The sequence below is a fragment of the Mirounga leonina genome, unplaced genomic scaffold, assembly GCF_011800145.1.
Source record: "Mirounga leonina isolate KUSES-001 unplaced genomic scaffold, KU_Mleo_1.0 Mir_127, whole genome shotgun sequence".
Lineage (NCBI taxonomy): Eukaryota > Metazoa > Chordata > Mammalia > Carnivora > Phocidae > Mirounga > Mirounga leonina.
In genome coordinates, this window is record NW_023270316.1 from 4,023,835 (window position 1) to 4,095,923 (window position 72,089).

Below are 72,089 nucleotides of genomic sequence, written 5' to 3' on the forward strand. Positions count from 1 at the left end.
GAGACAGCGAGAGAGGGAACACAAGCAGGGGGACTGGAAGAGGGAGAAGTAGGCTTCCCGCTGAGCAGGGAGCCCGATGAGGGCTCCATCCCAGGACCCTGAGATCGTGACCTGAGCCGAAGGCAGACGCTTAATGACTGAGCCACCCAGGCGCCCCTGCTTTAAATTTCTTAATCATCAAAATCACTCACTTGTAGAAGGTAATGTTAAGTAAAAAAAATGGAAAAAACTGAGTTCCGATCTTAGATATCATATTTTCTACTTAGGACCTGGGGTGAAATATTCAACACTTTTAAGATTTTTGAAATATATAAAAAGGAGGCAATATTTCAAATTTGCTGGGATATTTAAAAAATAGGAGATAGTTTGTAAAACATGTCTGACACAATGTAAGTACTCAATGAATGGAAATTATTTTTATTAGGAATATATTATGAGGATCTGTGTGTCCCAACTATTGTATAGATGGGATATGTTAAGAGAACCAAAGAGAAGGGAATGTGTCATAGGGGGGGCTCTCTCTCCCTTTTATGTTCTTTCTGGTTCTACCATGCACCATGAATGCTCGAGGCACCAGGTCTTTGCACCTGCTGTTCCCAGTGCCTGGAACACTCATCCCTCAGATGGTGGGAGACCATATGGTTAGCATCCTCCTTTCCTCCACATCTTCTCTCAAAATCTCCTTCTTCATGAGACTTTCATGGGCCCCTTTATCTCTATTTGCAAATGTTTCCTGACAATACTTCCAATTCCTATTTCTTGCTTTATTTTTCCCCTTAGTATTTATCACCCTGAATTATGTTTCTACAATATCAATCATTATACTTAGAATGTATATTATACTCATGCTAATGCTGTTTACAAAAATACTTACACCATATATTTTCTTATTTATCTATAAGCCCCCCAAAAGCAAGAACTTGGATTATTTTATCCACTGCTTATTCTCAGCATCTGGAATAGTAGATATTAAATATTTTTGTTGTTGTTAGTGAAACTGTTTAATTAAATTGCTGGCAGAGATACCGTATGTATTACTAAAACTTGACCCAGCCCTCAACATACAGTAGGTAACAGATGTTTATTACTTCTGCTCTTACAGAAATGCACAATAGCACCATACTTCTCACCTAATTGCTCTTCCTCACAAAATTATCTGGACTGACACAGTATAGCCAAGTTTATGATAGTATTGGATTTCTTGATCTACCATATTACTCCTTTTATTTGGGGGGGGGCGGTGGGCTATATATAGGGCTATGCTGCAATTCTAGATAAAAATTTAGAGACATTTACCATAGCCAGAAATCCTTGCTCAGCAAACATGCATCTCTATATAACAAAATTTGAGAGCCAGCAAATAAAATACATCAAGGAAAAAACAAAGATCTACATTCAGAAATAATTACAGAACATCCAGTTAAAAAATTAGGAGCTCCATGCTTTGGTCCTGGAGGGCCCTACACACTGTGCCATGATCTCAGGATGTCACGTTGTAGCAAACCAGAAACATAAAGAATAAAAATAAAATTAAGGAAAAGAGAACTAGGAAAATGAACTCCTGAAATTATTCTGCTGTACAACTACCAGAAATACCTTCATCTCAATAAGAACCAAAACCTTCATGGGGTCCATGGTGCCCTCATTGTGGGAGGTTTTTGCACCTCTTTCCATGACTGGTAGATCAAAGAGGGAATAAAAAATGATAAAAGCACAGATAATTTGATCTCAAGGACATTTACAGACACTTGCACCCAATTTTCAGGGGAACAGACATTCATGGATGATTTATGAAGTTGACTATGTCTTAGGCCACAAAGCAAAGCAAATTTCAAAAAATGCTAAAGAACTGAAATTATAGAAGCGGTTTCTTAGCACACTTGAGGACGGGACATCACCTCTAGAGGTGAAGCCACACCTCCCAACATGCTCAGAAACTCACAACGCTGAGCCTAAATAAAGCAGATCTAAGGAAGAAAACTAAGGGAAATCATACTTTTCCAGCGCCAACCACTGAGGAAAGTCTACATCAAAATTTCACGGATGAAACCATAACAGTGCACAGAAATAAATCTACAGCTTTAAATGTACCTGTTAGAAAAGAATCTCGTCCTAGAATTGGTGACCACAGCATCTTCATAGGAAAGAACAAAAAAGGAAAGTTCAAAAAAGAAAGAAGAAAATAATAAAATGAGGGTCTGAATGGATAGAAAGGAAATAAAGGATGAGCAAAGTGGAAGAAAGACATGGGAAATGGACAATATCCAGAAAAAATATATCTTACCAAAAAATGACTCAAGACGAAAGAGAAAACTTGAATAGATTCACAGTCACTACATTAATGAAATTAACTGTTAAAAATCTAATTACAAAAAAATGAAACAAACATACAAAAGCATGGCCCAAATGATTTCGCAGGCCTTTAACGAATGGATAACCTGTGTTTTCCCCCAATTTTTCTACAGACTAGAAAAAAATGGAAATGGCCTCAACTCATTTTCTGAGGCTAGCATAAGCTACCAAAACCAAATGAGAACATCATAAAAAAAGGAGTTACAGATCAGTAGTATGTGCACATACACATGTAAATAGCCTATGGACATATGTGTGTCAGTGTGCATAAAAAATGGCTAATTTTAGAACATCTATGAATGTATGTCACTACTTTCGATTGTTTCAAATTTAGAAAAGGAAGGCCCTCTATCATTGCTTTTATTAAATGAAGGTTTAAAATGAAGGTTTCCATTAGCATAGAAAACAAAAGGAAAAGAAATAAGGACCCTAACATGAGTAAAAGAAGGGAAAACCAGTTATCATTGTAAACACTGTTATTCTCATAAGAAGTCAAACACATTCTATGACTCGGCCATTAGCACTGATAGGCCAGAATTTTGCTCAACACAAGTTAATATACACACACACGAAGAAAGTTACATTTTCAAACCTAATAATAGATGTTCAGCCTTACTAATGTCTAGAAAAATTTTAAAACATATCATTTCACACTCATGTGACTGACAACGTTGTCCCGTTGCTATTAAAGAGAAATTGGAACTACTTCACTAAACTGAAGATGGATCTCTCCCACAACCAAGATAAGTACTCTAGAAACCCTCTGAAATACGTTGCAGGTAAAAATAAACAAATACGAAATAATCTAGCATGCAGTGAAAAGGATTAGGAGTAACAAAAGTCAACTTTGTAAGCAATTCCTTCTCTGAGTTTTAGAGGAAAAAAGTCTATTTTGCCACCTGTGCCCTTGAATATTTTCTGTTATTGGTACCAGCGGAAGAGACACCTAGATCAACAGAACCTGAAAAAGAGAACCTGGAAAGACTTCTGCACACAGGCGGCTCACTGTTTGTGACAAAGTGCAGTAAGTCAGTGAGGAGAGTCTTCCCAACAAACGAGGGCGGGGCCCCTGGACAGCCATAGTGAATAAACGGGCCTCCACCCAAACCTCACACCATATAGGAAAACGAATCCAAAAGGAGGAGATTATGCTAAGTGAAAGAAGTCAAGCAGAGAAAGTCAATTATCATATGGTTTCACTTATTTGTGGAACATAAGGAATAGCATGGAGGACATTAGGAGAAGGAAGGGAAAAATGAACGTGGGGAATCGGAGGGGGAGAAGAACCATGAGAGACGATGGACTCTGAGAAACAAACTGAGGGTTCTAGAGGGGAGGGGGATGGGGGGATGGGTTAGCATGGTGATGGGTATTAAGGAGGGCACGTATTGCATGGAGCACTGGGTGTTATACGAAACAATGAATCATGGAACACTACATCAAAAACTAAGGATGTATTGTATGGTGACTAACATAACATAATGAAATAAAATTTAATTAAATTAAATTAAAAAACAAACAAACAAAAAAACCAAAAGGAATCCTAGATCTGAATGTAAAGCTATAATACGTTTGGAAGACCGTAGGAGGAAACCGCTGAGACCTGGCTTTCGTAGACCTGACACCAAAACACATTCCATAAATGAAAAACAAACTGATGAACTGGATTTCATCGAAACTGAAAACACTAGTGTGTCAAAGCCATGTTGAGAGCAAAAAGAGGCAAGCTAGAGAACGGGAGAAAGTACTTGTAACCACCTGTCTGACAAAGACTCACATCGAGAACATGTAAAAACCTTCACATCCAACAGCAAACAGGCAGATGATCCAACTGGAAAATGGGAGAAGGCATGACAGACATTTTTCACGGACACAGATGGACGGCGAGGAACAGGCACACGAGGAGACGTCTGATAGCTCCTGCCATTAGGGAAATGTTCATTAGAAGCACTATGACTTATCACTACACACCCATCAGAAGAGCTAAAGCCAAAATAAAATTAGTGGGGTGTGTGTGGTGCAGTCGGTTAAGCCTCAGACTCTTGGTTTCGGCTCAGGTCATGATCTCAGGGTCCTGAGATCGAGCCCCACGTCGGGCTCCGTGCTCGTGGGGAGGCTGCTTGAGACTCTCTCTCCCTCTCCCTCTGCTCTTCCCCACCCCTGCTCACGCTCTCTCTCTCTCTCTCAAATAAATAAATAAATCTTTAAAAAAAATGAAATAAAATTAGTGACAATACCAAATACTGGTGAGGATGTGGAGAAACAGGATCTCTCAACATTGCTGTTGCGAATGTAAAATAGGACAGCCACACAAGAAAATAGTCTGGCGTTTTCTTTAAATAATGACATTCTGTATCGACCGCGCTAGGTGAGATTATGCGGCTCATCAAGCCCATTCAGGATGGTTTCCACCATGCCGAGGCCAAGGCAAGTTACAAACTTCAGAAGCAAGCAGGACAACAGCTCCTTCCGACATGGATGGAGCTGGAGGGTATTATGCTAAGTGAAATAAGTCCGTCAGAGAAAGACAAGTAGCATGAGTCCACTGATACATGGAATTTAAGAAACAAAACAGAAGAACATCGGAGAAGGGAAAGAAAGGAAGAGAGAGAGGAGGCAAACCATAAAAGAGACTCTCGAGGACAGAGAACACACTGAGGGTAGATGGAGGGAGGGGGGTAGAGGAGGGGCGGGGTGGGGAAGGGGCGGGGAATGGGGATGAAGGCGGGCACTTGGTGGGACTAGCACTGGGTGTTGTATGTAAGTTATGGACCACTGAATTCTACTCCTGAAACCAAAACTGCACTGTATGAGAACTAACTGGAATCTAAATAAAAACTTGAAACAAACAAACAAAAAGAATGGCTTCCTCTTGTAACGTTGTCCACCTACTGTCTGGTGCTGAGTCAGCTGTCACCACGGGGCACCAGCAAGGGAACAAGGGAAGAAAGTTAGCAAACGGTGCCTTTTTAGCTTGACTGATTTATTATTATTATTATTATTATTATTATTATTATTATTATTATATTATTATTATTATTATACTAGATATTGGTGGATATGTTTTCGTCCCCCAGGAGCCGACCTCAAAAGGCTGAGAATGGAGTGGATTTGGGCATGATTAGAAATAGCTTATTACCCTAGTTGTCCTACAAGAAAATGAATTGTCAGAATGAAATAAAAATAGTGCTATAATTTTCAGGGCGCTTGGGTGGCTCAGTCGGTGAAGCGTCTGCCTTCAGCTCAGGTCATGATCCCAGGATCCTGGGAATTGAGCCCCGCATCGGGATCCATGCTCCATGCTCAGCAAGGAGTCTGCTTCTTCCTCTACCTCTGCCCCTCCCCATCCCTTTGTGTTCTCACTCTCTCTCTCTCTAATAAATAAATAAAATCTCTAAAAAAAATAGTGCTATAATTTTCCCTGTGAAAAGAAAGAAAATACATTTTATCATTTATAAGCTAGAATGTGTATTTATCTGAATTTACGAGTATGAATTATATTTCAATCCCATTAGCTTATATTTGCAATTTTGGGGATGCTTCCTATCAAAGACTTCAAATACTTTTTATATTAGGGTAGGTGATCTTGATGCCCTGCTCAGATCCCCTTTACTGGCTGGTATACCCTCCCCAGGGGCTCTGAGGATTGGCTGGTAAGGATTCAGAGCTGTTCCCTCCTCTGGAGAATTGCCTGCCAGACTCAGTCTCCCAGGGAGTGGAAGACTCTACCCACAGAAGTACAAAGACATGTCCCCTTGACTTAAGAGGAGACGACTCTATGGTGGGATTTACAACCCAGAACCAAGTGAATCGGGAAGAGTTTAGACTTTCCCAAGACTTCCTTGCTTTGCTGCTTCTTTCTGTTCAATGCCTTGCTTCCCTTACTCCCTACAGGATTTCCCTAATGATTATTCTCTCTATATATTGTCATGTGCTCCTGAAGCCCTCTCTCAAGACTCTGCTTCTAGGAAACACGATCTAATACATGTAAGATTATATGTATTTAATTTTCTGTTAATTTTCACGGTTTACACCAAAGGGAAGGATTTTTTTCGTAGGTGCAAAATTTATACAGCTCAAACATACCTGAGACATAGGTTTTCAAAAACTGAAAGTAGTAACAGCACAAGACGTAATAAGGCACACATGTAAAAGAATGAAGTGGGGCCCTATGTTCTACCACAGGCAAAACATTAATGAAAATTTTTTTTTAAATATTTTATTTATTTATTTGACAGAGAGAGACACAGCGCGAGAGGGAACACAAGCAGGGGGAGTGGGAGAGGGAGAAGCAGGCTTCCCGCCGAGCAGGGGGCCCGATGCGGGGCTCGATCCCAGGACCCTGAGATCATGACCTGAGCCGAAGGCAGGCACTTAACGACTGAGCAACCCAGGCGCCCCCATTAATGAAAATTTATTAAAGCCTTAAACATAAGACCTAAAAGTATAAAACTCATCATTGACAAATTGGAACAGCTTACGAACTTTTGCACATCAAAGGACACAGTCAACACGGTAAAAAGGCAACCTAAGGAAGGGTAGGAGATATCTGCAAATTATACATATCTGATAAGGGGTTAATACCCAAAATATAAAAAAAACTCTTACAACTCAACAATGAAAAAAATAAATAACCAAATTTAAAAACTGGCAAAGGACTTAGACATCTCTCCAAATGTGATACACAGATGCCCAACAAGCATATTTTAAGAAGCTGAACATTCTCAGTCCAATGCAAATCAAACCACAATAAGCCATCACCTTACACCCATTAGGGGGTGGCTTTTACCCCCCCAAAACAGAAAATAAGAAGTGTTGGCAATGATGTGGAGAAATTGAAACCCTGGTACACTGTTGGTGGGATTGCAAAATGGTTTCCACTCTGGAAAACAATATGGAGTTTCCACAATAAATCAAAAATAGAACAGCCACAGGATCTAGCAATCCCACTTCTGGGTATAGATCGAAAAGACTGAAAGCAGGATCGCAAAAGGTATTGTTTGCACACCTATGTTCACCGCAGCATCGTTCAGTGGTCAAAATGTGGAGGCAGGGGTCACCGATGGTGAGTGAGTGGATAAACACAATGTGGGCTATCCATACAATGGAATATTACTCAGCCTTAAAAAGGAAGGGAATCCTATCAGATCCTACAAAACAATGAACCTTGAGGACACACTAAATGAAACAAGCCAGTCTCAAAACGACAAATATTGTATGATTCCCTCAACAGAAACAAATTAGAATGGTGGTTATCAGGGACTGGAAAGAGGGAGAAAGTGGGAGTTACTGCTTAATGAGTACAGAGTATCAGATTTTAAAGACGAAAAACTTCTAGAGCGCTCTGTCACAACAACATGAATATGCTTAACTGCTGAACGATACACTTAAAAATGGCTAAGCTAGTAAATGTTATTTTATGTGTTTTACCCCCATAAAAAAAAACAAGTGGGGAATAAAGAGAGTAAGACACAAGGGGCTGTATCACAGGAGTTTTAAAAATATATATACATAGTTTAAATACTTCATGAAAAATGTAGTTGCAAACTTGATTGCTCATCCCACATTATAAAAATGTTTGCTATGAAGTCTGAGAGGCAGAAGGCAGTTGTCGGGGAAGGAAACCAGCGGGCTCACACACATGTGCCAAGCACGCCCATGTGCACACATGTGCACACACACTCCTATCCATGCACCCAACAACTGTCCTAGCAGAAGCTTCATTCTCAGAATCTATTGTTATAACACACTTCCAGAGTTATTTTTACTGCATACACAATGACAATGAAACAAAGGAACAGTGAGGATTTTCAAAGAGAAGAGTATAATCAATTTCAACATACTCCCCCAGAGCCGTAAAAAAAAAAAAACAACAAACAAACAAACTCTTCTGAAGCATGGAAGTCTTTAAAACGTGCTAGATTTTTAACATCTTTGCAATCAAGCTGCAGGTTCATATCCCTCTTTACAGAGCAAAAAACAGTAAAAAGAAATTGCATTTGGGGAAGAAGATATAGATGTGATGCCTTAAAATATCTTAGGATGTAGGTCCACAATGCCTGTTTCCTGAAATCCTGCACTAAGACACTTCTCCGAATGATGGAGGGGTAAACTTAAATAATTTAAACTCTTCTCAAGAAAATCAACAATATTTTTCATCTCATTACTTACTGTCTTTAAATTTTTAAACTTATATGTCAAGTGATCACTTCTTCTGTATCTATCCAGTTACTATGGCATGCTTTTCTAATGAGAGAATGTGAAGAATGTTCTCTCTTTAAGTTAAAATAGAAATAAAGCAAATACACACAACCTAAAAAAAATGAATGCATACTCCAGAGTGTATTTATGTTTTTACACACTGACCTATAGTTTTCTACATTTAAAATTTCCTTAAAAACAAGTGATTTGATTATGATAAATAGCTTTTCAGGAGATACAGATTTACAGTCATAATTCTTTCTGGAATTTGTTTCAGGTAACAATAAAACTGAAGATTGTCACCCTGAGGTAACGGTCCCAGTTCGCTATTCAAGTGGACCCACATGTCTTATCAAATCTATGGCTGATGGAGGGTACCATGTTGTGAATGCTCTGCCCTGGGCCACAGATAGTTCCATAATCATGCCCACATGCTAATGCCCAGCACAAAGATTTACCTTGATACACAGAGAACTGGAAGACCAGGCTCCTTCTCAGAAGACAACCCAGCTACATTCAGGATCCACAGAGTCTGGTAGTCTGGAGCCCCACCTCTAAATACCAACTAGCTATTATCTTATGAGACACACTCAACGAGAGCTTGTCTGGGGAAGTCTAGACCCTTTAAGATCAGAACGGCCTGCTAACGGCCGTTCTCAGACACTTCCTTTGGCATGCCATCTTGCTAAAATCAAATCCGGACTTTTCCTGAATGCCCTGCCTTTCTAAACACCATGGTCCCACTACTGGGTGTCTCCAAGACTGCTGTAAATGCTGTCCAGTCCCTTCCAACAGAGGGCGATGCCCTGGAATTAACAGTCTCAGACAAACTCCAATTCCGGATAGCTCAAAAGAGAAGATCTCTTTTGGTTCATTCAGAAGAAAACAGATTTAGGCCCTCTACCTCAAATACATATGTTTGGGCCCTCACACTTTACGTAATCTTCTGTTCATAATGCACATCTGCACGTTTCACCTTTAGTCGACATCTTTGATTCTGGCTGGGAGAGATTCAGCTCACTCTATTCCTGCCAGACAATGTTTTAAATAGACAAATTCCCTAGTGTTCCAGGCTGTCTCAGAATGGGATACCTGCCAGTTCCAACACATTGGTTCCTCTTTAGGAAACAGAGCCCTGACTAGCCCCATGACCCCACCAGTCAATCACGCAGCTTCCTGGATGCCTTTAGTCTAAGTCCTGAAGCAACATTGTAAAACGAGCATTGCAAATGGCAAATACAAGACCAATGAGCACATGCTGTACACTAACAGCTCGTCTTTAAATTTCTTTTTTCTACTTGAAAGCTTGTATGTGTCGATGCAACTGTAATTTCACATGGCTATAAATAATTTTTTTATTTCATCATTTTCCTAAGTCTTGCAAAGACTTTTTATTTAAAATGGTAATTTGATATAAAATATTTGATATTTGACACTCTTTTGATATAAAATATTTTCAGTCCTGTAATGAGCTGAAACAAAACTGAATTTCACATTTAATATTTAATTTTGGCTTCATAGAGTCTGGTTTTTTCGCCTTTCTTTGAAATAGGAAAAATTTAAGGAAAAATCATATGCTAAAATTTCTATTATCCCTTCTAGGTTAAGATCATTTCTAGGTTATAGTTTGTGTTTTTAAATGATTTCCATTGTTCTTTGCATCAATTTATAAGATACATTTGGATAAAAGAAACTTCTTCAAGGTCAACTAAAAATGCAATATCAAAACAAAGAGTATGATTCACAAATAAACATCCCCATATCCAACATAAGGACACTCCTTGTCTCAAGCTTTTTTTTTTTTTTTTTTCAATAAATTCATTTCGTTTAGGGAAAGAGAGAGCACAAGCAGGAGGGGCAGAGGGACAGGGAGAGAGAATCTCAAGCGGACTCCACGCTCAGCGCAGAGCCTGACTCGGGGCTTGATCTCATGACTCTGAGATCACAACCTGAGCTGAAACCAAGAGTTGGACACCCAACCGACTGTGCCACCCAGGCTCCCCTCAAGTCTTAATTATTGCATTGAACACACTTGCCCTCAGTCTCTTACTACTCTGCTCTGCTGGATACTTTTCAAAAAAAGAGAAAGTTTGCCTTAATACTAACCTAAAGCAATGGTATAAGCCATAAAACTAGTCAAAGTTTTCAAGCCCATCATCCATGGGCTCCACCTTGCCCACTGAAGATTATTACTAATTAGTGTGCCATAGAAACCATCCAACCTTTTACACACCTTCCATCTTCATTCCTGTCTTCCTGCTACTCCATCATATGGAATCTGAATCTATCATTACCCATCTAGTGAGCCCCATTATTTCTTCTAGGAACACCCTCCTTCTGGAAATCACCACTCCTCTCTCCTTCCTGTGGTCCTAGAGGGGTTATTACAAAGTCTTCCCAACTCAACCGTGTGCAGAGCTGGAAACATGACTTAGATGAGCCTATCACAATGGCCCATGCATTGAAGATGGATGACTGGTCCTTGTGTAGGGATATGATCCTAGTGGGGACAATTCAGGACCCTTCCATGAGATTTGATAGGTGGACTTGAGGAACAACAACTACAACAAAAAAAGACCCTGTCTTATTTTTTATTATCAATCCACCAGGATGTAGGTAGGAGCTATCAAGACTTATATCTTCTGACTCAGAGAAAGAGAGAAATAGAGGTACAGAGAGAGAGGAAAAAGAGAGAAACAGACAGAGAAAATAATATCAGTTAAATCCCCAGATCCCAGATTCAGCAGTATCTGAAGCCAACTGAATTGGGCTTCCCAGGTATAAGGGCCATTTTTCACACATGAAAGCCAATAAATTCCATTCTGTGCTTAAACCCTTATGAGTTGATTTTTTGTCAATGGCAACCAAGTGACTCATATAACATACACGTCTTTCTTCCTGCTAAAAGATACATCGCTATAGAGCACTGATTTGTTTTCTCTTCAGCCATGAATGTGTAGCTTATTTCCACTAGTAGAAGAAAGGTTTAAACTTTTACATCACATTGAATATTTATTATATGTTACTTATTTTAAAATAATACATTTCCGAATTTCAGAAAGCTTCCCACACATGTTCCCCATATGTTGTGCTTAAGATGGAGAGTAAAAATTCCCTCTAGTCAATTCTCAGTAAACAAGATAGTCATTGAATGCCCTCGGTGCACATGGCTATGAACTGAGATGTAAAGAGGTAGAAGTTAAAGTCCCTGGTCACAACTGTATAACCACATCATTGAGAATTCATACATATAAGGAAAAGTTCAGGCACAACAACAGCCAGGCTTCTGTGCTTCTCACAGGGCACATGCCAACATCCCTGACCATCCCCAGAGCGTGCTGACCTGCAGGGCCAGAAAACAGAGTCCTGGAGCACGAAAATTCAGTTTAACCCTCTTCATGTTGTCATAGACCAATGAACCCAATTCTTGCACTTTAAGTTTTCTATCTCCATGTACCTGACACAATGGTGTGAAGCAGTTTTCCTACTGTAAAATTCTATTCTCACAATTCAATGGACACTTTAGTCAATATTCTTTCCTTCTCTTCCCCCCCATAGATCATACACCCCTTTAGGGAAGGAACATCTCTAGTTCTGCTCACAGGTGCATCCACAGAGCATATCAAGGGGGCCTGCCATGTAAAGGACTCAATCTCAATCTCACTCATTTCAAATATACTACTAAGAGCCTGCTGTATGCAAAGTTGAGTATTTACACATTTGATGGTTGGTTACAAGTTTAATCAGTCACTGTGCTGAGCTCATATTGCTTCTTGACTAAGATAAAGAGAACAGCCATCTAAATATATCCAGCTTCAAAGAAGAACAGAAAAAGTGCTAAGTTAACTCAGATACAAGGAGAATTGAGTACTTGGAGGTCAAGTACAATTTCATGATATTTGACCTGAATTTTGGTAACAGGTAAAATTTGGAAATTCAAAGACGAGAAAAAAATTTCTCCATTTCAAATTGGGGGGCAAAAATAGAAGAAAGGCAATAATCAGAGAAAAATGAAAGCATTTGTGCGGTTCAGTTGGACAGATGCAAAGACATATAAAGGTGAAAAGTCGGAAATGAGAGTAAAAGAACTGGAATCAGAACATTTCTGAGGGAGGAAAAAGTCTTACACTTTTAGCTCTGCCACAGGGAGCCACCGAGGACGTGTCAACAGCATTCCAATCACAACAGTGGGATCTGTGGAAAATCAGGAGCAGCTCCAGATTTTCTAGGGAGATGGGGTGGGAAGGCTCCATCAGGACGCTTTCTCAGAGTTGAGGCTTCAGGGCCCCAGCCACACCCGAGCAGGACCATGGACAGCGTGGGAGGTGAGAGCATTGAGAGAAGAAAGAATTTTACAGAGGTGGCAACTGACCCCAGGCAGGTGAGGAAGGAGACAGTGGAGACAGAACGTGGAGTAAGAGCTGCCTCTGAGCTTCCAAACTGCAGGGGCCGGACAGAGGAGATGCCATTGGTGAGAGAGGACATACCACTGACTTTGGAAGAGAGCAAGCAGACGTGTGTGTGTGTAACTACGATTCACGTCTGTCGGCTAGCCCGTCACCATGCAGCAGTCCACATTCAAATGCGACTCCACCCAGATCCTGGACCACCTCACAGATATCAGCTGTATTTAATTTTTTTAAAACCAGATGTAGGTTTGTGCCGATAAGCATCAAGTCGCACTGTGATTAATTACTACATATTTTTAAACTTCATGAAAAATGGGGAAAAACTGTAAGTGATTTTTGAAAGGCATGCATTTGGTTATTTCTAAGTGATATCAAAATTACCAATATTGTCTCTTTTTCACAGATTCTATCAATCTCAGAACAATTTAAAAAGACAATGGCCCATCATATCTTCATGCTAATTTATAAATGCTATAATTAAGGGAAGGAGTAAGGACTTGCCCTAATGTACAGTAGATTTTATTTCCATTACTTTTAATATCATCCTTTAACATAATACTTTCACGGCTGGTTTGGAATCAGAAATGAACAAAAATATCTTCTAAAAATAAAATGGAGTTATATGACTTGTCTGTGTGCCTCTGAAATCTTTGGACACGTGTACAAAATTAACTGAATAACACAGAAAGAGTACAAAACGCTATGGTAAGCACAGATGATAAAACACAGATACATTAAAGAATCATGTGCTACCCAAACCAAACAGAAAAAGTCCCTATTCTTTCTGACTTTGTTCTTTCCTTTCACAGAACCACCACCGTCTCCTCATGCAGACTTGGGATCACAAACGGGATTCGGGGAAGATATGGGGCCCTGGTAGACCTGTCCATACAGTCGGCTGGAGTCTCTGGCAGGTCTGCGGCGTGGCTGGGAGTAAGCGCTTGACCTTGAGAACGCCGGGGAGAAGGGCTTCCTGCCCCACTCTTGAATCCTCACCTGCCTGCCCTGTCAAGGGCTTCTCGTTCAGTCTCAGCAATGCGACCTGGAGTCACTAGTTCTACTCTCCCCAAGCATCTTGGCATAGAGCCCTGTGGACGCACGCAAGGGAGCTCAGAGAATAAAGGGAGAGACAGGGGTGTCGGCCTCCACAGCCCTTTTGGCCCCAGCCTCCCGATCTACTCCTCCGTGTGGCCCATCCATGCAGGTCTATCTTGTCTTTTTGTAGCTCGGCGCATGTGCCGTAGTCACTGCTGGTGGGAACTGCTGTGGGGGCCTCTCCCCCAGAATCCGTGCCGGCAAGTGACACGGTGCTGCCCACTCTGTGGGAGGTCTCATGGGGACTGAGGGGCAAGGAGGGGTGGGTGACAGCGATGTCTCTGGATGTCGAGAAATACACTAGGGCCTTAAAAAGGTACAAAGAAAAACTGTACGTACTAAACCTTACAAGGTTTAGAGGTCCTTTTCAACCCCGAAAACTGAGACAAGTGTCTTCCTCTTTTTCTGCTAAAAGCCTGAATGAAAAAGAATGGCCAATTGATTTCCACAAAACCATTCATTCATTTATGTCTGTCTATGTCTGTCTCTGCCATCACTCCTCCTCTCCAGATAATAAATAATTCAAGCCTCTTTTATCTTTCCTTACTCAAAAGACCCTGAAGTTTTCTGCCTTTTTGTTACTCCTCCCTTGACAGCTTCCTATGAGCCAAAGACCTTTTTATGCGGAACGAAACAAAATGGGAGAAGTATTTAGAACACGCCACTGACCCATGCAATGTCATAGTCTTCATTCTGCATTGTATCATCCTGTCTTTAAGTGGAGAACAGCTCCCAATCAGCTTTTTTAGCGACTTACCATCTGCGGAGATGACGTGTTTACTGAACTGTCCACAATGACCTCTACATAGTTTTGTGAAGCTGTGTCCTAATTTAAAACCAAACAGTTTAAGAATTATTCAAGTAGACTCTGCACATGTAGGATACTTTCTCCTTAGAAAGGAAAAGATAATTCTGCTGTGGGTTGGAATAGAAGTTTTCAAAGCATGGCACAAGAGAGTCATGCCCATGTAATGAGATCGCTCTTAAAGCATGACACTAGTGTGAATTTATTTGTGACAACTGGTGAAAAACAAAGTTGCCTTTATGTCAAGGCTCTTCTGAATCTTCAGTGGCATCACCATTATTGTCCTTGTTTTATCATTATTTTAATTTCTCAAGTGATTGGGCGATGCTCAAAGATTTTTTTTTTTTTTAAAGTTCCAACACGTAGCCTTTAATGACAGCAAGCATGGGCTTGAGGTTCCAAAGACAAGGAAGTAGACACAATGAATTAAAAACTCAAGTATTTCCTATCTTAAACACAGAAAAATGGTGTTGAGAACCACATCTCTGCCCACCAACTGACCCTTCTCTTCTCTTCCTTTTAGAAACAGAAGCACATAGCGCTCTTCAACTCCTCTCCAATGACAGCTCAAGACACCGCAGTTTGAACTCCACTCCCTCTTCTCTACTGACCCTGCTCCCCGTCTGTTGTCCCAGCAGATCCTCCTCAAACATGTACCCTAATCTCATCGCATAGTGCCAGGCTGTTCACAGACCCTGCCTCCTGGCACCATGATGCTCATGTTCTTGACTGAAGACCTCTTCCTTTCTTTCTGAACATCTTTTCCTTCCTTTGCAAAGTGTCCAACTTGAGCAATCTATTTCCCCATTGGCTCCTTCCTCCTGTACCAGGGCTTAAAGGAAACCAGTATGGTAATGACCCCATGTCTCTAAACAGATATCTCTTGCCTGATACCAGACTTGTATATACAACTGCAGACCGGGCAGCTCTCCTCGGACATCACAGGACCCAACGTGGTCTGGCCTGTCTTTCTTTCTCTGGTGCACATCTGAAGCTTAACAGAAACGCCATACACACAGTCATTCAAGCAAATACGTAAGTGCCAGTCTTGAATCTTCCCTTTCTTTCATTCTCTGCAACTCCTAAATCGGTCCTATAGCCTAAGATTCCTTAGTACTCAAGTGTCGTTCAATTTCATCCACACTTTCCATTCTCATGTCACTCACCAAGACAGCCTTCTCTCCACCTGGGTGCAGATTGCCACGAGAACCTCTCCACCAGCCTCCCCCACTCCATTGCTGCTCCCCTCCACACCTTCTCCATACTTGACCCCACTAACACAAATCTTTGCTCTTCACTCTAATGGGTAAAAGATCTTAATAGATTCTGATTACTCTTAGGAAAAGTCTAAACATGCTTACACAGTGTACAGGGCCTTTGCCATCTCGACGTTCACATTTAGGAAGGAAGAGCATGGACTGAATTTGGATGTTGTGAGTTTGAAGAGCTGATAAGACAGAGAGGTCTGCTTGGGTTCTGACCACATGTGCCGAGAGAGCCTGACGAAAGCACAGCCAGGGAGATTTTCCTGGAATCTATCCACGAAAATGCTGGAGATGAAATAACCCTAACAGGACATGTATAAAGAAAAAGAGGGCAAAGCATGGACATTTTTGCTAATCAGACGGTAAGTTCTGTTAATTCTTTCTTATGAATACTGCTCAAATCAGACCATGCCTCATCAGCTCTGTTGCCCCCACTCTGATTGAAGCTTTCATCTGGCCTATTTTCTTACCTGTTTCCCTTTTCAATCTCTCTTTTAATCCATCCACTATATTGAGACCAGAATGGCAGTTCTAAATGCAAATCCTATCACATCCTGTACTCTTCAAAACCACTCCATGAACTCTCTCCTATGATGAATACCATAAAAATGCATAAAAATGCATCATCCTTGTCCAAACATTGCACATTTCTCCTCCCTCCACCATGTGGAACTCCTTTGATTGGTTCTTTGAATGTACCATGCGCTCACAACGTTGGGTTTCAGGCAGGCCTTCCCCCTCTGCCCAGGTCCCTGACCCATCCATCATCAGTAAATGCCTCCTCATCCTTCGACACCTGCTTGCTCACTTTGAGGAGACTGGCCTACTCCTCGCACACCTTCCCCAGAGCAGAACCCAGGTGCCCTGAGCTGCCTTCTCCCCGCCAACACCCACTTACAGAAATGTGCTGATAATGTTTGTTCACTGTTCCCAGGCTCCTCTCTAGACGGTGAATTTCTTGCAGAAAAGAACCCTGTCTACACATAGAAGCTGAGTGCACTGCATCACGTCAAGCATGAGTGACTGATGGACACATCTGAAATCACTGGGTGTGAGTGGAGAGATCAAGGGAGGAACCCGGAAGAGCAGAAAAAGTCAACGAGTTACACAAACACTTTTCCAGGAAAGCAGAAGGTTAAGAAATTAGAGATGATCACTGAGTCGAAGTAGGCAAATATTTTAAAGTAAATGAGGAACAAAAAAGAGAGTTTGAGGTTTCAATGCAATAATGAAGTGGGAGCTAACATGCAGTCCCTGGGTAGCAAGGTATTTGAGGGCCATCTATAAATAACTCTTTAAAGAAGTTTGGAAGTAAAGGTAAGTGAGCTACAGGCTATTAGCCTGAAGAGCTAAGAGCATTGAAATAAAGTTATGAGTTTGGGAAGTAGTAATGAAGTGTTAAGAAAAAGTTAACTTCTGGGAGCCTAGATTCTCCACATCAGTAAAGTGAAACATGCCCATCCCTGCCTCAGGGCCTTTGCACTTGCTCTCCACGCTGCCTGGCACACCCTTCCCACAGATATTCACATCCTGGTTCTCTCACTGCATTCAATCACTTAGAAGTCAACCCTTCACAGCCTATTCAGAATTGACCCTCACTGCATTCTGCTGCCAGGTCACTTACTAAATCTTTAGACGTCTTTATTTTCTTCACATCAGTTGCTGCCACCAAAAACTCTTATCTACATCTGTGTGTTCACTAGTTTACTTCGTCTCACCACGGTCATCAGGATTTCAAGATGAGAGTGATGTTAACTCCCTGGGTTATCCTTGAATTCTTAGCCCTTAGACCAGTACTTGGAAAAGAACAGGAACACAATTACATTTACTGAATTAATTGAAAAATACATGAATGAATAAATGAACGAATGGGATTCAAGAAAATGTGATCGACTTAATCTATTCAACTCAGTTAAGTTACCATGGCCTAAAGTGACACTAAGTATGAGCCAACCACAGGAAGCATAAAGAGCCCCCTTTCATTCACCAAGCAACATACAGAAAGACAGGGTATCACATTAGAATAACAGAGGTCCAGTGAGGCCATGAATGTGGAATCCTCCATTTATAATGACAAGCCTTTAATAATGAACGACAAAACTGCATCAATACACAAAAATACTATCACTGGATGGACCATTGGGACATAAGGAACCATGACATTCCTAAGAGTCTGTATAAACATGAGATGTATGAACAATGCAGTCAGATGTTGAATAACAGACATATACTGTAATAATTCTATCATTTTATACATTTTCTTCAATTGTTTCTTCACAACTGTACCACAGGAAAACCGATATAGGTATAAAAGATACATATATAAATATACACAAAAGATATATATATATTTTTTAAGATTTTTTATTATTTATTTGTGAGAGAGAGAATGAGAGACAGAGAGCATGAGAGGGAGGAGGGTCAGATGGAGAAGCAGACTCCCCGCTGAGCAAGGAGCCTGATGCAGGACTCTATCCCAGGACCCCGGGATCATGACCTGAGCCGAAGGCAGTCACTTAACCAACTGAGCCGCTCAGGCGCCCCATCATTTATTTAAAAAAAAATTTTTTTTTAAGATTTTATTTATTTATTTATTTGAGAGAGAGAGAGAGAGAAACAGCATGAGAGGGGTGAGGGTCAGAGGGAGAAGCAGACTCCCTGCTGAACAGGGAGCCGGATGCAGGACTCGATCCTGGGACTCCAGGATCATGACCTGAGCCGAAGGCAGTCGCTTAACCAACTGAGCCACCCAGGTGCCCAAAAGATATATTTCTATAGAGAAAGATATAGGTTAGATTTGGAGTTGTGCATAGAAATAAATGTCCAACATTAAAGATTTGTTTATCTTTAGCGGCACATTTAATGATTTCTATCTTTTTCTTAATTGTGTTAGATTGATGAGTCCTAGATTTATCCCTGGTATGAACGTTTTATTTTTTCTTTTATTTTAATAATACTCAATAAAACTCTTCATAAGATATTAAATTATTCTTACAATTCTCATAAACATAAAATATTCCTATAATTTCAATGTACTGTTTTAAGGTAACTATCAAATTGGAACAGTGTGCAATTTAGTAGAAATACATGTACTATCGAGCTACATATCTTATTCCAATATTATTAAATTTAAATTGCAAGGTGAATTTATTTTAAACCCAGTTGAGAATTTTTTTCCTTTAAGACTAGTTGAACAATTTAGTATTGAATGAAAACATAAATATTTGAGAATAATAAAAATATTTTAAAAATCAGAAGGGACTTGCCTTGTCATTTATTAAAGTTACTATAAAGCCACAGTAACTAAAACAGTATGGCTGTGAGCAAGGCAAATAAATTGGTGTAGCTGAACAGAAACTAGAAATAGATGCAAGTACATTTTGGAATTAAAACGTGACAAATATGAAATTATAACTCAGTGGTCATGGTGCATGTGGAAAAAGAAGGCAGGGTGGAAGGAAAGAAGTGGTCTTCAGTCAAGAACACAAGCATCATACACCTAATTTTACAAGGACTAGAAATTTAAAATATAAAAATAAAAGCTTAAATAAAACGAAGACTAACCATTTAGTTTGGAAATAGACAACCCAAAGCAATAATAAATAAATAAATAAATAAATAAATAAAACCAAAATCCATGAAACCTTGTTTCCATAAATCATTTAGAAACTTAGATGCCAACAAATGCCCAAAACAAAAAGAGAAAAAATAGGAGAGCTATCTTCAACACATATTCAGGGAAATATTGATATTTCTTAATATAAAAGATTACATAAAATTGTTAAGAAAAAGAAGAAACAGTCCAAAATAAAAATGAGAATAGGTATGAAGAGATGGGGCCCACAAGAAATGAGAGAATCTCCTTATTTATTAGTAGAATAAAATTAGACCTTTGTGGGGAAACTGTATTTCAGCCAAGGCACTGACAACATCAGGAGAAGGACAGCACCCAAGGCTGATGAAGACGCAGGGATGGGCATTCTTGGCCAATGGTGGGAACCTGAAGCGCTACGGCCTAGCAGAAAAAAATCTGGCATTTTCTACCACACTTAAAATTACACATGCCATTTGATTCAACAACACTTCCTTTGTGAGTCAATACTTTAGTAATAGAAGCCAAAATGCTAAAATATAATGTTTTAATGCCTATCAAAAAGGGAAGTTTATTGATGAATAAATGGTCTAATAAACGCTATGGGATATTACTTAGCAATCAAAACAAGAATACTTAGAAGACACATGTTTACTGACCAGAAAAGTTGCCCCTAGGAAAAGGAGATGTCAGAGATAAAGGTACAAATCTGGGAGAACACAGGTGAGGGTTAAAGCCCCAGGAATGGATGGGGTCAACCAGGGACTCTGCAAGGTGTCAGGGCCAACCTCTACTGAGGAAAGCCAGCAAGGAGGCAAAGGAAGAGTTGCCAGTGAAATAAGAGAACAATCCCAAGAATCGTAAAAGAAGAGGTAGAAGTCAAGTGACTAATGTCCCCTGGATTTTGCCACATAAAGATGGCTTAACTAAGGTGGATTCTGTGCAGTGGTCAGTGGAATAATTTATAGAGCATGAAGGGGACAAGGGTCAGAGATCATGTGTACAGGCAATTTTTCTAAGAGTGATCATGAAAACACAGAAATAGGATGGTGGCCAGAAAGGAACATAAGGTCAAGGGCAACTGTTTGATTATCTGAAGATGGGCATGTTGGACCAGGTATGAATGCTAGCAGACATGGTTCAGTGGAGAAGAGACTGAGGGTGCCGGAGAGCAGGGGTACCTGAAGGAGGGAGGAGAGAGGGGACAGAGTCCAGAGCACACTGGCTTTGGACACGAGGAGGAACAATCCACCATCACAGAAGAGAGCGGACAAAGAGATATTCACACACCAGCGCCTTTGCAGATTGAATGGTAGGAAGATGTGCTATTTCCATCTGATGGCTTCCATCCTCTCAGGATGGGAAATGTAAGGATTCTCTGGGTGTGAGCAGCCATGCCTCCTGGGGAAATGGCACGAGCGAGGGAGAGTGTTGCTGTCTGAAACTGAAATGAAACGAGTCTGCTTCTGCTCCAGCCTCGCCTTCAGTGATCCTCCAGCTATTCTGGTGTAAGGACAGACAGGATGGACAGTCAGGTTCAAGCTGGCTTCAGCATCTCTCGCTTGAGTGCAAGGCAGAGATCAGGGCGAGGGAGTGGGAGGCTTCAGTGAAGGACCACAGGCCTGACCTGGGCAGAGGGCGGGCCAAGGAGGCGGGGAGGTGATCCTGCGACCATCGGGCTGACATTTCGGCGAGCTCGCAGCATCACGGGGCTCTAACTCGTGAACGGCATGCACAATCAGTGAAAGATCAGGGAAGGCATGTTAGTGGAAGTAGCATTTATGAAAACCCGTGACAAGAGGAAAAATAAGGTGACCTTGGTACCGGGAAATTTTTTAGTATGCAAAATAGCAGCCTTGATGGTATAACTCATCCTTGGTTGCTGTGAATGAACTAACAGGTCTGGAGTCTATTCATTTTAAATAACTTTAACTCACCTCCTCCTGCAAACAGTGCTGTCCGACCCCATATACTTAAAGAAGTAAACTGGGAAAGATAGAGGCCAGGCAGAGGTCTGATTCCTGAGGCACCAAAGAGGATTTAACAGGGCAGACCTCATGCTTCTGCCCATCGTTAGCAGCAAGCCGGAAGTATAGCTCCATGGTTTTACAAGGCCCTAAAACACTGAGCCCATTCCTCCCCCCTTCCTCTTGCACCTCAGCTGAGGCATCCGCCGGCCTCCCTCCCTGCCACCTCACCAGGCGCGACTTGGACAGAATCACACCCGTCCAAAGACACCTCCTGGCCACAGAAATACAGTCCAGGAAACCTCAGCACTTTTTGCTGTGACATCCCTCGGCTTTCCTGCTACATCTTGCTTCCACGAGACATTTTTAGACTCCAGTTTTTTACCTTTTCTATATAAGATATATGGAACAGGCAGAATTAGGCCAGAGCCCGTGGAGTCAGAAAGGAATGTGGGTGGAGATGTGGGTCTCAGCCATTTATTTCTTCCTCTGTATATTCTCTCTTATGTGGTCCTCAAGTTTGTTTTTCTGTCAAAGGAAAACATGCCCACTATGGGCAATTTTGAAAATACAGGCGAGGGGCGCCTGGGTGGCTCAGTCGTTAAGCGTCTGCCTTCGGCTAAGGTCATGATCCCGGGGTCCTGGGATCGAGCTCCGCATTGGGCTCCCTGTTCGGCAGGAAGCCCGCTTCTCCCTCTCCCACTCCCACTGCTTGTGTTCCCTCTCTCGCTGTGTCTCTGTCAAATAAATAAATAAAATCTTAAAAAAAAAAAAAAAAGAAAGAAAATATAGGCGAATTTAGAAAAGTAACAGATAATCCCATAATTATAATTAATTATATAATTATATTCTGAAATCAGTCACAATTAATATATGGACACTTATATTTTATATTTATATATGAATAATTAATTAATTATAATTAATAATATAATTATTTATATTATATTAATTATAAGGATAACAGAGAGGCACCTGGGTGGCTCAGTCATTAAGCGTCTGCCTTCGGCTCAGGTCATGATCCCAGGGTCCTGAGATCGAGCCCCGCATCGGGCTCCCTGCTCTGCAGGAGGCCTGCTTCTCCCTCTCCCACCCCCCCGATTGTGTTCCCTCTCTCACTGTGTCTCTCTCTGTCAAATAAATAAATAAAATCTTAAAAAAAAAAAAAAAAAGGATAACTAACAGAATTCTATATGCTACAGTGATTATTCCATAAGCCAGAGTCAACCACTGCCAGAATCTGAGTTTAGACCTTTCAGTATATACATGCTTTAACATTAAGTAACGAGTATTTCCCTAAGTGATATTGAAAGTTCCTTGTAAGCATTCTTTACCGGTCTCCCCAAATCCAGCCCTCAGGTTCCCCTCCTAGGATGCCATGGGATTCTGCTATTGCCGGTTTTCAGAAGCTCTTGGTCCTGCTCTGGAATTGGAACACTTCCTGCCTTGCTGCCCAGCTGGGAAGTGGACATGGTGTGGGCATGAGTCGGGGCCAGGATGAGAAGACAGGCATGTGGACGCTCAAGCGAGGAAGAAAGAGTGTGAAGAATACGGGCCCATGAACCTTGCCAATAGATTGCCCCAATATGAGGGACAAGAGAACACAATATGGAAACAACTGATGCACTGAGAACAACAATTAAGCTGTGGATTATGATCCTTATCAACAAAGCCTCTGATGCTGGACAGGCCCCACTTTTCCTTCTGGACTCTCTTCGTCCTTCCGGATCCAGCTTGACTATGACATGTCCCTTGACTGGTGGCACACAGTGAGATATAATTTCTGAACTCCTTTATTAGCATGTTGCACCCTTCCACCACGGAAGACAGTTTTTGACATTTCCATGCTTCTTTTCCATTTTATAGACACTACCAAACACCGAGCGTAGAACATAGTCAGATCTTTCATAAGTACTATGTAATTACTTGGATAAATCCATCAGGAACATTTTTTTCCAGGTATTTGAAACATTTCACTATTCACTAATTTTATATTTCATCCAGGCTGCAAGCATTGACTCAAATGCTTCCACTGGACCAGACATCATCACTTCTTTTAATTTCCCAAAATTCTAAAGTCAGATCATTCAGCTGGAACAAAAGGAATATAAGGCAGCAAAGGGAAGCCTCATGCTCTGTTTGGTGACCAACTGCTCCCTGAACCTCCCTGAGTCCTGTCACTCTGTCCTCTGTGATTTTGCCCAGGCTCTGCAGGTGCCTTCCAGCAGGTGTGTTCACTCTGCCTAATAAGCACCCATGTTCCTTACAGAAATGGTGCAGAGGGCTTCCTCTGCAGAGGTACGGGAATGAGAAATAATGACATTCTGCTAGTGCAAACAGGAGAGGCAACACGAAAGCCTGCCAAGAGTGCTCTGCTGCAGACATTTCACCAAGATAATAACCTCAAGATTTCAGGGATTAAAACAAACAAACAAAAAATTCTATTCTCATAATTCCTAAATATGCTGCACACACCCAATTTTTGTTAAAGAGTTAATTTTCCAACTTACAAACTGATCAATGAATTCCTTTTGGAATTAAAATTGTCCAGCAAGCCCAGTGCATGCCTCTTCTGGGTATGGTGAAGAGTAAGTAAGGCATTTTCATTTTCATTCATCATAGATATTTCACTCCTATATACCAACCCCCACAAAAGACAAAAGAAAGGTAAAGATTTTCTCTTTCTCAATTAGCATTATTTTTCACTCTGCTTTAGTGCAAAACTCAAGATGCATTCAAACGTGTTCCCTTCACAATGTTACTTGAAATGGAACATTGTAATGCCCTTGGCCAACAAAACCCTCACCCTAAGGGGAAAGCATTTTCTACTACTGTCATCTGTCACTTTAAGACAATGACATACATGTACAGAAGTTTTCACAAGTGCCACATGTATATCTAGCAAGCCTTTTTTGCTATGAATATGTCTCCTTCTTCATGATTACCATCCGGAGAAGGTTCAGAGGCAGCTTTTATCTAGCTCGGAAAATTGTTAAAAAATCGGGCACTGAAGAAAGCCTTTCTGGACTCATCAGAAAGCCAGTGACAAACTATTTTTCACCATACCAGTATCAGTGTAGAGCATCTGGTACAGATGCCACTCGAGTCCCTGAACACTTCAAGGTGAATGATGCAAGGACAAAAGTTTACAGTCAAGGATAATCGGAAAGATCAAGCTTACAAGTTGAGCACTGGATGCAGGCAGAAGCAGTCAAACTTGAGAGTAGAACAGGAACTAAATGGTCTCAGCCATACATTCATGAGCTAAGTTTTTATGCAAGCACTGTATTAATGTATGCTGATATCCAGAAATATCCTTCTCACATTCCTTTTTACCGATTGCTATTTTTTTAAATTACTGCGTGTATTTTTTTTTCTTACAAAGGTCAACTTTTAAAGATTTCTACACTATCAACATTTGGATCACACTGGAATAATTTCAGCACCTGAAATTAAGAGGAAACACATTTAAGCATGTAAAACATCTTTCAAAGTCACCATCCTCTGTCACTCAGCTGGACGTGGTATACCAGAAGACCCGCCTGAATTTTGGCATCTGCATATCCCATTTCAAGAAGACAACCGTATGAGCAAAATATCCAGCTTACTTACAGCACTTGATAAAATGATAGTGAGACATCTTTCCATCTCAGACAGCAATCCTGCTACAGGTTCCAGCATTCTCTTCTGCTACAACTGCAGTCCCCAGGAAATGCATTATTTAGAGCCCTGACTCAGGTAACAGTTTACCTCAGGATGCATTATTGAACCGAGGCTCTGTTCCATGATCGTGCAAAAAGCTTCAAACTCATTCTCATTCAGCAGCTGGAGTTCAGCTAAGCCTCTCGGTGGAGTCGGAGCGACCGCTGCTGCACGTGCTCTTGTAGGTCGGCTGACTGACAGGGCTCCTGGTGCCACAGTCCCGGGAATAGTCCACTAATTGGTGCTCACATGCAGCCACATTCTGCCCACACAGAGGTATGCCGCACTGCAGCTCTCCCTGTCCTGCCTGTTAATGGCTTTTCAACAGCTTTCAAATGGCAGCAAACTAGCTGATGAGTGGGCTGGAGGGAAGAAACCGAATGAGGGATCCTCGATCTTATTTGTGCACGCTGTCCACAAGCCAAATGTGACCAGATTCTTAGCCGGTGGCAGAGCTGATTATTTTTAGTTGCCACCAGTTGCTGTGTGTGAACAGAAAACGGAGAACAGGACCTCAAAATGCCACCTCTTAGAATGAGAGAGGTCGTTTGATCCGCCTCTAGTAACGAAGAAATTACATTGCATGGCGCAGCCCATTTTTTTTGGTTTTCTCTGCAGAATGTGAAACTTAAATTATCCCCAGAAAGCTTCTGGTTTGCATAGCTTTACAAATTTAGGAGTCTGCTACCTCTGCAGACTGCAATGGATTTCACTGTACAACCGGATGAAATAAGTCTGAGTGAATTGGAATCAGAAAGAAAGAAATCTATGGTCTTCGAGGGTTATTGCAATAAAAACAAATACCATGCCCCTCATGCAATAGCCATGTGAGCCAAAGAAAAAAGGTCATGTTTAAGTCACTTACAAATGCAAATTAATTGTTTTTGCAAACTGATGCTTTTTTATGATGATCTCTGCCAGTGAGTTGACACAGGCTAGAATCTGTGTTTTAGATTTTGGGGCATCAGAAAGACAAATATGAACAATATATTAAACATGTACATCCTTCTGTGGTAGAAGCCTATGTCTGGGATTCCCTTACTGAGCAAAACTTGAAGAGCAGCACCTTTATTAAGCAGAGAGATTATAAAATTCAAACCTATGCAACAAAGGGTCATGACTTAAGTTTTCAATGAGAAATCATTCTAATCATTTTAGTAGTACGACGTAGAAGAACAAGTTCAAGGTTTGGTCAGAATGGCCTGAGTTCAAATCCAGATTCTACCATTTACAAGAGTATCAACTTGAACAAGTCATTTTACCTCCTAGAGCCTCAGTTCCCTCACCTACACATGGGAAGTACAATTCCTAACCCTAACAAGGTCAGGAAAACGCCTATCCAAATTCTAGTTCATGCTCTTGGTCTGCACTGAAAGGCTGTCATCAGTTTAACAAGGAAAAAACAGTTAGCTCTATGCTGAATGACTGCAATGCATATTTTCACTTGTTTTCCCAAGAATCAGAATGAGGAGTTTCAGCTGTTTTCAGTAGTATGTATTCTTCATTAATTCATTCATTCCACAATTAATGGTTGAAAGTCTGCGTTACACAAGTCACCATTTTAAGGGCTTTTCAGAAATAAAAATTGCCTTTATATACAAGGAATATACAGTCGACTATTAAGATTTCCTTATGTGTCAACTGTTTCCTAATAAGACTGGAAGAGACAACTATGTATGTCTGTTATCCAACAGAGAGCAAGGCTCTCTCACCTCATGACAAGTCTTCGTATACACATACAGTAATTATGAGTTTATGTGAATGTTGTCCAGTGTCTCTCTGGGGAAGGTACTATCCATCTAGCTATCCCTATGCCCTCCTCTTTTAACAAAAGGTATGTTGTCTACATACCTTCCTTAAATATTTAAATTTCTTAGTTTTCTGCAAATTGCATGCTTCCCCATAATACTCAACTGAGCTCTATGACACCATTTACCCTTTGAAGGGAAAAAATTAACGTATGCGACTCAGATAAAGCATGGTGTGCCCTTGGCAAAGACAATATGTTATTGATTTGGGCCCCAAACAGTCTGTTATTAACTAACTCACCTCCCCCCAGCCAACTTAAGAACTCTGAACAAAGTCCCTGTGAGCAGTAACACCTCTCCCCATAGTTCGGGGGCTCACTACCAAATGCGTTTATTAATCTCTGGTTCATTTATTCCACAGATATTTGGCAAGTCATCGTACACTGAGACCCACGGGAAGGCTGACGTCACCCCTCCCCTCAAAGTGCTTGTCGTCTGGAGAAATATTGACAGTCACGCAAGCCAGGGTAGGGTAGCGGGCGAGAAATTACAAGATGGGAAATGTACATCTCTGAAACAACCTAAAGGAGAAATGTCCAATCCACTTTAGAGTTGAAGGAGGCTATCCTAAGAGATGTATTCTACCTTTATTATAATACTTAGGGTGTGCTTTTATGCATGTATATACATACATATAATTCTCCCAGATTAAAAAGTTCTCTCATCTTTTTTTTTCCTCCGGAAACCACATACTTGTGCTCAAAACACTAGTAGAACTATGTTTGACCACAAAGACATACAGCTTTATGTTTTTCCTCATTGTCAAACAAAAAATTTATGCAGGCATTAATACAGAGGGAAAATAATTTTGGCCCCATTAACTTTATTCCCTTTATAAAGTAGAAAAATGATAGTAATTTACAAGGGGTTAAAATTTCTTGATCTCTGCCCACCCCTAAGAAATTCAACTCAGTGTCAAGAGATCAGATTGATCATTTCAGGATTCTGTGAATCTGATATAGTAAATACAACATCAGAATTGGCGATGGTAGTAGTTAGGAAAGACTTAGATTGGATTAGCTATATTCTTAGTAACCTATCTGTTTTACAGATTATGATCATTAAGACAAAATGTAATCATGCAAGGGTACCTGGGTGGCACAGTCAGTTGGATGTCTGACTCTTGGTTTTGGCTTGGATCGTGATCTCAGAGTTGTGAGATCAAGCCCCACATCGGGCTCTGTGCTCAGCGTGGAATTGCCTTGGGATTCTCTCTCCCTCTGGCCCTTCTGCTCATGCTCACTCTCTCTCTCTCTCACTCAAATAAATAAATCTTTAAAAAATGCAATCACGCATTAAAAGAAGTTATTTTTCACTACAACAAAACTTACACGCTCAGAAAGCACAAGTATTTTATTATTTTATTATCTTTCAGGATTACTACAATGACCAACTGCTGTCTTTGAATGTCACACATAACATTTCAAAAGCAATTTGGAACAATAAAGAAATTCCTTTCTCTCTTTTATACACCAAACAGCTGCTCACTATTCACACTATTTCTGATAAAAACACATGATTTCAAATGTTAGTATCATTATACACCAGATTTTTTTCAAATGATTTCCTGGCCAAAAAAAAAAAAATATGAACTGGAATGATTCTAGTGTCAGGCGAGCACTTTACAATTATGCACTTGCTTATTATTAAATATTTTTTAAAGTGGGAGGTGTGTGATACACAGCTTCAGAATCAGTTTTCCAGTGAAAGCTCACAGGTGAAATACTACTCTCCTTAGACCTCTTTTTGGACGGATCTATTAGGCCAGTCTTTTCATAGATAACTTCTAAATCTAATAGTTCTGTACTTCTTTCATACTTTATTATATGATGGAATTAAAATTCAAGTTTACAAACACCACTAGTTTCAGTAGGGTTCATATACACAGTAGATCACTATACAAATTCCAAGTGAGGCTATAAATCACATGCACAATTTGTTTGTAATTCAAATTCAAGCTCTATGAAGTAGGCCTCTTTGCCTCTGCTCTGGGAATGGGCTGGGCTTATAAATACTGACTTTGATGAAAAAAAAAACCACACATAGGTTTTGATCCACACTTAATCCCCCCAAATGGCTGGGAATTAAATTTATAGTATAATCTGCCACAACTACTGAATGCTTCTGGGTAGATGCAGCCACCATCTTGTCTCCTGGGAATAACACTCTGGTTTAGTCAGCTGAGGCCCTCTATGACTTACGGGGCCCTTTTCTGAAGACTGCAGAGAAAAAAAGATGTGAGTTGTCAAGAAGGAAGAGGCTTCATTAAACTCAGTACCTGCTAGAAAATCAGCCTCACGGGTCATCCCACAGATGCCTCAGGACCAGGATCAAGCCTGCCTTGCCTGACCGATCAGACCCCTACCTCTCTAACCAGCTCCCTTTCCATAATCTGCCACTTGTTAGGACTGATCTTGATTTCAGCCAGTCTATTACATCATTGGCTATCAGATTCAGGCCTCCCCACTTTCAAACAGTCACACAGATCTCCTTCCAGAACCAGCGGCCATCTAACTTAGATGTAGGCAATCGTGGGGCCACAGAGGAAGGAATTTACAATATAGATCTGCACAGCTGGAAAGAAAGGAGAGGTTAACACGGACCACCCTTTCTGTGGCAGCAGAGCACTGAGGATGCTAACCCAGCTGAGCACTGTTTAGTGCCTAACTGTGAGCATGTAATATAAGGGCGAGAAAATGCTCATCAGCCTCAGCACTAACATTTTCATAGAATAGTATTGTAAAGTAAAAAAAAAAAAAAAAATGCAATTTTAAAATTGCTCCACCAATGGAATGAAGATGCTCTTTATGTAATGCAATATAGAGTACTATAACATATGCATATATGTGCACTGATATGGATATATATGCACACACATGCACGCACACACACACACACAGGCTATATGTGATGCTCTAGTTGTTTCATAAAGGCATCTGGTTACCCACATTCCCTTTGTGATTTTTTTCTCCCTAATCAAAATGAAATGCTTTGAATTCTAATATGAAGCAATTAAAGTAGCCATCAAAGAAAGGAAATTTGTAAACTTTTGCAAATGTATCCACCTGAATGTTAACACCATTTGGAAATCTCTCCAGCGTACTGGTTACAACTATCCAGAAGGACTTGCCCACTTTCAGTTATTGCTCCAACTCACCAAAATTTGACAGTGAACACGGGGGTTTGCATATCTTAACTGTAAATGAGACATGGCCTGTGCTGCACCTAGGTTTGTGTGCATGTGTGTGTGAATACACGGGTACGTGTAAGCAAATGAGTAAGTACTCTCTGCCTTGTTCTTCAACACATTTGTGGGGGTACATGGCTTTCTGTAAGTGGGGGGCAAACAAAAGGACTTTTTTCTTTTTTAAAGATGATTTATTTATTTGAGAGAGACAAAGAGCACGACCAGGGGGCAGAGGGGCAGAGGGAGAAGCAGACTCCCCGCTGAGCAGGGAGCCTGACACCGGGCTCTATCGCGGGACCCCGAGATCATGACCTGTGCCAAAGGCAGACGCTTAACTGACTGAGCCACCCAGGCGCCCCATACAAGCGGACTTTCAGTGATGAAGAAGGCAACTGTAGAGATTAGTGATGGCCTGAGGAACAAAGCTCATCTAGGTGGGCAGATCTCTACACCACTGTCACTAAAGAAACAGTATCAGTGAAGTATTTTGATTATGTAAAAGATCATCTCAATTTTCCTGAAAAAGAAGAAAGGAATTTGAAGGGGATTAAATTTGGAACCTCTCCTTCCTAGGTCCCCAATTGATATGCATTCCTTTAAAAAAAAAAAAGTCTCAGAGCACCTGGGTGGCTCAGTTGGTTAAGCATCCGATTCTTGGTTTCGGCTCAGGTCATGATCTCAGGGTTGTGAGATGAGCTCCACGTTGGGCTCCGTGCTCATCGGGGAGTCTGCTTGGGATTCTCTGTCTCCCTCTGTCCCTTCCCCACTCATGTGCCTATGCCTGCTCCCTCTCTCTCTCTCTGACAAATAAGTAAAATCTTTAAAAAACAAAAGTTTCTTCATTTGAATCTCCTCCATACTCACACACACACTAAGATACTTACTCAATTTCTCTGAATCCACTGAAATTCACTTTGAGCCCATTTAACCTACAAACTCTTCTCGATATATCTTGGCCTGAATTAGTCCTAGCCTTAACTGACCCTCTATTCACTTTTCTACGTACCAGTCAATCCAGCACCTGGTAACACAATGCTCTGTACTTTTCTTTAATTACATCACCTGGGCAGTCCCTTCATACTTAAATAATTAGTTATTTTAGCTAGGGACCTACTACTTTTGCTTCTTTCCTACAAAGTCCAAAACACCAATGAACAGTCGAGGGTCACCAAATGAAGAACCCAAGAATTAGAATTGCTACAAAGCATCTTCTAGTTATGATATATAACATCTGCGGCAATATTTTATTAAATTCAGGATTACTGAGTACTTGGGAGTATATAATTTATTAGACTTGAGAGGAGCAGAGCAGAGAGATGGAGTGAAAGACACACCTTCCTTCATGGGAGCACAGAGGCACAAGTAGACTTAGTTTATTTGCCTTTTCAACGTTCCCTATGAATTTACAATGGATCATAGGAAGATAAGGAGGCAAGTTTAAACACTGATGACTTCTTTTCTCTAAATGAATTCCCCCAAAAATAAAATAAATAAATAAATGAACCCCCTGGTTGCAGATTCCACTCTGGACTACAAAAGATAAAGCGTGGTCTCTATATTTGAGGGAGAAAACTAAACAGCATATTAAAGTGATTTGGAAAAAAAGGTACAGTGAAATTCCCAAATTCACAAATGGCATCCATTATTTCACAAACTTAAAGGCTAAAACTTTTTGGAAAAGTTACAGTAGCATTCATTGTTGGGGGCAGCTCTCCATAACGATCCTCACACGCCTACAGTGTGGGCCGTGAGAGCAAAGAGCACCAGCAACCTTGATTTAAGGACTACCATGTCTAAGGATACAAACATGCCTTAGAAGCTAAAGGTAGTGTATAGCTCTGAGGAGATTGGGTAAGTCATCTCCCCAGACTCATTTGCTTATAATATATTATTATAATATTATACATTATTATATTTCAGGGGGATGTAGCTGGAGACTTTCTTGTCTTCTCTGGAGATTTGTGTACATATTCTTCCTCTCTCTCTCTCTCTCTCTCCCTCTCTCTCTGTGCACAGCCCCCCTTTCCTGTCGCAGGGATAACTGGAGGAACTCCTCGGAGTGAAGCTATAAACAGAGGTAAGCTCTGCAGGCACCGAAAAGGCTAATGAAGCCCTAAGAGGACGGCACGTCCTGTCCATCACCAAGGCTCCTCCAGTGGGTGGCCCCCCCTTTCACATCAGTGAACATGCTTAGATATGAAGCCTGCCTCTGTCACTCCTTAAAGGTCAGACTACCTCTTTGGGCTTCCAATTCCTCAGATGAGAAAAGGAGATAACGATACGAGCTACACCGAATTCTCACGCATAGGTTAGGCACCTGGCAAGTGTACTCCCAGCCATTAGTTTCAAAACAATTTGTACACCCCTGATGTTTTCCTGACCTGGTGTGATCTTTATATTAGTGAAAATATTTATTATGTGATTTGTCCTGAACACATCACTGCCCTTTGGTACAGCCTCGCAAGCATCCATGACTAGTAAAACCCAATCTCAGTAAACACTTACTCTGCGCTTATTATGAGCCAGGCGCTAAACACATAGCTCAACTTCAGAGAATTCCATCAGTCCTGGAAATATGTGGATGCCCGGTGCATGTGACAGTTACACATCGGACCTAGACCCTGCCCCATGAAGCTCTGCAAAGGTGAGGGACCAGGAAGTAAGGATTATTAAAGATTCTGGGACGTGTCCTGAATGCATGGTCTCATGAAGCAGCTCACCAAGGCTTGAGGGTCTGGAGCATATTCCTGAAGAAGGGGTACCTAAGCAGACAGCTGAGCATGAGCTGAAAAAATCTGCTGAAGAAGGCGGACAGAGGAGGTGACATGGGGGATGTTCCAGATAAAAAAACAGCTGAGCACGACTAAAGGAGAAGTTCATGGGACAGCCAGGTGAGAGGTGAGCCTCGAGAAGTCATCAGAGGTCAGGGTGGGGACAAGTTGGGGGGGGTTCTACTCCTTCTCATGAAACATAAAGAGACAGGGGGCATTTGAATGCTGGAGGGGGTGATTAGCGGTGCGATTCGTGAGCACCACGCCGACTGCAGGGAGTGATGGCAGCAGAAGACAACAGGAGGGTTGTCTCCATGGGCAGCTGGGCAGGGAATGCAAGGCAGAGGGGTTGGAGGCTGGAGCGGAGGCAGACGTAAGTGGGGAGAACAGACGGCACATCCTTCTCCGACCAAACTCTAAGTCCCTCCACCACCTACGTCAAAATCTCCTCCCTGCATCTGCCTTCTTCTTTATAAGGCCCTCTTTTCCGACCTGCCATCCAGCCCTTTCCCCCGTCCTCAGAAGGGCAGACTTGATCTGACCTAATGTGCCATTTTCACATACCTCACATCACCAACCCTACAAACCTCTCTTCTCTAGAAGCCCAAACTCCACAAGTTCCGCTCACGGAGCAGGCTTCAGCAGAGAGTCTGGGACGCGGGGCAAAGTCACTTGTATTCATCCTCCTCCTGTGTTTTAGCCCCCCTTCCTCGCCTTCAGTGTGGCTTGGGTCTCAAATATCAGAACCCCGTCCTGAAACTCGGGTGGTCAAAAACATAAATACACAGAGTGTCATTCCCTTTAGCACTTCCAGAATAAATATCCAAACCAGTTGTAGAGAAAAAATAAATTATCAATCAGTTGCTCTCTGAATGGTTTTAGGAAGTGACTTCAAATTTTTCTGAAGGCTTGACTTGGAATAGCAAACAACTGACAGGTGCCAATCACGGGTCAGGCACTATTCTCATCACCATGTAGGTACCAACTCATCTAACCCTCCCAACAGACCTCCAGCGTAGGTACTGTCATCTTTGTTCTTAACAGAGGAGAAAACTGAGTCACAAAGACGAAACAAGACGTCCAAAATCACACGACCGTGAAAGCACATACTGGCTCTCCAAAACGCTGAGGGCACAGCATATACCATACGCTTATTCACTGCTTACCACCTCCAGCTCGGAGATCAAGCCCTTCTTTTAGATTCTAGAGCATGCTGGTGACCCTCAACCTTAAGTACACACTTCTCCTTCTGTCTGGAACATTCTTTACTGCCTTTCTCACCCCCAACCTCTTTTGTCTGATTAACTCAACCCTATATATTATGGGTATATAGAGGGAGAAGAGAGAGAGGGAAGTTGCACATAGAAAAGACCTATAGAGAGGAAAAGGCGAAGAAAGGAAGAAGGTGGGTAAAATGAGGTAGAAAATAAGCAATGGAGGATCCAAGGGGGGTGAGTTGTGGCTCCTTCTCTGTCCCCCACCCCTTCGTTCTTAGCTTAGGTGAGCTACGCTTATTTATTACTGCCATGCTTTCTGATTCTGCATCTTATTATGGATTATTTATCTCCTATGTGGCATTTTTCTCAAAATGCTAATATGATGCTACTACGATGATGTTTACTCTTACACCCCAGAATATCCATCATGGCAGCGCTGCGATGTGCAGGGTCACTCAACCATACATGCAAAGAGAAGGGAAGTGCTAAGAAAAAGATCTACAGATAAGAAGTAGGACTTACTAGAAGGAAGAAGGATACATTTTTATGTACAGGATTTAAGAGGTAGAGGGGAATGGAATTTGAGATTCTCATGACAAAGTTAAGCTGTAACAACTTTAATAGACTCTTCTTTCAATTTAATATATTATAGCTGCTAGCAATCATATGCAGGCCGTTAATATTATAGGATTATTTTCAGAGCACAGAGGATGTTGACACACATCTCTAGACCCCAATATGGAGGTGTTAATTAAGTGGTTTAAGGTAGGACGTAATGTGATGGGTGCGAAGAAATATCACCGAAATAAAAGTCTCACATGAACCTGACGGGATATTTTGAGGGTGTCGAATATATAACTCTTCACTTACATGAAGTTTAAGAGAAGGTAAAACTAATTTATGACGACAGAAGTTTTAAAAGTGGAGTATCATCAGGAAAGAAGCAAAAGCAAACTTTCTAGAATGATAGAAACGTTTCCTATTTTGATCGGGCATCTTTTGACATAAATATAAATATAGAGAGATATAAAGATACATAAGGCTTTATTGAGCTATAAGACTGGTGCACTTTACTGTATCCACATTATATCTAAAAAAATTTTTAAGTGTCACAAAAAGTAACACAGTTCCAAACACAGCAACAAGAAGTAGAGCAAAAGAAAGATTTCCAAGGGGTATAAAACAAAGGTAGCTCATCTTACATTTATTGTTTCAACAACCATTAACTGACAGGCTACGTAGATTATGCAGATGCATCCTTACAAACACAGAAGAGTCACAGCCCTTAGAATGGTTTCCCGGCACAGTAAGCTGGCAGTTATAATATAATACGCTCAACGCAAAGGTAAACTATAAACAGGGCATCATGGACGCACAGCGCTCTGTGTCCTTCAGGAAGAAGGGTGCTCACGAGAGGTCAGAAAAGACTGTTTCCAGGAGACGGCACCAAGCAAAGGCACAGTGCGTTAAGACTGCTATAGGCCAAATGGATTTCGGGGACAGGTGCACGGAGGATGAAGACGTGGTTGGAGTTGAACTTGAAGAGACAGACAGGAGCACATCACTAAGGAGGCTGCATATGGCACAAAGACCTTCATCATCTCGGCCAGCTTTATTTAATCTTTTCAAAGGGGTCCCTGACCCAATTAAGATCTTTCTTGAAGTTGATCGGGGGGTGGTTAGCAGATTTTAAACAGATGAGTTAAATTGTGAGACTCTGCGAAGGACAGATCACAGGGAGGCAAGGTGGGCAGCAGGGGAGTAAACTAGAAGCTCTTATAAAAGTCGGAAGCAGACATAATGAGGCCTTGAAATAGAGCCACGGCGGTGGGGACAGAACATGGATAAATTCTCAGGAAGCAATGACTTTGAGATTGCCAGGACGGAAGGTGAGATGCAGCGCAAGAGACAGGAGGGAAGACCGGCCCCCTGTTCCGAGGTGCTTGTGCATTTGGTGAAGTCCTCGGTGGGGTGCAGAAGTAGAGAATGAAGGGTCGGTTTGGGGAAACGCAACAACATATTCTTTGCAGATGAAAAGTCTAAGTCATGCCCACAATAGAATAAAAAAGTACATATAGGAGCTGTTCAAAATGTCTTGACCTTCAATCCCTTAAAACCATCATTTGTCAATTCGCCAAATATTTACAGCACTTCTGCCACACACAGGGCCTGGGCTGGTGCTGGAGAGAACACGGGGTGCAGTAAACATGGGCTCTGGTCTCCATTAGCTCTCCTTTAATTTATCCCTGAGAAACCATTTTCATGGGATCTATACTATCAGGCAGGGTGCCAGGTCCACAGGAACAACCGTGGCACCCAATGTAGCCCCCACCTGTCACTAGCCCTCAGACAGAGGAAACTAAACTATATGCTTTTCTGGATTTTTTAAAATTCATATTCAAAAAATGAAAAGGAAGTGAGACAGTCTCAAATCTTTTTTTTTTTTTTTAAGATTTTATTTATTTATTTCACAGAGAGAGAAAGAGAGAGAAAGAGCACACGAGCAGGGGGAGGGGCAGAGGGAGACGGAGAAGCAGACTCCCCGCTGAGCAGGGAGCCCGATGCGGGGCTCGATCCCAGTACCCTGAGATCATGACCTGAGCCGAAGGCAGATGCTTCACCGACTGAGCCACCCAGGAGCCCCGACAGTCTCAAATCTATTAAGGAGGTAGATTTTACAGAATTTGGGGTAAGTTCATGAACTGGGTTTGAGAGACTGCAGAGGACAAGATCACCATGTCTGCCCATAACATGGAGGAGCAACTTGGGGACTAGAGGCATCAAGATGAGCTCAGTTCTAGAGACAGTGAGTTAGGGTTGCTTCTTGAACTTTAGGGAAATGTTCCAGCAGAGAATGAGTTATTTGGGTTTACATGGCTCTTAGGAAGGGGTGAGACTGAAAGTTACAACCTTCTAATCCTGTTGTTGGTTCTCCTGGCAACCAGCCCCCATCCTTGGGTCCTCTCTAAAGGCCACCTAATAAACACAATGAAAGACACCTTTGTGGCTCTCACCAGTTAGGAAATTCCAAGGGTTTTAGTACTTCTATCCCACAAACAGGGATGGAAACCAAGATATACAGTTGACCCTGAGAAATTTGGGCTTGATCTCTGCTGGTCCACTCACATGTGGAACTTTTACAACTCAGCACTGAAAGTGTATTTTCTCTTCCCTATGACTTTCTTAATACCATTTTCTTTTCTCTTACTTTATTGTAAGAATATAGAAGAATACAAAATATGTGTTAATTGACTATTTGTGTTATTGGTAAGGCTTCCAGTCAACAGTAGGCTGTTGGTCATTAAGTTTAGGGCAGTCAAAAGTTACATGCAGATTTTCAACTCTGTAAGGGGAGGGGGTCAATTCCCCTCACCCCCAGGTCATACAAGGGTCAACTGTATTTCTTATAAATCACAGATGTGAAAGCCATGGGTGTGGGAAGATCACCAGGGAGAGAAAAATCTGAGAAAAAAATACCCTAGCATCGACTCTAGAATTGGAGATACCACACATACACAAACAGGAGAAAATAATACACAGCAAGAAAGATGTAGGGAAGGAGAGATCTCCCCTATGCTCAATTAGTTTGGTCTACTTATATTAGATCACACATTTTGTGCTTTGTAAGTTTTACATTTCTTATTTTTCCCTCACTAAACTATGAACACACACCCAGCCTTATTTTTCTTTGAATCCCCACTGCTCAGTACATGGGTTGCTTAATTAACACATTAATAAAAAAAAAACCTCACACACGGTGTATACAGATAGGATACAATAATAGCGGTGCTTTTATAATAACAAAAGTTTACTCAAACACTTCTTTATATTTGCTCCGACGCTTTCCTGTGCTCCCACATTCAAGTGTAAGGAGAGACCTGATCAGGTTCCAGCAGCTCTTTGTCCTCTGCATTTGGTCCCTTGCACTGAGTTACTGCTAGATTCTGATACATGTCTCCAAAAAATTTCCAAAACTATATGGCATTTCATCTGCTTAGAGCAGGAAGTAAGGATTTCAGCTCCTGCAGGAAGAACTTGATAGTTCCCCAGAACCGCACAAGGCTTCGGGGTCAGAGAGAAGACACTCCAGCTTCACTCACTCAGAGACTGCTTTACCCATAAAGGAAAAAAGAGAGGAAAACAACAAACCAGCTGCCTAAGGACACATTCCCGAGGCATTACCATCCTGTGACCCATCACCAAATGGGTAAGATTGAACTAGAACAGAAAATGGCCGAGGTGCTGCCCCGTTTTCTCAAATATCAGAAGCACATACTGTAACAGTGAAGATACTAGAATCCTCCGAACAAACTGAGACCACAGTTAGTTCAAACCATGTCCTTTTGTCCTGAAAGCCTGCTGTTTTTGTTACTTGGGCATAAAATACAGAGCAAGGGAACAGATTTTCTCTTTACTATCTATTTCATATTCAATTTTCATTGGAACATGTTACTCTTCAAATATTCAATTTAATCTTAGTTATTGAAGGACTACTATGTGCAAACCCCTTTCCCTAAAGGCTAATTTGGACATGATGACCAACAAAAATCGCGGGGCCTATCCTCAAGGGACATACAGTTTGGTGGGGAAAGGAGGATGGGCATGAAGGTCATCAGCCAAATTTGGCACAATTGTTGATGCCAAATCAAGTGCGGTATGCGGTGCTATGGGGCACTGAAGAGAGAGCGACTCATTCTAATTTGGGATATAAGGGACTGCATTTGAGCTGAGCAAGGAAGACGGATAAGGAAGTCCAGATTGCAGAATGGTGCAGTCAGCTCAACAAAGAGGGAAGTGCATGCTTTATCTGTGCAAGAATAGAGTGTGCAGCGTTGAGGTAGATCATTGTAAATTAGGTTGTTTGGAAACTAAACCTACACTAATCTGAATGCCTCTGGCAACCATTCATCTACTTGCTGTCTTGGATTTGCCAATTCTGGACATTTATAAATGGAATCAAACCATATGTGGCCTTTTGTGTCTGGCTTCTTTCACTTAGCATAATGTTTTCATGGTTCATACATTTTGTAGCACAGACCAATACATCATTCTTTTTTTATGGTAGGATAATATAATATTGAATGGATATACCACACTTTGTTTATCTATTTCAATTGATGGTATTTGGGTCACTGTCACATTTTTGCTATTATAATTGCTGCTATGAATATTTATGTACAGGCTTTTGTATGGACATATGTTTTAAATTCCCCTGTTTTATACCTAGAAGTGGAATTTCTGGGCCACAGGATAACTTTGTATTTACAATTTTGCACACATTCCAAACTGTTTTCCAAAGCGGTGTACCATTTTATAATGCTATCAACAGCATACTAGAGTTTCCATTTCTTCACATCCTCAAAACGACGGGATATCATCTGATTGGCATTTTTATTTTAATACCCTAGTGAATACGAAGTATTTCTCACTGTAGTTTTGAGTTGCATTTCCTTAATTATGATATTGAGCATCTTTTCATGTGCTTATTAGTCATCCATATATCTTCCTTGGAGAAGAAGAACTATTCAAGTTCTTTGACCATCTTTTTAACTCGGTTATTTGTCTTTTTATTGTTGAATTGTCAATCAATTACTTTGTATATTCTGGAAAAAATCTCTCATTAGATATATAATTTCCAAATACTGTGTCCCATTCCATGGGTTTATTTTCATTGTCTTGATCATATGCCTTCTACCACATAGATATTAATTTTGATGTAGTTTACCCTTTGTTTTCACTAGTGATTTTGGTGTCCTATCTAAGAACTCGTTGCCTAATCCAAGGTCATAAATACTTACTCCTATGCAAGCCAGACACAGAAAGACAAGTACTGTACAATCTCATTCCTATGTGAATCTAAAAAAGTGCAACTCAGAAAAGCAGAGAGTAGATTGGTCGTTGCCAGGGGGAGGAGGAAGTGAGGAGATGCTGGGCAAAGGGTACAGACTTTAAGTTGTAAGATGAATAAGATCTAGGGATCTGATGGACAGCATGGTGACTACAGTTAATTATACCTATATTGTGCACCTGAAATTTCCTTAGAGTAAGTCTTCACCCTTCTCACCCAAATAAATAAATAAATAAATAATAAGTTACCTAAGTCAAGGGAGGGATGTAGTAATGAGCTTACTGTACTAGTCATTTCACAATACAGGCATGTATCAAGTCATCCCATTGTACGCCTTAAATATATACAATTTTATTTGTCAATTACACCTCAGTAAAGGTTGAGGGGAGAAAAGAAATTAAACTTTATTTTTCTTGTACCTTAAAAAAAAAGATTTACTCCTGGGCTTCCTACTAAAAATGTTATAATTTTAGCTCTTCTATTTAGGTCTATGATCCAGTTTAAGTTCATTTTGGTATATAGTATGAAGTATGAGCCCAACTTCATTCTTTTGCATGCAGATATTCAGTTCTTTTGGCACCATTTACAGAAAAGACTACTGATTCCCCATTGGATGGTCTTGACAACTTCGTCAAAAATTGACTGATTGCAAATATAAGTAAGGGTTTTTTCTAGACTATTAATTCTGTTACATTAGTCTAAATATCTAGCCTTACACCACTATCACACTGTCTCGACTGCTGTAGTTTTGTAGTAATTTTGAAATTGGGAAGTGTCAATCCTATAATTTGGTTCTTCATCAAGACTGTTTTGGGGCACCTAGGTGGCTCAGTCAGTTAAGTGTCTGCCTTTGCCTCAGGTCAAGATCCCAGGGTCCTGGAATTGAGCCCCATGCATCAGGCTCCCTACTCAGCGGGGAGCCTGCTTCTCCCTCTCCCTCTTCCCCTGACTTGTGCTTGCTCCCTCTCTCTAGTGCTCTCTCTCTCAAATAAATAAATGAAATCCTTAAAAAAAAAAGACTGTTTTGGCTAATATGGGTTCCTTGCACTTATACATTGATTTTAAGCTTAGACTGTCAATGTATTTGAAAAGACCAGCTGTAATTTTAATAAGAATCACATTCAATCCATACACCAGTTTGGGGAGCACTGTCATCTTTCCAACATCAAGTCTTCCGATCCATAAACACGCAATGCATTTCCATTTGCCTAGGACTTCTTTCATTTCTCTTAACGATGCTTTGTAGTTTTCAATGTACAAATCTTGCATTTCTTTTGTTAAACTTATTCCTAAGTTTTTTACTCTTTTTGATGCTATTTGTAAATGGAATTGTTTTCTTAAATTCAATTTTGGGTTGCTTATTACTAGTTAATAGAAATATAACTGATTTTTGTTTACTGATCTTATATACGGTAAAACTGCAGGAATCATTTATTAGTTACATTTGTGTGGTGGGGGAGGGGGTCCCTCGGGACTTTCCATATGCAAGATCCTGTTATCTGAGAAATGATCATTTTACTTCTTCCTTTGTAATCTCAATCCTTTTTGTTTCATTTTCTTGCCTAATTGCCCTGGCTAGAACCTCCAGTATGTTACTGAACTGAAGTGATAAAAGCAGACAACCTTGCCTTGTTCCTAACCTTAGGGATAAATCTTTCATTCCTTCACTATTAAACATCATTTTAGGTGTGGATTTTTCATGAATGCAGTTTATCACGTTGAGGAACTTTCCTTCTATTCATAGTTTATTTAAGGTTTTTTTATCCTGAAAGGTTGTTAGATTTTGTCAAATGTTCTATCTGGGTCTATTGAGATGATTGTGTGTTTTTTGTCTTCTGTTCCATTAATATGATGTGTTACATTGACTGATTTTCATATGTTAAACCAACCTTGCATTCCTGGGATAAATTCCACTTGGTCATGCTGTATAAACCTTTAATAAGTTTCTGGATGTGGTTTGTGAGTATTTTATTGAATCTTTTCTTTTTTATATTCACAAATGGCATTTGTATATCATTTTCTTGGAAAGCCTTTGTCTGGTTTTAGTATCAGGGAAAGACTAGCTGCATAGAATGATTTGGGAAATGTTCCCTCCTCTTCTATCATGACACTAAGTTTTGAGAATGTTTTGTTACACAGTAAAGCTATCTTACATGAGCAAAATCAGCAGGCATGCTAACTGGGTGTCAGGAATTAAAGAGAGAGGAGGAGTGAAGATGAATTTTAGAATGTCTCAAGCATATCCAGAAATGAGGGCACATTTAAATTCAATCCCTCATTCACACATTCTCAATGTTTTTATAGGCAGAATGTCAAATCCAGAAAGATTATGTCGATTTTCCCAGACATTGAAATGTGTCTTGCTATATCTAGAAAAAGCTGAAAACCAGTATTTTCACATTTCCATCATATTCAATTGAACTTTAGCCATCCTCAGAAAATCTGTCCAGTTGCTTTCTTGACCTTTATGCATGTCCATAATCAACCCCACCTTCCCAAGCTGGAAGCATGACTTTAGAACTTCGGTCAAGGTTACTTCTTGTCCTTTTCATCTGGGGCTCCATGACCTATATACTCTCTCACCTTCAGACAGGCAGTGCTATTTCTTGCTTCAAAGGCTGTGTTGGCATAATCTCCTATCCTCATCCTGGCTACTTCTCCACACATTACATCCTGGTTTAATTTCAGGTCCTAGTTCAAATAAGAACTAACCTTTCTTGGTTTCTATTCTCATTCAATAGGAGAGGCATGATCTACAGAGAAGCAAGAACATGAAACGGGTATCACTTCTGATGACCTGCATTACATTGCCCACAGTCTGAAAGGAGGAGATGAGCATGCAAGTAGACAAAGCGCTGTCTCGGCTCAACCCCTACCACCTCTGTTCTCCTCACCCGACCAAGCTCACTGCTTCATACCCAATAGTGCCCCTTCCTCTGAACTCCCCTGGATGTGATGTAGGTGTGATCTTAGCATCTATCACTTGATATCCCCCTTATCAATTTGCTTGGATGTCTTCTGTGCACTCTTCTGGGCAAGGACCACATCTTATTTGACATTCTAACCCAGTCACATGGCACAATTAGAATGTTCAATCAGTAAAGAGTGAATTTGAACTCTCAAAAGTGAAGGTATTCATCTGTCAAGTGTGTGCAGATATTAACTAGATCTTCCTCATGAGCATTACTGCCCAAATATGCCAACTCATGTAGAATCTTTTATTATAATCATCAGCTCCAGTAAAACCTTGATTCAAGCATATTACCACTTCTTTTCCTGGCATCAGAACCTTATTCCTCTTTTCTTTTGCCTTCTCGAAGACTCCTCTCTTCTTAGGTGCTCATTCACTCATTGAATAGTCAATGTCTAAGACAAGGGACTAAAAGATGAGAAAGCTGCAGTCCGTATCCACAGGGAGCTTCACCAATATCAACTACCTGGGCAATTTAAACATTATAATGTTCATATCTTATCCATAAACTAATGCTTGCAGTTGATCAAAATCTCTACAAAGATGCACACATATGCATGTGTGTATGTAAAAGGCAAAGCATATCATATCACTTGCTTTCTATCTAGCTAGCTCACCTTAATATACAACCAGAGCATGAAAATCTGGCAGGCAGACATAATTCCTGTGTCATGCTCTCGCCTTTTTTGTTTAGTAATTGTTATGCCAAAAACCAGAAATTTAGAGTTGTGGGTTTCTTTCCAGCTCTGCTCCATTTGCAGGTGAGGTGAGTATGACCCAGGGGCTTGCCTTCCGTGGGCCTCCATTTACTCATCTGTTACATGGAATAGAAGACCCACTGCTGGGCTTCTGCGAGGTTTTGCAGAGGGTAGACACTCTAATGCAATCTGAGTCCCTAAACCACAGATGCAATTTATCTTTTCAGTAATCACTAATTACTAACTCGATTCCTGGACAAACACCAACATTATTTATTCTGATTTTGTATTCTTTAAAGGGCCTTAAAAAAGCTGTCCTCATATGGGAATCTCTAAAGTTTGTAGTATTCAAATTTTATCGGGCCTTTGGTGAGGCAGATGGTAAAACATAAAAGTTGTTCTGATTTTAAATTGAACGGAATCCAGTACTGGCTCCATGTCATTTTTCTGGTGCTTCCAAATTAATTCCTTTCTCATTTGTTTCAGTGTGACTTCCAACTTGGAATTTTTTAAGTGATTAATTTGATTCATTGACTAGGTGCTTTTTCGAGGTCTTTTCTTTTTTTCTTTTTTTGCTCTCTTTTCTGTGATTTAATGCAGGGGGAAGACAAAAGACAAGGTTCAACAGCCCGTCTTTGAAACTAGAAGACTCTGAGATATTCCTACGGCAGTGTCTCATTGCATTTTATGCCTTCTCTTACTTACACATGGCTAAATTATATGGACTTTTAAGATCATTGAAGTGATACTTCTTTCCAATTTAGACAGAAGATATGACATTATTTTTCAAAACGATACATGTCATACCTAATGGGTATCTTCAATTTTTAAAGCTCAGGTAAGAATTCATCACTCCAAACACATGGCTTTTGTGCTACACAGGGCTTTCCTATCATCTTTTTATAAAACTTAATTTTTTTTTTACTAAGCATCTGGAAATGAACTTCCGGCAACCTTTATTTATCCAGAGGGAAAAAAACAAACAAACAAAAAACTCTTATACACCAAAGGTGACAGAAAAGGCAAACGCTCCTTTGTTAACCTTCCCCAGTTCTGCCTACTCAGTCTTGTCAACTCTCCTCCCTCCTCATCCTCAAGGCTACCCATACTCTGTGGGTTGCACTCTGCCATTTGCTTATCAGAACCTCTGCAGGAGCCAACAATACAGAAGCCAAGAAGGAAGCAAATACAAAGAGGAGGCTTTACTAGGAACTGCAGTGTGAATGCAGCAGAAGGGGAACTGCTCACAGGATTTCATCACAGAGCCCTTCCCTCAGCATCTCCCCGAGCCCGTCAGACATGTTCCTCCGAGCACCTCTACCCCTCAGCCCCTGCGGGCGCCTCATCTGTCCATCCCACCAGATGCACCAACATGCAGAGGGGTCGCGAAAATCACAGAAGACTGCTCTTCCCCACCAAACACTCACAGTCCCAAACACTTTGAGGGACGGTCCAAGAAAAAAACTCCAGCAGAGCATAATCATTCAAAGAGAAGCCAATATGAGGAAGGGCCAAAGCGGGCACAGGTTAGGAAATTTGGCCCAGTGAAGGTCTCTATCGGGTACCACCCAAGCATTAGCACGTGCGGAACATGCTTCCGAGGCAGGTCCCTGTCGCCTTACGTGCATTCTTCCCTTTAAATGTCACCAAATCCCTGTGAAACACAGACTATCGTTACCCCCATTTTACAGATGATGAGACGAGGCTGGCAGAGGTCATCGTTCAAGGTCAAACAGAGAGGAAGCCCTGGGTGTCGGGCAGAGCAGTCTGTCCTAGAGGGTCACATGACCTTAAGACATTTCCTGCTTCCCCCTATATTGGACGAATTACATTACTGACTGCTGGTGAGAATGCAAGGGAGTCCTTTCACGTAATACACACAACTCTCTCGTGGGCTACAGCTTCCCCTCAAGCACATTTACCCCCAGCACTCCTTCTTGGTCTCTGATTTATCGTGTCAGATCTCTATTAGTGGTGTTAATCCTCGCCCATCTGTTGACTGATACAGTGCCATTTCATGAGCCTTCTACTCCGATGAGTATCTCAGACTGTCTACCAGCATTCCTACATTTTTTTTCTACAGATGGCTGGGGCCATCATGGCCTGTACTAAAAACAGAGAAAGCATTTGTATCCGATTCAGTTTAGATTTCACACCATATTTTTTTTTAATTTAAGACAAGGAGGGAGCAGTGAAGTTTCCATCCTCGCAAACACAGCTGAACCCACTTCTGTTCTCCCCGTCCTGTTAAAGTCCTTCCCCCCTTCTCCCTCTAGTGGCCCCGGTTTATCACTGCATGCTCTCCAAAGCCCAGGGACGCTCCTCACCATCACCCCTGGCTGAACACCTCCTGTGGGCTCAGCACCACAACGGGGGAGCTACAGGGAAGGGGCCCCTGCCCTGGGGGCCAAGGTCTCGCCGCACTCCATGGCCCAAGAGCATTCCTGCTCTCTTCCCTGACTCCACGGCCCCCTCTGACTTCGCATTGCCTCCAGCACTTTCTCCCCAGTGAAGACCCCAGTGCCTCTCTGTCTATGCTGCAGAATCAGAAGCACGGCCAGCCCTCAGGGGGTACAAAGCACCTGGAGAAGGACACAGACGGAGGGAGGAAGGATCTCCCGAGTGGCTCCACAGCACTTAGCAAAGAACTGAGAAGAGCCTGAGAGGCTGAGTCCGTGTGAATGGTCCAGACGTGTGAGATGACAGGCAGAGCTCAGGGCCAAGACCACGGTGTCCGGCAAGTGAGAAGGCCTGAACCTGCTTTCTGGGAAAATCAGGAACAAGCAGGCAATGAAGAAAGGAGCTTGTGAGGCGTGTCGCTGTGAATCACACACTGGATCCCTTTCACTGGCCTTCAGTAAATGAAGATGAAGAATTTCTTACACTGGGGCACCTGGGTGGCTCAGTCGGTTCAACATCTGCCTTTGGCTCAGGTCATGAACCCAGGGTCCTGGGATCGAGTCCCCCATTGGGGGGGTCCTTGCTCAGCGGGAAGTCTGCTTCTCCCTCTGCCCCTCCCCCTGCTTGTGCTCTCTCTCGATCTCTCTGTGTCACATAAATGAATAAAAAATCTTAAAAAAAGGGGGCGCCTGGGTGGCTCAGATGGTTAAGCGTCTGCCTTCGGCTCAGGTCATGATCCCAGGGTCCTGGGATCAAGTCCCGCATCGGGCTCCCTGCTAGGCAGGGAGCCTGCTTCTCTCCCTCTGCCTCTGCCTCTCTCTCTCTCTCTGACTTTCATGAATAAATAAATAAAAAAAATTTAAAAAAAAAAGAATTTTTTACACTGATCACATTCCTCACGTTGATTTTGGGTAAGAGGATGCGATTTTTTAAATGTCAATCCCTGCACAGAGTGGGCACATGGGTTCTAAATGTATTCAGGTTATACACAGACATGTATGTATGTAGATAAAATTTGTGAACAATACGAGGGAGGTCAGGAATACGATAGCATGAAAGAAAAAATAAAAGAGAAGAAGTGTGACTTCGTTAGGGGGTTCAGAGGAGAGCTGGCTCTAAGGTGGTTCACGTGAGACGAACAGGTGTTCACAGGGAGTTCATGGCCAGGGTGTGAGGCCCAGGCTGCTCATGTCCCGGGTGCAGGGAGGATAACGGCAAATGACGAACCGACGAGCCAGAAAAGCACCGTGGCAGTGGTGGGAGACGGCGTGGGGGTTCTGAGAGGAGCGGCAGATACGTGATGAGGGACATCCAACGCATCTCAGTAAACACAGGTCACAGTCAAACACTGCCTCGGGCAGCCTGATGGAAACATTAATGCGTGCCTTCCAAAACAGGCATGGAAGCTAACATCAGGATTTCCAGAAATCTGCACAGCTGAAAGTGGTAATTATCGATCGTTAGAGTCACAAAGTGCTGTGGGAAAGAGATCCTGACTAGCTAAGAAAATCTAGGAAAGCTTAATGATGTTTACAGGGCCTATTTAAAATGGGCCGTTTTTAGATAAGCTGCAGTGGAGCTGAGGAAGAGCACTGTAGGATCGGGAACTGTGGGGAAAGGTGGAGAGAAGAGGGTGAAACCCACACGTAAAGAGCCAGGCGTTCAAGTTCGGCGGCAGTGTCTAGCTAGGGGGACAAGCTCCTAGCAAGGTATATGGCAGCACTGCATTATAGACCTGAGCAGGAGACACCCCAGCATGCTGGCTTCCATCCCAAAACGTTCCACGGGGGAAGTAAGGACAGGCAGATTCCCTTCTTTCCATACCAACACCATCCGTCTGGGAGTTTAGGGACCAGTCCTTCATCAGAGAGATATTAGAACATCATGAGGCATGAGAACATGGTGGGGAATTAGAACATTGTGTGGGTATTATAAGTTTGTGGGGTATTAGAATTTTGTGGGGCATTAGAACATCATGGGACATTAGAAAATTGTGGGGTAGGGGCACCTGGGTGGCTCAGTCGTTAAGCAGCTGCCTTCGGCTCGGGTCATGATCTCAAGGTCCTGGGATCGAGCCCCAAGTCGGGCTCCCTGCTCAGCGGGGAGCCTGCTTCTCCCTCTCCCACTCCCCCTGCTTGTGCTCCCTCTCTCCCTGTGTCTCTCTCTGTCAAATAAATAAATAAAATCTTAAAAAAAAAGAAAATTGTGGGGTATTAGAACATTCGAAAGGATTTTTCTTACTCATGGAGTAAGCCAATGATGAATATTCCTCTTAAACAAAAGGAAATATTCCTAGATACATTACTAATACAGGCTCCTTAGAAACATCCGATCTTGGCACTCACGGCCATATTTAGCTCCAGGTATAATTCATTCCCAGGAGTCTGTACTGTGCCAATGAGTCAGTCCTTCAAAAATGAAGTTAACAGAGGCACCTAGGTGGCTCAGTAGGTTGAGCATCCAACTCTTGATTTCGGCTCAGGTCATGATCTCAGGGTCATGAGATTGAGGACTGCGTCAGGCTCCCTAGAGCCTGCTTAAGATTCTTTCTCTTGGGGTGCCTGGGTGGCTTAGTTGGTTAAGCGTCTGCCTTCTGCTCAGGTCATGATCCCAGGATCCTGGGATCAAGTCCCGCGTTGGGATCCCTGCTCAGCGGGGAGCCTGCTTCTTCCTCTGCCTGCCTCTTCCCCTGCTTGTGCTCACTCTCCCTCTTTGACAGATAATTAAATAAAATCTTTTAAAAAAATTCTCTCTCTCCATCTCCTTCTGCCCCACCCTCATGCTCGCCCTCTCTCTCTCTCTCTAAAAAAAAAAGAAAATAGCATAAGAACATATGCTGAATTTAGTTGATTAACTGCTTTTGTCCCTTTTATCTGGTACAATCATAGCCACAGAACAGAAAAATACAGCTAAATATAGTTCAATGCTGTGAAAAATAAGCTATTAAAATGAATTTAGTCACAGAAAATTAACAAATTAATCTGAAAAAGTTAATAGCATAATTTAAAGACAAAGAATAAGTAGTTTTAGCTTAAAATTTAAATTAAAATTAAAAAACACTGCCCAATTTAAACATTAGTAGAAGTTACTGTCAACAATTCAAACAATTCATATCAGAGGTTTAACATCCCAAATAAACTCTAATGTTTTATACCAAATAAAAAAATAATATTTTAGATTAAGGTCATAAATTTTTGCCACCTTTGGCTTAGTTTAGAAGCAAGATATAACTAATCTCAGTGCCGATTAGCAATTCAGAACACATGCACTATCCCTATTAGGAAAAGTAGCCCATTTAATGCTTCAAAGATTGATTACAACATTTTAGGATGATGTAAATATGTCTAGGATTTTCTGTAATTAGTAAAACTGGCTGTTTCCCTGACCCCTTTATTCTCAACACAGTCATGACACTCACGAAATCTAAATGTCTCAGTTAGTCTTTAGGCAAGATGTTTCATGATATTTCACAAAAACTCCTACCAATATCTTAAAATCTAAACGTGGTGTTTCAGGATTGCAATTATATGTAAAATGACCATCAAAAAGTATATCTGAGAGATGAGAGTTTGAATGAATACACATAGACTGGAAAGACCCAAAAAGTACAAACAAGTAGAAAGTCACCAGTAAAATGTTGTGTGCCTGTGTATTAGGAAGAATCAAGACCATCAATGAAAAGACCACGCTTTCTCCAAATTACTTAAAGGTCAAGTAACCAAACACTTAGCATTGTAAACCTAGTTCCTGCCTGGGTTATTATTATTATTTTTAAAGATTTGTTTATTTATTTGAGAAAGAGAGAACACATGATCGGGGAGGCGGTAGGGAGGGCAGAGAAAGAGAGAGAAAATCTCCACGGCTCGAGCTCACGACCCTGAGATCATGACCCGAGCCAAAATCAAGAGTCAGACCCTGAATGGACTGAGCCTGGGTTATTCTCAATGGTGTGGGAAATACAGAGGATAGACTCGGGCAGCCCAGGGGAGAGGGGCCACAGTCTGAGGTGCAAGAGGATCCGCCTGTGGGTCTTTGGGATAATCTCATAATTTCTCCCATACACAATCTCCAAATACACACTACACAAAATAGCTTAGAATCATCTGGAAACTTGAAAAAAATTCCTCCTATTATCATTACTAACAAATCAATACAACCAGTCTACAAACAGAGTTTTAGGTGGCCATATGTTTACAGTTCTCTAAACAGGGAAGAATTACTTTTTTCTCCTTTGTTTCCTATATATGTGACCAAAAATGTATTCCTTCTCATTTAAAAACAACAACAGCAACAACAACAAAAACAGAGGGATGGAACCTACTGAACGTTTCAATAATTTACTCTTACGATGGACTGTAGCTACAATAAATAGCAGAAAATTCTCTTAAGTGGGTTTTAGGAAGCTTTCTAATTTTCCACTTGTCCACAACACAGTCCAAAGTCCATCAAATACTAATTTCAAAGCCTGTATTTCAGGTTTCATCCTTTGTGGGATGCACATTTCCAAAGGACACAAGTGTGCTGGATGGAGCCACACAGACCCAGTCAGCTCTGACCTTCCTCTCAGAAAAGCGAGCTATTTTTTGTAAGGTTTTTATATGGGTCAAAACACTCTACACACTGAGTTCAAAGTCATCTAAGAACCGCTCAAGTAAAAGGGATCTCGAATTACATTTTTTTCTCTCTCCATATTTCTTTCTCTAAAGGAAAAAAAAAATCCTCATGGTGAAAAATGTGTCTCTGATATTTCCCCAGTAGTCAAAAATACCTGCTTTTTAATAAGACCTGCTGGAAAATATAAAGTTGAGAAAACTAATTTACTTATAAAAACCCCAGTGACATGAGTTCAGCCTGGACTGATTTCACCATTAGAGACCTGTCATGGGCTACCTGGACTAAATGCCCCACAGCAACAGTAAAATGAAAGAAGAAAGAGTGCTGCAGTTGATATCGTGGTTGCTAAGTTTCAAAGTATTTTCACTTCAAAGTACTAGATTTTTCTAACAGAAAGTCAAATGGTCTGGTCACGACAGGAAGTCTCATGTACCATTTCTCCCCCCCACCTTCTCCTGTGGTTTTTCAGTTTTGCTGCTTGATTCCCTTGTAGCAAACTATTTTTAAATGTACTAAGATTTTTTTTTAAGATTTTATTTATTTATTTGAGAGGGGGGGTGAGGGGCAGAGGGAGAGGGAGAAGCAGGCTCCCCGCTGAGCAGGGAACCAATGTGCGGGGCTCAATCCCAGGACTCCGGATCATGACCTGAGCCAAAGGCAGATGCTTAACCAACTGAGCCACCCGGGCGTCCCTAAATGTACTAAGATTTGTAGTAGCAAAAATTTCTAAAGATGACTGACAAAACTTCCACCAACATGAAGCCCTCTGGGTGTGGAAGGGTCCGCAGTAGAGGTATGACTCATACGGTATCAACACAAGAGTGCCCCCGGCTGCCTACCGGGTGGCTAGACACTGCCCTGTGCACCTTGCTCATATCATGCTTACAACTCTCCGACGCAGGTAAAGTGTTACACTCACATACACTGCACGGGGGGGAGATCGAAGCTTGGAGAAGTTTGGCAAATGAGCCAACATCCAAGATCGGCAGACATCAGAGCCGAAATGCCAAGCCAGTTCTGTTCGACACCATGGACCTCCCCCCCCCGCCACTCTCTTAGGGCAATGCTGCCAAATATTTTGCATTAGAATCAGAGTACTAGAAAATGTAGCCTTAAAAAGTCAAGAGTTAGGGTAAACAGCAGTCATTAGAGAAGTGCTGGCTTTGCTCAGCTGAATATTTTTGTTTCTGGAAATAGGTGTTGGGGGTGCGTCTAGATGGAGGAGACTCTGCAGATGGACGGCCAAGTCACTGCACATAAAGACTGAGGACACTTCCCAAACGTTGAATAAAGTCGGGTGTAATCACAAATGGGTCTTTCATTGACTCGTCCTTCCATCAAGTATGAGAGGAGCGAAAAAATCTCAGCACCAAGCTGGGAGAGCATGGACAGCTGTGTGAGACAACACAAAGGTTTTCGTAACTGGCACAAAGCAGTCACGAGCCAAAAGGAGCCATAACCCTGGAACCCCCCTGGAATTCACAGAAATTTCAAGGAAGGCTTTTGAGTTTTTAGGTCCTTGAGTAGGGTTTCAGTTAACTTCACTCACTGATTCCAAACGTATTTATGCGGCACTGACTATATGTTAGATGCGCTTGCATGTGAAGCATCTGTTACAGACAGAAGGGCACCGTGGCCTATGATGGCACCTGGGTTACAAATTCACTGCCTAAGTGAGCGCAACCCTTGCTGTTTTCCCATGATATCGGTAAAAAGGAAATGTGACATGAGAAGCAATTAAACCACAGGTGACTTTGTTCAATATTCCCATTGTTCATACACACTGATTTTGTTCTCGAGGCAAAGGACAAGTCAGGCCAGCAAGACTGCTTTGGTTCCAGGGAGTAATCACACAAGAAATTAACACTTACTGGTTCATTTCCATTTGCGTTAAAAGCAATTAATGAAACCGCAACCAAAAAATGGATACTTTCTACTCCTATAAGCCAGACCACTTTCTAAAAAAATAAAATAAAATGTAAAAAGCCTCAAACTATCACCTTAAGAGCAGCCTTCAAGAAATATTTTTTTCAGCCACAGAAAGACAATTCACTTGTTATATAAACTTGGAATTTAATTTAAAAAATTATAGAAACATAGAATCTTTCCAGACCAATTGATACAAATGAGAATTTTACTATCCCTGTTAGAGATGAGAAAACTAGCAATGTATAAATTAGAGTAAAAAAAAATTACATGCACTTTATCAGCATTCGGTTAAAAAAAAAAACAACCTGTCATAACTCAGAGGAAAATCCAAATATGCTCTAAAATCTCAGTGAATTTGGGCAGAATCCTAGCCTAGGTTTAATACACACACACACACACACACACACACATTTCCAGACACTACAGTCTATCATGTAGAGTGCCATAAAATACTAACACTAGAGTATCATCTCCTTGAAGTCAGACCCCAGTGTGTCATGTCCCCTTCACCCTATCACACAGTATCTGGCACACAGTGGGTGCTCAATAAATACCTGCAGAATCAATAAATGAAACTAACATTGATACTGATCACTGCCCACCGTTCTCATTTATCTCCCTAATGCAGCTATGTCCAAAATGCTAATGACTAGCCTCGCGAGTATTAAAAGCAGCACTGAATACATGTCCAGCAATTTCCGAGGTGGAGCAACTGTTTCTCTGGATAAGGAAAGGAGGGGGAGCTGTTCAAAAGGAAAATCCACACTAAAGCAAAGGGTCGATAAAGAAGGAAGAATTCATCCTTCTCACTGTGCATGCCTGTTCTAAAAATACGTACTCGGCCATTACAATATAAGTAATATGAATTGGTTTTCCATTTTAAGACCATCCCAGAGATCCGGAAGATTTAACAATGGTTACGGAATGCAATGTACTGTAATTTTATCCGCCTCTGACACGACATACAGAACTGCTGTTTTTGTAGATTAAAAGCTATTGCATATTGGCAACTTCACATACTTCGAGCTGATCAAAATCCAGGTACGGCTGGTGGAGACTGGAAAACAGAGGAGAGAAAGAAGTGCAGGAAGAGATGGGAGGGCAAACAGCTGGATGCTGCCAACTGGGGAGTTAAGAAATACCGTATGTGGGGCACCTGGGTGGCTCAGTCGTTAAGCGTCTGCCTTCGACTCAGGTCATGATCCCAGTGTCCTGGGATCGAGCCCCACATCGGGTTCCCTGCTCGGCGGGAAGCCTGCTTCTCCCTCTCCCACTCCCCCTGCTTGTGTTCCCTCTCTCGCTGTGTCTCTCTCTGTCAAATAAATAAATAAAGTCTTAAAAAAAAAATACCGTATGTATGGACGGAATAATAAACACAGGTTTAAGTATGTTGTTTGAGGTTATAAAGGTGACTGACCGGGAAAGTACATGTATATTTAGCTGAGTGGGTGGAAAGCAGATCGATGGAGGATGACAAAAATGAAGGTGCAGGATGAGCTAAATCGTCACCCATCAGTAGCCAATGCCTAAGTTGGTATATTGTTAGGAATCTGGAGGTATCTCCCTAAAGAACTAGTAACAGAAATAAATACACTTCACTGTGTAAAACTAGGTGAACCCATTATGGGTGAGAGATCACAGGTTTTTATCATGAGCCCCTTGGTATCTTTCAGTTTATTTTAACTGTGGTATGTTCTACTTTGATATAAATACATTTTTAAGGGAGTAACAAAAATGCCTGATACGTGTGTTATAAGTGTATAATAAGATAACGCACACAAAGTTCTAATAGTGCCTGGCATATAGGAAGCATTAATAAATGATGGCTATGACTTCTTTTAAAAGCCATTGTCAAGGTTGAAAAATTCAGACAAATACTATGATCTTACAAAAAATACACCCTGTTTTGTGAAAACAAAGAAAAATGTGTGCAGTTTTAAGTGTATTATATACATTATAGAGGCATTTAAAATGTTTATGCGCTCTCGAAGAAAAGTATCTTTCTTCCACTATCCACTACAAGCTTCAATTTTAGGTTACACGTAAGAATTTGCTAGAGCATGTAGAACTGAGAAAATCACCTTCTTTCTTTTTGTGTCTTTCACAACTTTGCCAGTATTTTCTTTGTTTAACGTATGATTTCCTCAGGAAGACTTTCAGAATTTAGATTTATTTTATTTTCAGTTTTAATTAGAACTATGAATTTAAAAGAGAATGACTACATTGCACCAAGCTGAATCTCTCAAAAAGCAAAAGCAAAAACAGAACCAAAAACAAAAATGAGAAAAACAAAAACAAAAACAAACAAACAAAAAGTTTGATATGCAATATACACATCCTAAGGTTAAAATCAGAAAATTAAAATTAGCTTGTGGGAAATGCAGGGTTAATTCTGCATGGGGTTTTCCCTCCTCCTAAAAGGAAGAGTGAACTGGAGCTGACCCACTTACCACAGTGTGGATGAGAGGCTCCGACCAGAAGGAAAAATACAACCTTTGGAAATCCCTTCCCTGCATTTCTAGTCTGCCTGTAGGTCTGGTCCACACGGGGTGTCTGAGACATCCTTCTCCCGCCCCCCCCGCCCCCCCCCCCCCGGCAAATGATGGGGATTCCAGTAAGTCAAAACCTGACTTTTTTAAAAAAGTCATTCTAGAAAACAAAGCAGCTCAGGTTGACCCAAGGGCAGCCCCACATTCAGCCTCACTGAATTTGGCTTCTGTTCTTTTAGGGCTCCAGTGCAGATCTTTCATTAACAAGAAGGGAAGTCTGCTCAAGGTAAGGGGGGAAAAAAACCCCAAATACCAAAGACTTGAATTTGTAAAGAGCTCTAACTCGTGTACTACTTTTTATCTGTAGAAACACTCAAAGAAGCCAGCCTGATGAACGTCAAAGTCAATACAATAAATAAAGTCAAAGGTTTACCAGTAAGATGCACCAGCCAGCATGAAGTGGAGGGAGTCGTGGGAGGGAAGAGGAGGTGTGCCAATCAGCAGCTTTATTTATTGGAGGGATCAGAGGCTGTGCAGGGCCAAGTCCTCATTTTGTGTCAAAACAGCCCAGCACGTGGAGCAGGGCTTTGAGGGCATAGTGATTAGAGAGACCAGAGGCTGGTGGGGTCCAGGCCACAGCGGCTGGGGTGAGCAGAGGCGGATTAGCCTTCCAATGAAAGCACGTCACCACCTTAACTGCAGCCTTGTTTAATCACTTGGGGGACGTAACCTTGTGGGGTATTCAGACCTCTCTTTGAGGGAACTCAAAGAAAAAAAAAAAACTCAAGTGTGAGCTCGGAGTCAGGCCCCTCATAACACGTATCAGATCCAGACTTTTTTCTAGTCCCATTGGGATGGGTAGATTTGACCTGATTCCACTACTCCATTCAATGCTTCGGAATGAATTAAACAAGCCTAATACTCCTATGAAAAACCAATACAGGAAATGTCAATGGTGGCTTTCTGCTGTGACAGCCCAGGCTTCTGCAACTGGTCACTTTAAGAAATAAAAGATCTATGTTACACATAGTTAATTACAAAAGGGAGGGACGAAACGTGCAGGAAGAACAAATTCTCTGGGGGAGTCAAGATTCGGGCATTTATATTTGAGACTTATTCAGGCAAAGTACCCATGAAATATATAGATTGAATATATTTAAAAGAGTTCAAAGTCTGGAAAGGAATAAATTACTTCTTGATATATATGAACCAGAAGTCACCTCGGCTTATCTTTTAGCAAAAGCAATCCATAACTGATCATAAAGAAGCAAGAAATCTTCCTCTTCCTTAACTTCCGTGCATCCTAACCTCACAGAAATTTTGATTCACAAGGGTGCTCACTAAATTACTGGTTCATCCTTCCTCCCATGCAAGGATCCCATGCAGCCCATGCCTGAGTATTTCTAGGGACCTCACAAGTGTCACATACATCAGGCAGGCGAGGGTACAAACCCGATCATCTGCTCAGCTACTGGGCTGGGGGCGCCTAGGGAAATTAATCCAGCGGTGGGGGATTGTGCAAAGCACACTACCAGGGGTCTGCATGGTAAGTTCCAGAGTACACTGGAGGGGTTTTCAGCACCCAAGTATCCCATAGGGGGACAGGTAACGGGGAATTCCAGGCCAGGTAAATCGGAGCCGATCATCCTGTGATGGATTCCTACAGATTTGTTAAAAGATGGCAGGACGCTGGGGCACCTGGGTGGCTCAGTCAGTTAAGTGTCTGACTCTTGATTTCGGCTCAGGTCATGATCTCAGGGTTGTGGGATTGAGCCCCACATTGGGCTCTGTGCTCAGTGCAGAGTCTGCTTCAGATTCTCTCTCTTCTCATTTGCACTCTCTCTCTCTCAAATAAATAGATAAAATCTTAAAAAAAAAAAAAAAAAGATCACATGGCGCTAATCACCTGGCTAGGGAGGGGTGTGGCTGGCAAGGGGAGAATCCACCAGCTGGGATTCAAGAAGTGGCTCAATTTGTCAGAGGGGAGGGAAATAAGCATGCATGAAAGTGGGGAGAGAGTGTCCATTCCCTCCAGCAGAGACCCCCAGAAGCACTTGTGAAAGTTGAGCAAGTTTGGGTTAATGCTCACTGCAGCGGTTGGGGGGGGGGGGGAAGACACGCCAGAGGATTGTGAGGCATCTCAGAGAAACTTAAGGGGATCGGGGTGGTGTTAGGTGATTTGGGAGAGGGTTCAAGGACCCAGGACTCTTCTCTGGAGCAGATGACATTAGGACATTGGGTCATTTCTAAGGGTGGGTGTCAATAAATCTTCTCTCTTAGCGGGGAAGCCAAGAGGGACACTAACGCTGCAAGTGATGTGAGCATCTCTCATATTGACCAGCGTGGGGAAAGTTCAGTCACTTCTGCAGCTCGAATAGGGTTCGTGTTTTTGTCTGTGTTCATGCAGGACAACAGAGGGATCCCATGTTCGTCTTGATCGTTCATAGACACAGAGCGTCTGAAGATGGGGTTTGGTGAAACTGTCTATGCTCAGCAGAAGAGCACTGTGACCCCACTGGGTATGCCGGGCAGCTGCTGCCAGGAAGAGTCACTGTAGTCTCCCCAGAGGGGAAGTAAAAGGGACACTTCCCCCGGACAGGAGACGTGACTTGCTGTGCAGTACTTGGGAGTCACGTAAGAGCACAGCAAACATCCCCATGCGCCATGTCATCGTGCCCACACCTGCCTTGAAGGGAGGGAGGATTTGAGGATTCACAGTAGGCTCTGAGGAAGGCTGGAGCTACCAGCGCCCTCGCAAGCTAGTCCAGCCCACCCTTGTCCAGGTTTCCAGGTAACACCACCCTGCGCCATACGTCAAAATGCCATACTATGCAAACCATAGTCTGGATTCCTCACTGTTAAAATATGCAAGGAAGCTTTTTATCTGTAAGGCTGCAGATTGTAAAGCAGACAGCACCATTCTGTCAGTATCAGTATCTCAGGTGGGTCCAGATCGAGGAAGCTCCACGTTCTTGGTAGCTCATGCCTGTCCTTGTAGCTCTGTCCCCAAGCAATTTATTCCCCAAATCCATTAGTGGGATTCTCTGGTCTATTGGATTAACCCACCTCCAGCATCCCTTTTACACAGCTGAAACCATACCAGCATCGAATCGTCTGTTTTCCTCTTAAACTACTCCGGAACAGTTCCTTGAGTATTTTAGTTTATGTTAATCCCCTTATGTGTTGTGTTGATACTAAGTAACAGCTAACGAATTTTCACCCATCATGAAAAGCTGTCAGTCCATTTCTTAAGCATTTTATTCACCCTCCACTTAACCATTCTTCATTTTTCATACATTTCAAGAGATATAATATTACCTTCCTCAGTGACATTGAAATGATAGCGTGTGAACCTCCTTAGGCTACAAGGTAAGAGGATGCCGCATTCCATCCATGTTCACCAGAAAGAACAACAGGGGTGCCATCAAAAGAGTTCAGTTTAAGGATAACTCTATAGATAGAGGGCTATTTTATTTTGAGGGAACTATAGATACTATTTTCTTTTTTTTTTTTTTAAGATTTTACTTATGTATTTGACAGAGAGAGAGCAAGCACAACCAGGCAGAGTGGCAGGCAGAGGAAAGGGAGAAGCAGGCTCCCTGATGAACAGAGAGCCCGATGTGGTGCTCAATCCCAGGACCCTGGGACCATGACCAAAGACAAAGCCACACACTTAACTGACTGAGCCACCCAGGTGCCCCGATACTATTTTCTTTTCTTTCTTTTTCCTTTCTCTCTCTCTCTCTCTTTTTTTTTTTTTTTGAGAGAGAGAGTGAGGAGAGGGGCAGAGGGAGAGGGGGAGAGAGAATCTTAAGCAGGCTCCATGCCCAGTGCAGAGCCTGGCACGGGGCTCGATTTCAGAACCCCAAGATCATGACCTGCGCTGAAATCAGGAATGGGACGCCTTACTGGCTGAGCCATCCAGGCGCCCCTCCATTACTATTTTCTTCGGAAAGCGTACAATGGCTTACAATAAAAATTATAAAACTCTTCCATTTCAACAGCAGCATACTTCGGTTTTTTTAATTAAAAAACTTTTGTTATCAAATCCTATTAAGAATGACCCTACATTGGTACCAAAGCATTTAAGATAAAATAAACTCTATGTAATGAAGGGTAGCAGAATGTGCCAGCCCAAAATATGCCACTTTGCTATGTTGTTTTGAGCTGTAGACACCTGCAGGGAGATCCCTTCTCTGGGGCCTATTCTTGCCCAAAGACAAAGAACTCAGTTGTGATAAATCCCTTCCCCAAGAGTTTTATCAACCAGGGAAAACTGACCCTTATCACAGGCCAGGAGACTAGAAGTTCACTCCACACCCAGACAAACTTTGCCACTAACTGTCATAACTCTTATCTGCTCTTCTAAAGGCCCATTCATCTTTCCTAAAGATCATTTCCTCTCCTCCTCCATCCCCCTCTGCTTTCCCCCCTTCCCTTTCCCTAATTAGATGGACTTTAATCCTGAATTCTAAGCCAACTCTTGGAGTTACTCATTTTCCTCTGCATATCCCACAGGCATGCACAAGGTATACAGGTTCATAAACTTCTCCTTGCTTCTCTCTTGTTAATCTGCCTGTGTTACAGAAGTCTCCCCTAAGAGCTCAGAAGGGTAGTGAGAAAATTATTTTCCATCCCTACAGTAGCTAACTACACCACACTACACACATGATGTGCTCCCTTACAGAGCTGTCACATCTCAAAAAGTGGATGAACATCTTGTACATCTTACTTTTTATTTTTCTTAACTCAAATTTTTCTATTCATGGACTACAAATATTGGTGAGTCTGCTGCTCTCCCTCAGAGCTGGAAAAGTCCTGGGAGTGAACCAGTAGAAAGAGGGAAGACAGGATAAGCTCTTTCTTTTCTCTCTACACTTAGCCATGTTATACTCAAAGTCAGGACCTTTTCCAAATTTGCTAGAAAAAGACAGAATCAAGAGCCAAATAAAAGCCTATTTAACTTCTTTTTATTTGAAACTTCAAAGTAGGTCATTACACAGTAGAAAGGACAAGGAAGAAGAAAGAGAAAGCAGTTAACATATAAACGAAGGCTCAACAACAGTAAAACCCAAATCCAAATACTTTTTCTTCTAAAGCACATCATCCAGTATTGTTGGGAAAAATAAGTCATGAAATTGGCTTTTGTTGTAATGTTTCCTTCCAATCATTATGAAAGGCCACTAACTGTAAGCTAAAAATGAAAAAGGGAAAAAAAAAAAAGTAGCTCAGCGCTCAAAATGAAAGGATGCAGACATTAACCATTTATGAACCTGAGAGCCAGATTTTTTTTCCTTTTAACCAACTGAGCCACCCAGGCGCCCCCCCTTTTTTTTTTTAAGATTTTATTTATTTATTTGAGAGAGAAAGAATGCAGATTTTTTTTTCCTTTTAAAAAACAAGGGAATCAATATTTTCTGTTGAACTCAATTCTCAACTATATTTTCAAATACTGGGTGTTCTTTATGTTTAGGAAATAACTTCTGTTCTTCACAATTAACCAAACTGCATTAAAGACTGAGGCTCTTCCTCATCTCAAAAGTTATTTCTTGGCTACAGCAACCAAGCTCATGCCTTGCAGCATCTCATGACTCCCTGAAGGCAAGGCTTCTCAAACTGAACTGTGCACGTGAATCACATGGGGTCTGGTTCAAATGCAAGCTGGATTCAGGAGATCTGGTTCAGGACCTGTGAGTGCTTTTCCAACAAGTTCCAGGTGATGTCAACACAGCTGGACCATGGACGACAAGGGTCTAGAGAACTAAGTAAAAATTCAGCAACCCGTGACCTGCATCCAGAGATTCAGTGTAAGTACTTACATAGCAGGAACTGAACCTCTTGATTTTTAGTGAATTCAGCAAATGGTCGTAACACACTCTGTCAATATCCTAGCATTGCCCTAATCAAGGGCCATGGGTGGGTGATCTACAACCACGGAAATACATTCCCCCAGTGCTGGAGGCTAGAAATCCAAAACATCAAGGTGCTGGCAGGGTTATGCAGCCTCTGAAAGCTCCAGAGAACAACGCTCCCTCACTTCTGCCTTTTGTGTGGTGGACAGTCCTTGGGGGTCCCTGGATGGTAGACGCACTGCCTCATCTCCACCTCCATCCCCACATGGCCTTCTGTCTTCTGCGTCCCCTTCCGTCTTTATGTTGTCACGTGGCATTTCCCTCTCCGTGTGTCTTGTGCCCAAATTTCCCCCTTCTTATAAGGACACCAATCATTGGATTAGGGCCACCCTACTGCAGGCTGACCTCATTTTAACCAATCGTATCTGCAAAAACCCTATTTCCAAATAAGGTCACATTCACGGCTACCAGGATTATGACCTCAACATATCTTCTTGGGGACACAATTCAGCCTAAATTGTGTGCACACCAAAGTTTAGGATCCACTAAAACTTTTGTTTCTCCATGTTGATTACTCATTAGATTTGCTGAACTTTCAAAATCACAGCAATGCTAGGTTCCAACCAATTAAATTGGACCCCGCAGGGGTGAAGCCAGGCATTACTCTTCTTTAAAAATTCAGGTAGTTCTGGTGCACTGCAAGGGTTGAGAACCACTGTGCAAGACTCAGATTTGACAGCTCTTTGTAAAAATGTGTAATACTTTAAAATGGAATGTTTGCAGTTTTTTTCTTAGCATGAATTGGAGAAAAATATACCAGTAATTTAGCCTATGCTAAAAATATGCTATTTAGAAAACAGAGGCTTTTTGACAATGCTCTTCAAGAACCCAAAGGTTTCTCATCAGTATGATTGTGGATGTTTGATTACTTCTTCAAGGCGGGCATAATATAGATCACAAAATAGTTACTCTTATGTATAGCCATTACAGATGTTTAGAAATAAAGGTCAAGGTTAAGGAAGGAAGTGCATGTGAGAGAATTAAACCCAAGAAACTTGAACTTGGGAAGTTAATCTGAACAAGCTGGTGATTTCAACACTGTTTTCAGTCTTTCTCACAGTTTTATCTAATTCTGCTCCAAAGGACTATAATATAGGACTCTATTTGGACTATTCTTGCCAAATTGTCCCCAGTTTTTCAGAGTCGTGATTTCAGAAAACACTTGGAATGGTTTCTGAATTTTTTAAATAGGTAGATGTAATTTCTGGGTCAAAAAGAAAAAAGAAAAGAACGAGGTGTTCAATACATATAGTCAGACTGGAGCCCTAGAAAATACTTTGAAAAAACTTAAATGAGTAATATTGGGTATCACTTTCCTTTTGGGTTGACGATTAATTCTACATTGGCATTTGCTTTGCTGTTACAGTGATTACTGGCTAAACAGTTATTGTTATGAAACAATAAACTTCCTTGTGTTTATTACAAGATCATGAAAAGGAAGGAGCTAAGGAAATACTGGTGTATTATATTATAAAGCAGAGGAAAATAGGTACTACAGTAATGAAGAACCAGGAGGAAGAGATCTAGTACAATGAAACGCAAGAAGTAAACTACTAATATGGAAGTGTACCAAATATATTAATCAGGTTAATAATAACAAATCATACAACCTGTTCAATAGGAAAAGGTAAGAATAAGGAGGTCAACATGTTGTTTTTGTAGAGTTCCAACATAATTCATCATCCAAACCAGGACTCTTGGGAGAGAAAGAAGTTACCATTGATAATTATACAAGGACAACAGGTGTAATCAGGGACCGTCCCCAAAGCCTCAGACCTGCAGTAATTGCAGTTTGTTCTTGAATTCCTTTCACCTGACACTGCCTTCGCCCGCGAAACATCTTTCCAATGTCTTTTCCATGATCAAATAAGAAAGAGTACACATTTAGTCAATAGCTATTCCAAAGTGTTGTACATAAAATCCACAAATGCTGGGCGCCTGGGTGGCTCAGATGGTTAAGCGTCTGCCTTCAGCTCAGGTCATGATCTCAGGGTCCTGGGATCGAGTCCCGCATCGGGCTCCCTGTTCCTTGGGAGCCTGCTTCTCGCTCTGCCTCTCTCTCTCTCATGAATAAATAAATAAAATCTTAAAAAAAAAAAAATCCACAAATGCCAAACCATTTTATGAATAAGAACGAGTTAAATTGTGCAGTGATGAAGTCAACCCCAGTGGCTGAAAACAGCCAAAGTTTCTTGTCTTTCATGTTACGTGCTCATCAGAGGGGGGCAGGGTGTGTCTATTCAGCTTAAGCTCGAACACTGCCAGTCACTCGGCGGGAGGACGGAGTCTAAGGCCTCATACCAACAAGTGAGCGGCATGCCTGAAAAAGACACAGAGCGCCTTTCACACCCCATTTGGCCAAACTCATCACCTGGTGCTACCCAACCACGACAGGCCTAGAAAGTGCAATCCTACCTTGTGTCTGAAAGAGGCCAAGTGGAACACTTTGCAAATATAATTCATGACTACCATAAAAATACCATCATAACTCAGTATCTTCTCAAACCTTGCTCTTGTTATAAAGACCTTTCTGGTTCTCTTGGGTGTGGGAGGTGGTCTACTGTTACTTTTTTTTCTTCAGTATGCTTTGCTTTTCTTTTTCTTTTTTTAATGAACATATAATGTATTATTTGTTCCAGGGGTACAGGTCTGTGATTCATCAGTCTTACACAATTCACAGCGCTCACCATAGCACATACCCTCCCCAATGTCCAGCATGCTTTTCTGTCTGTTTCTGTCTTGCTTTGTGTTGTTTTTATAACTTTTTAGTGTCTATCAGGCTGCTCCTGCTGTAACATCATTGCAAGACAAAGCACACTTTACATCTGCTGCCTTCTGTACTAACTCCTCTCCTGAACACTTAGCAAGCAATGACGCATGTCTCTGCACAATCTCTATGATCGGAACGTTCTGGAAAATAGCTCCATTTATCCAAGTACAAATTGGGCAAACTTCTTTTCCCAAACAGGCAAAGCAGGGATTGTAACATACAGGTAGTGTTCCTTTCAAGGCGTGGACATTTGAGTAGACTGCATTTAGCGCTCTGAGAAGCAGAGAGCATACGCAAAATCACTCATACAGGATGATCATCATAATAAATTATGTATTTATAATAATAAATAAGTGTAAACTTAATATGTGTAATTGATGCAGTTGCTCTGAAAAAGTATTTTAAAGGTTGCTATTCCTCAGTAATGGTATTGCAGGCCATTTAAAGAAAATGTATTTCCTTCTTTAGGTAGTTTTTTTTGTTTTCTAAATACTATGCAGTACACTTGTGTTTATTTAAACTGTTACTTAGGAAAAAAAAAATTGTTTGTGTACTTCAGGTCCTGGCTGTGTTCAGATGTGTTTGCTGTTCTCAGGGGAGGTCGATTTATGGCCCAGATATTAATCTCTGCTTACAGGCGTGTTATGGCTTTAAGCTATTTTTAGAACATTGTTTGATTGTATGGTTATAATAACCTGGTGTTTTAGAAATAGAATCAGGTGCTGTGGGAAGTCATCCTAATACAATATTTCAAGTCCACTATGCTTACTTGTAGTGTTCATACTGAAATCTGAGCCTGAAATCTGTAAGGTACTAACATTTTAAATTTTGAACCCAAAAGAATATTATAAACATGTATCAGGAAAATGTTCCTAAATAAAGACTCTTCTAGAATCCTCTGCATCTGAATACAGGAATTCCAAGGGAATAATGCCATCAACCCTGTCAACTTGATGTATGAGTCCTTTTCCCATCCCAGGATGATTTACGGATGTGATCCTAAAACTAGTTCTTACATTACATCCTGTGTAACTTCTTTGATTGAAAATATGAAGATAATAAATGTGTACAAAAGACAAATCCTACATACATTTAAAATAAAAAAAACAGATACGAAAACAAGAAATCACCAGTGCTCCTATCATTGTGTTTAGAATGTAACAGCCAAAACACACACAACATGCAGTTTTACAAGTCCTCAAACATTATTGCTCTTTGAATGCTTCCATTAATATGACAATATTTACTCATGAATTTGCCCAACATCTTCTGAATGTAAAATACCAATGTTAAAATTTAGTATTATAAACATTTTTGCAATTTGTGTTTTTTTAAATGCTTTAATATACATGATCCTATTTGAAGGGGATGATCCTATAATCCTAGGAGGTCACTCCTCACATGCCAAAATCATTCATAAACATTGAGGCAATGACTCCATGTACCATAATGCTGCTTAATGCAAGCCTGTCTTCTTTTTGTATGAAAGGGTTTTCATCTCCACCCTAAACCCCTAGCCCCATCCTCCCCCTACACACTCACATCCTTTATTTGGCCAATCCCTATTTATCCCCCAAGATTCAACTCAGTCTTCCCCTGACATAGAAGCCATCTCCAAATTAGTTTGCTGATTGTCCCTGCTCTCTGTCCCCACACTATTTCCTAATATTTACACTATGAATTGACCTGTTCTGCTTATATATCTTCCTTGTTCCCCTGGCTGGGTTTGGGGGTGCTGGGGTCTGGGTAGGGGTATGTCACCTGTCTCCCCTGGTCAGAACATCCTCCTCCTCCTTGAAGATCCACAAGTTTAGAAACGTGTTTATTTCATTTTGTGCTTCCCGTATCTGTGAGATAGACTGAACATATAAATGTGGAACTGGACAGAAAAGACTGAGATGTGAGGTCGAGGGTAAGGAATAAATACTCTGTGGTGCTTTATCACTGAGTTTAATATAGTTTCTCTGCATTCCATCACCTTTTTGAATCGGAAATTGTCACCATCAAGAGAAAGGTCCTGAAAATCCACTCATCCTGATGAAAAGGGCTGGGAAATCGGAACTAATTTACATTTTTAAAAAATGTTTTCAAACTAGAGAAAATTTTAAGTTTTTGGCTTACCCTAAAATGGCTTTAATGACATGCAGAAAATTCATTATTGAATGAATCTAAATCATCTGTACTCTCTCAAATGGAAACAATGAACATGCATTAGTTCAACAACCTCATTGGAAATGCTGGAAGAATCCAAGCAGCTTCACCTGATCGTAACACTGTTGACATAAGTTCCTTACTTGATAACACTGCCTAGAGCTGGCCTTTGGGAAACAGCAGCCAGCAAACCCCCGTGGGACCATGACAACAAGAAACACAGGCAGTATATCTAAATAGGCCAGAAGAAGGGTGGAGGTTTATGGGTAGAAAAAAAAAGGCACCTCAATTACTGAAACCACCTTCAAACAAGAATGTGATAGTAATAGAGTTTGAATATTTTGTTCAATTTAGCTTGCATGTTGTATGTACATATCATATGTGTAAGGCTTAGGATTCTGACAGTCAAATGGAGTTTCAAGCTAGAATCTCTAATGATATTCACATTACTAGGATGTGACTCTAGATTTAGAAATTTGTCTTAGATAACACACACACACTTCACCCTTTTTGCTATATAATTTTAGTGAATCATCATAAGCTCCTGTATCTCTTTTCACTCACCAAAAATACTCAAAAAACGATGTCCTAAAATGTTTACATTTATTGTTTTAAGTATATGCATCCACATGGCATGGATTCATTCAATCTAAAGTTAATTTAATTAAAATACCACTCATATCTTCTGCCATACAGAAAAAAAGGAATTTAAAATTCTATTTTAGAAAGAAAGGTGTGTTAAAGTCTTATAAGACCATTCACATACATTTATTTTCCTCAATGTTCTTAGACTATCTATGCAGTCTAAATGTTAAACACATTTGTATGTTATTTTCTGGGTTGCTAAATTGCTTAGAACAAGTGGCTCTTCTAGGAGAAGTTTTTAATTGCTTTTCCTTCACTGGATGTCCTCCATCCTGATCAACGTTGGTGACTCCCTGGGCACGCACTGCCCACAAGGCTGGTCTCCTGATAGCCTGGAGAATTCCATTCCCATCTGTAGAAATGTAAGCTTTACCAAGTTTCTACCCCAAATCTAAGGGTCACAGCTGTATCTTGCAGTTGCTACCCCTCTTTTATACCTTAGTATTTCCTTTGTATCTTTTCAGTCCTTGGGCATCTAATTATCATTTCTTAATATCTAATTCTTCTGATACACCAACTGGGTAACCATCTCCTGGCAGGCTCGGACACACCCACCCCTGCTACCCCCCCCCCATTTACATCACGAGGTTCGAGGGATGTTTGATGGCAAATTCTCCTGCCCTTACCTCTGGGCTGGGGCAGAGGAGAAAGGTCAGGATGTTTCAACAGCGGCTGAGTTATACAGACCTAGAAGATTAATAGCAGGATTATATCAGAGGAGATGTGCTAATGAGTAAAGGGAATCACATACAAGAAAGTCATCAAAGCCAAGGCTTGAGTCAAACATTGTTGAGCATTGGGATGGAGCTCAGGAAGCCCCATGCTGCCATGTGTCAAGAGCTGCAACACCTAGGAAATTGAGGGTTGATGTTCTCAAATATGAGGAAACATTTGGGAACATGCTGCAGGTCGTTCTTTCCCAGGAACTTGTATTTGGGAAGCAGTGAGTAGAGAGTCATGATACACAGAATAGTTAGTAGTGGGAGTTGAGGAGCCAGGGAAGAGCATGGGTGGATATACCACCACCCACTAGAGAGGTAAAGGGGAGGAAGACCCTAGGGGATCATCACTGACTGCTGGCATCTTGTGGAAACCCGACATCCCAGAGACGACCCACACCCCACAAAGGTTTTTATTTATACTTAGGACTGCACATCCTTATTGATGTGGATGTAGCTTGTATCTTTTGCCTAGGTCTCCTGGAGTCTTTCTATCAATCACCACTGCCCTTGGGACAAGCTCAGTAACTAAAATGAGAAGCCATTAGAAATTTAGTATCTAGAATGATAATCCCAAAGGGCAGTCGGATGGTGCCTGAAATAGAAACCAGTCTGTATGCAATATGACTTTAGGGATAGGATTCCTCAGCAAGTATGTTTACATTATTTTGATATTGGAGTAACAAGATACACATGTAAGCTAGAAGGGTCTACCACACCACACACAGTCCTGATTATGATCATGACACTGGAAGGAAAAAGAAAGCAAAGGAGCCAGGAGATGAAAACATCACATTAAAGAGGTCACAGTGCGGGGTGCCTGGGTGGCTCAGTCGTTAAGCATCTGCCTTTCACTCAGGTCATGGCCCCAGGGTACTGGGATCAAGTCTCACATCGGGCTCCCTGCTCAGTGGGGAGCCTGCTTCTCCCTCTGCCTGCTCCCCCGTTTGTGCTCTCTCCCTCTCTCTGTGTCAAATAAATAAATAAAATCTTTAAAAAAATAATTCCCATTTAAGTCTAGATTATGAAATGGATTGCAATTAAAGTTTGTTATATAAAGTTTCTCAGTTGATAGTTTCCACTTTTCAAATGACACTTAGAGGTAGCATTTCTATTATTTTAGTTCTTGAATCAAACCTCTCTAGTCATAGACATAGCACCCGTTGTGATTAACAAGCTGAGGAGAGAGGAACTCTTGGTGGGGAAAGAATCTCTCCTTCTCTCTTTCTTTTTCTCTCAGGAATAGTTATCAGGGCCCCAACTGCAGAAGGGGAGAAAAATGTAACTTCAAGTCAGCTTGAAAATAGTGCTGATTTCCAGGCACTGGACATTTTAAGTTCCTGAACTAAAACGTTATGCTATGGGCCTGTTACATAAAAGAGTCATCAGACCTGTCTGAATTTTCATGGAATAGCAGAGGAAACATTTGTCATCACTGAGCAGGTTTGATGGTTCATGGGAGATAAAGTTTATCTTAAAGTTTATTTCATGATTCCCCATCAAGGAGCATGCGTGTTCAGTGGAACACTGGGACCACAGGGGTCCTTGGTGCTTGCAGTGACAATCTTCTCCAGCTTGCTGGAGGGGAAAACTACAGAAAATAGATGCAAAAAAACCGACAAAAACAGGAGCGGATGAAATCCAGAAACATATAAAAGGGGTTATACACCATGACCAACTAGGATTTATACCAGAAATGCAAACTGGTTGAACATACAAAAAGCAATCAAGGCAACACACCATAGTAAGAGCAGAAAGGACAACAAACCACAGGATCATTTCAATAGACGCAGAAAAACACTTGATAAAAGTCAACAACATTCTTTGCTAGAAACACTCAGCAAAATAGGAAGACAAGGGAACTTCCCAACCTTATTCAGGGCATCTACAAAATCCTGAGCAAGAGTCACACTTTATGGTGACCACCAGAAAGCTTTCCCTCAAAGATCTGAACAAGATGAGGACCCTGCTCTCACCACTTTGACCCAACATCACAGTGGAGGTTCTAGCCTGGACATTGAGACAGTACAGAGAAACAAAAGGCATCCAGGTTGGAAAGGAAGAAGTAAAACTATTTCTATTGACAAAGACATGACCTTGTATATAGAAAACCTAAGGAACGCATACACAAAAATCTATTAGAACTAGCAACTGACTTCAGCAAGTTTGTGGAATACAAGATCCATATACAGAAATCAACTGTATTTTTATACACTCATCATGAGCAAATCAAAGTAAGATTAATAAACAAAGTATATTTATAATAGCACCAAAAATAAAGAAAATACCTAGAAATAAATATACAGGAATTTGCCAGTAGCCAACTTTGTTTTCAAGAGCACAAACTGACCACCGTGCACATTCTCACTTCTTCCATGTCCTACACACGAAGCCGGCGTTGGTGGTATAGTGGTGAGCATAGCTGCCTTCCATGTCCTACACACTTGAAATTTCTCTTGAAACTACTCTCAGTATACAACTAATGAAAACCTTAACTTCTCATTCCCTACAATAGCTGTGATTAGTCTTTTGTTATTTTAGTAATTTCTCAGATCAGTTTCATTATCACGAGGCAAACATCTGCAGTCCTTCCCAGCTTTGGCACTTGTTTTATTTTTTCTACTCTCAATAGTTCCCCAACCTTGACAATTTTGTCTTTTCTTCCTCCAGGGGCTAATTCTCAGCTCTGAGCTATCCTCTGATCCCTTGCTTTCATCCACACTGGATCCCCTTATCCTTAATCGGTGGGCCAGCTCTTAGACTTACACAGTTCACAGAGATCCAGTCATCAACGAAGTATTTTCTTAGAGCCTGAAGAAAGAAAGAATGGGAGATGCAGCACAAACTCTTTGCCTTTTTGTATCTTTTCTTCCCTTTTGCCTGAGGAATACAAAAACCTCACATAATCAGATCTGGGCTTACTCATACTTAATTACACCAAAATCCAAAATTACAATGGCTTAGTCAGTGTCATCTTAGCCCTCCTTAGAATGTTTCTGATAAGTGTTTTGTCCATAAAGCTAACTTTAAGCAAGTGCATAAGAGACCCAAGAGATGTTTTAATCCAAAATAATGACGATCTCAAAGGAAAGCCCCAATCTCAGTAGAGAATTACCAAAGAGCATACTGGAAAACAGAATAATAGATATCTAGAAAAGGCAAGGCTCTTAGCCACAACTGTGTCATTTATAATCATGAGCAGATTTAGTCATTCTCAATATGTTATTTTTAATTTTCATAAAGTCTTGACTTAAATAAGCTTTCCCTTTATGATTACCTCAGCTAGACATGTGGACTTGATGGAACCTACAAAGTATTTCAGACTCTTGTGCCCAGACTAGATAAACAAGCAGAAAACCCAGTTTTCAATGTTAACTTCCCAGTCCCACTTGGCTTTACCAGAAGTTACAGAAAACATTTTAGATAGAATTAATGTCAATTCTTCCAAATATTTTTAAAAATGGAAGAAGATGAAATGCATCCCACCTCATTATGTGAAGCTAGTATTACCAAAACCAGGTAGACATCACCAAACCCCCCCCCCAAAACAACACAACAACAACAACAACAATAAAAGCCTACAGACAGGTGTTTCATGAATACAGATGCAAAAAATCCCCAACCAAATATAAGCAAATGAAATCCAGAAACTTACAAAAGGGGTTATACACCATGACCAAGTAGACGTTATATCAGAAATGCAAACTGGTTGAACGTATGAAAAGCAATCAAGGCAACACACCATAGTAAGAGCAGAAAGGACAAAAAAAACCCCACATTATCATTTCAATAGATACAGAAAACATCTGATAAAATCCAACAACATTCTTTGCCAGAAACACTCAACAAAATGGAAAGACAAAGGAACTTCCTCAACCTGATTCAGGGCATCTACAAAACCCTGAGCTAGCATCACACTTAATGGTGAAAACCAGAAAGCTTTCCCTCAAAGATCTGAACAAGACAAGGATCCTGCTCTCACCACCTTGACCCAACATTTCAATAGAGGAAAGGAAGAAGCAAAACTCTCTCTATTGACAAAGACATGATCTTGCATGTAGAAAACCTAAGGAATTCATACACAAAAATTTATTAGAACTAGCAACTGAGTTTGGCAAGTTTGCAGAATACAAGATCAACACATAAAAATCGATTGTATTTCTGTACAATCATTATGAATAAACCAAAATAAAATTTTGAAATTCTATTTATAGGGGCACCTGGGTGGCTTGGTCAGTTAAGCATCCAGCTATTGATTTTGGCTCTGGTCATGATCTCAGGATCCTGAGATAGAGCCCCACGTCAGGCAACCTGCTCAGCGTGGAGTCTGCTTTGGATTCTTTCCCTCTTCCTTTCCCTACCCCCCCACCCCCAGCTTACTGGCACTTGCATGAATGTATGTTCGCTCGCTCTCTCTCTCTCTCTCTCTCTCTCAAATAAATAAATAAATTTAAAAAAATAAAATTCTATTTACAATAATAACAAAAATAATGAAAATACTTAGGAATAAATTTAATAAAAGCCTAAGATTTGTACACTGAAACCTACAAAACACTGTGAAAAAATTAAAGA